General features: G+C 33.6%; 2 protein-coding genes and 1 pseudogene across 2 annotated transcripts; 2 read left to right on the top strand and 1 right to left on the bottom strand.

Annotated features, from left to right (window-relative positions):
* Positions 1-26,510: 26,510 nt before the first annotated feature.
* On the bottom strand, positions 26,511-27,812 carry LOC145074507 (serine acetyltransferase 1, chloroplastic pseudogene; annotated as a pseudogene).
* A 24,504-nt stretch (positions 27,813-52,316) lies between these two features.
* Positions 52,317-53,007, top strand: LOC145076205 (uncharacterized). The gene is made up of 2 exons (XM_079022164.1): positions 52,317-52,370; positions 52,522-53,007. Exons 1-2 carry the CDS (start codon positions 52,317-52,319, stop codon positions 53,005-53,007), a joined length of 540 nt encoding a protein of 179 aa, XP_078878290.1.
* A 1,877-nt stretch (positions 53,008-54,884) lies between these two features.
* LOC145076204 (uncharacterized) lies at positions 54,885-55,484 on the top strand. Its single transcript, XM_079022163.1, has one exon. It carries the CDS (start codon positions 54,885-54,887, stop codon positions 55,482-55,484), a length of 600 nt encoding a protein of 199 aa, XP_078878289.1.
* The last annotated feature ends 16,605 nt before the right edge of the window (positions 55,485-72,089 follow it).

Genomic DNA, 72,089 nt, shown 5'->3' with positions numbered 1-72,089 from the left:
CTTGTCCATGCAATAATACATAATCAAACATCAATTTAACAATTAAACATAATCATAATCAAAATCAAACGCACACTATTTGCTCAAGCACACATTCAAAGTTACTTAAGAAGAGTCCACATGGAAACCTAAAAGTAAATATTTATGAATATCTTGAATCAATTAAAAAGTATTGAAATGTAAAGAAACTTTTTAATAGAAGAACAATCGTGTGGATTCCAAAAGCTTTGAATTTTTTCACGATCAATCTTCTCATGTTTTGTATGAAGTATTGGGTCTTTTTATTTTTTTCTAATAAACATATCAAAATTTTAGCGCTTGTGGGTTGCACACTATCTTTAACTTTTTAACACATACCTGTTAATCATTATACACAAATGCATACTATATATACATATAGGGGGATAGGGGGATTTATCATTAACAAGTAAAACTTGATTTTGCATTCTTTTTTGTCACCATCATGGCTCGAAATATTGATATATGCATTCCGATTTCTCAAGACTAATCTGAACAAGAACATGGCCAAGTGTCTAGTTACTGTTGTTTGTCAAGTGGGCCAATTTGACTAAAAGGAAGGAGATTTTGGTCATTTTACTTATATCTTCAATTTTATTATATTTCATTGCGTTGTTTAAAAGGGTAATAATGTAATATTACTTTGCTTGAGAAAACAATGACCGGTGATAATATTACTATTTCTTAAAGATGATTCCAATTTTCAAAGTATTTAACGGATTACATAAAGAGATCATATGAAACAACTGATATTGAACGGAAAATGTAATGTTAGCTAATTATATCACTACTAGAAAATTGAATGGTTACCTACAAGCAATTTTGTTGGAATTTAGTAGGAAACAGCAATTACTAACAAAGTTCCAACGAAACATGTTTGTTTGAAAAAGGGCCGTGGGAAACCATGATCCTACAAAATTCCAACGAAGCGCCTGACAGATTTCCTACAAAATATTTCGTAGGAAATTTACAACAAATTTCCAACAAAACGCCCCTATCCTTCCTGACACATTTTTTCCTACATAATTCCTACAAATCATTATTCCAACAAATTTCCAACGAACCATTGCAACAAATTTCCAACGATCTAGCATTTCAAAAGAGTTTAATTTGATTCATTTTTCTTTAGGTATTATGTTGGTAATAATAAAGCTTTTTTTTAACTCTATAAAACACCAATATTCAAAAATTTAAAAATATGCCGTTTTTATAGAAATTATATAGTGAACTATAAATCAAATACAACTTCTTCAAATATGCACTATCAACCATAATAATAGCAAACACATAAAAACAATTTAATACAAATCCAAAATGGTACCAATACCTCAACAAAATGATAGTTGCTATCTAAATATCCAATACTTCATCAAAATGATAGTTATCCTCTAATATTTCACCAAAACAATTAGGTTTTTGTAGTTCACCAACATGCTTAATAAAATGTTTCCAACAACAAATCTAACATCGATCTTCAGGAGGGTTAGCAAATTGTCTCATTAGTTGAGCCAATTGTTGTTCCATTATTTCTTGTTTTTGTTGCATAAAAACTCTTTCCCTCTCCACATTTTCAAGTTGAGTTCGTAGCTCCTTAACCTAGAAACAAACATATAATTAACAAACAAACAATATAGTGATATATATATATATATCAACATTCTTTATCCATTATAGAAACAAACAAAATACATATTCCATAATATGAACGTACTTTACTTTTTTATGAATATATGTCTTTTACTTAATTTTTTTATCCATAATAGCAACACACTTTATTTTAACAAAATATACCAACAAACTATTTATTTAGGAACTGTTTTCATTCAAAATACAAAAATACTTCATAATAGCAACATACTTCAGTTTTTATTCATAATTACAACATAATACTTTGTGTAAGTTTCTTGGCTTTTTTGGAACAAATATATTAGGGGATGCTTTCATGGCTCACAAAGTGTTTAATTATAGCAATTAACTTTCTTTATTCACAATATAGACAATCTATTTAATAAGTAAATATACCTCTTGTTGAGACCCACAAAAGGACGATGAACACCCCGTAGCAGCAGATGATTTTCCATTGAACAAAAAGTTTATATCCGAGGATCCAATCCTATAGATATAACTACTCCTAGAAGCTCCACTTATCTCCCTTTGGGTTTTCGCCCACAGTTCATCATCATCGATCGGGTGATCATGAAAATCATCCCCATACTTCTCAAGCAAGGATCGAGAGTACACCTCCTACAAGAAAATAAAAAAACACAATTGTTATTGTACAAAAAGTTAGGGACAAAAAAATCTAAAAATGATAAAGATATCTTACATAAGCTTCCCTTGCTCTATCTCTATGCAAAATTGCTTTCCCTCAACATCTCCAGCAAAATATTTCTTTTTTGAAGCTTTATCTAGATGAGTAAACAAGAACAGCTCCAAAAAGGTGGGTGGTCGTCCCAAATATGTTGTCTACAAGTATAGATGTTGTAATTTATGTTAAACGAAAAAATATTACCAAAATTTATATGATATGAATACTTACCAGCCTAATTATGTGCTCATCATAACTCATACATATGTAAGTATAATGGATTTAGGGATTATTAACCATGCCAAAACAAATTGGGATGCAATCAGCCTTATTTTTGTTGCATCTACTAATCTGGTCATTAGTGCACTCTCATATTCATACAAAAATGGTGATACACAGTAGATACAAGATTCATACATAAATACATACTGATACAGATCCATGAGCACAATTATCATACATAATTAAGAAAATGAACAGGTACGAATTGATGTATACAGATACCATCCACACGTAGTGATACATTGACATACATACATACTTATTGATACATTCTGATACATATATACTAATACATTTGATAAACAGGTAGAAATTAATAGATGAAACTAGTTGATAAACAGGTAGCAATTGATAGATGTGGTATCACGCAACTGACCTAAAGTCACTGGCGGCGGAAGCAAGTGCTGGTCTAGAAGTATCCGTTGTCGGCAATGGAGACAGTGTCGGCATGAAGCGGGTGTGCTAGTGGTGTGTCGCAACAACAGTGGGGAGAAATGTCGGCGTGAAGCAGCTGTGATGGCGGTGTATCGCAGCAAAGGTAGTGTGGTGGCGCAATTTTCCAGTGGCTAGAGGTTGTTTGGGGAGTCATCGGCCATGGTTTTGGGGAGAATAGCAGCACATTTTTTTCATCCAAATGTAAAAGCGGCTAGGTTAAAAGAGACGAGAATAAGGGTTTTTGATTTTGTAGGATATTCGTTGGAACTTTCCAACACATTTCCTACGGAATCCCAAAAAAAAGTTATTTTAAAAGGACGAACCAAAATTTAAATTCACAAACTATAATCAATTCATTATCAATCAACAACAAAATATTATATTATCATGATTTTAATTTTATTTTCAGTTCATACGCTTCAATTTTATCAAAGTTTCAAAAAGAATACTTTTTACTTTCTTTACTTTCTGAAAGCTTAACTCCAAGTTGTTGTTAATTTCTTTTATGCTAACTATTTTTTTTATATCCTTTATTTTCAAGAAAAGAAGTTGCACCTTAGAGGAGATGTTGTGCCATCATGGACCATCTTGGTTCATGATGTGCCATCTTGATTTCTTTGTTGTGTCATGTTGATCCATGTATGCTTAGAAGATGACTATGCTCAATAAATACACCATGTTGCACCACCATGATGGATGGTGGACCATTAGTGTTCATGATGCGGCACATGTGAAATCAAATCTAGATGAATACCTTTGATCTAGTGAATACAATAGAAACTTGACATATGAAATCAAATATAGATGAATACCTTTGATTGCTTGCTTGAATCTTCTTGTTCTTGGAGCTTAAAGTCACAATTGTCACTCCTCTAATGGCTTATAAACACCAACTAGCAAGAGGTTGATTTGGAGAGATATGAGGGATGTGGAAATCGGCTCTAGGGTTCCCAAGGAAGCAAGGTGGCCGATTTCCACAACCCAAGGGGTTTATTTATACTGTGAGCTTCTAGGGTTTCAGCCAAAACCCTAATGGACAACTTAATCACCAAGCATCCCATGGAACCTTCTGGATTAAGACCCTTGGACGAAATCTTGATGGGATCCTCCCATAAGTTCGTCCACCCCTTGCTCCATAGGGTTTCCTAGCCCAAAATACAATTATCACACATTTGACAGTTTAAGCCCCTTTATTCAATTAACCTCTTTTAGTCACCTAATTAATTCTTAATTAATCTATTACTAATATTAATCAAATAATATTATTATTTCTTTAATATATTATTCTCATAATATATTAATAATATCTCTTCTCTCTTCAAAAATCACCATGTCAAGTTGCTATGGTGAAGGCAACCCAAAAGGACCATGCACAACCGGGTCAAGTACTTACCAAATATAGTTACGGGCTTAGACACTAATCCAACATGTTTATCACGTAAAGTTGCAATCTTTACGTGCATGCAAGGTGATAATGGCTCAAATCAAGCTAAAGAAGAGGTTCTAGGCAAGAGAAGTGCACTAACATGCTAAAGTCTGAAACTTTACAACTACATGGACCAAAATGAGACTAGATCTGAGGTTGCAACCTCAGATCATGGCCCAACACCCGAAATTAATCTCCAACATGCTAAAATGGCCCCAAATCATGAACATAAAAAGATCTAGCTAGAAGGGTGTCAATGTAACAACTTGTTACCTTCAAATGATTCTAAACTGGGGTAGACTTCAGATCCACAAACGTTTTTGCTTCCAACTTCTTGATCTTCAAGCTTCTTGCAACAAGGTCTTCTTTCCAAGCTTTAAATTTACACTAATATGGAGCACACACATGAATTAGGGTTTCTAGACTCTCAAGAGGCTGCAAAGGGACTAAGGGATGCTAATGATCCCTTAAATAGGGTGCCAAACCCCGAAAATTAGGGTTTCCCCTCCAGCTCGTCGAGTCACTCTTCCGACTTGGTGAGTTGGTCACTTAACACGTGGTCCAAATCCGATGCTACTCGACGAGTCAGGTAACCAATTCGTCGAGTAGACCTTGAATTCATGAGAATTCATAACCATAAATTGGTATTCGAGAATCGGGGCGTTACAGTTAACGATGCTTAAAAATGGTCCAAACCATAAAAATTAAGGTTTGAGTCTGGTGGTCGTATGCCAACTGTACTCGTGGTACGCCCAGCATACCAAGCTAGTCATCTAGGATCACACAAGCCCAATACGCCCAACGTATCAGACTAGACCAAAATTCTTCCTATTTTTCGAAAGCCAAACTTCTTCGTCTCGATTCTGATTTCGGCGTTCTTTATATGCTCGGAAAGGTAATGAGAAGCCATACACTCCTACCAACTCTCATTTGCCTCAAAACATTCCGAACTTAAATCCTTAATTAATGAAAGGTCTGAACCATCACTCTACCATTATACCATTGGGCTCCAAAGCACAAACCGAACTCTTGGATCATATAATCTACATTACCCACAACAAATGAGTTTAAACCTTTGTTTCCTCAAAGTCTGAAGCCTTATGATAATTGATCTTCGGGTCACTACCACAAATTAAAAACCAACTCGAAACAGGGTGTTACATATGATTAATTGATACATGTGATATATTTTTACCATTTCCAAGACTAATATACTAATTAATTCGTTCAAATAGCACCACCCAAAAAATAAAATCAAGGAGAATTGAACTCGAGCAAACCATTTGAGAAGCCTTTCAAGTTATATATATTATAAATTATTGTTTTTATTAACTTCTATAGTTTTTATTTGTTTTGTACGTTTTTTTTCTTATTATTTCTATTGTAAATAACTTCATAATTTTAGTTTTATTTTCTTGTTGTATTCAAATTCTATATTTTTAGTTTTTTGTAATAATTGTTTGTTAATTTTTTTATATAATGTATATTAAAATGTGAAAAAAATAAAAAAAATAAGAAAAAAAACCTTTAAATATTAGGATGGAAAAGAAAAGAAAAAAGGTGGGAAGATGTTTTCAATTCCCGCTATTATTTTTCCTACGAATTTCCAACATAATATTAACTTTAAATACTTATTTATATGTTGGTTGGTGTTTTGTAGGAAAATAGCAACAGTTTTCCAACGGAATATTTAGGGTACCCACTTCTGTAGGCAATTTGTTGGAATTTTGTTGCATTACACTTTGGTTGCAAGTTTGTAGGAAACTAGATGGATATTTCCAACAAAAAAATTTGGTAGGAAATATTTGGTAGCTAAAACCAAATTTTCTAATTATCTTACACTATGCAAATAATTATTTAATTATTTTATTCTAACACATTAATCACACTAAAAAACATAGACCACATCTACCTATAAAAGCAATACTAAAACACAAATGTATAAAGTGAAGTAAACGGGGAGTATTGTTTGGTGCAATTAAGGATCATAATTAATAATCCTACCCAATATTCCCAACCTTCATGCAACAACATGTTCAAAAACTATATTTACAATTTTACATAATTCCCCTTATATTGTGTCCATCTACTTCTTATAAAATATAAACTCCAAATATTAAAAAAGGAAATACTCAAGGAAGTTTAAATATGAATACATGATATAAGGGTCAATATTACCTGTTTATTCATAAGTAAAACTACATGAGTCTCCTTTCAACAAAGGAAGCTATGGATAAATTTGTAAAATGTTAAGCTTTTTTCAAACACACAAGTCAAATATACAGAAAATATACAAAAAAGTAGAGTTAGTAATCTTTAATTCAAATAATTGATCTATCGATTTTAGAAGTCTTCCCCGGTGGGATCAAACACCGGGATATCATTCATCGTCGTTGCCCTGATTCTTCGTTTTTCTTCATTCAGTATGATTATCCTGTGGTATCTATCATAATGTCTCATTCAAATTCTTGTTGGATCCTAAACGAGGATGATACATGGATCATGAACCGAAAATTCCAGGAGCATGCTAAGGCTCAAAGAAACGATGTGCAACTAACTCCTAATAATGTAAGTCCGGATACCCGATCTTTTTACGTTACTAATTTCCTAGAATTCGTTAGAAATTGATGATATGTGGAGATTTTATGCACGACTAGGAAAAGTTTTAGATGTGTTCACATCTAATAAAAAATCACATATGGGTAAATGGTTTGTTTCATTAGATTCTCTGGAATTCGTAACACTGATCAAATGATAAAACAGTTACGTGATGTGTGGTTCGGGTATCATAAAATGTTTGCTTATATCCCGTTTTCTCGTAAAACAGATGCTACTGATGCAAATCATGTAGTTCATTCTAAGGTTGAGAAATAAGAAAAGCATGTGTATTCATATGAAAATGAATTGAAAGGAACTACTAAGGAAGTTATTGCTGAAGAATAGAGATGGATGTCATTGAAGTTGTTTCTGGTGATTTTATTATAGAGAAGAGAAAACTAGAATGTCTCGTTAAGGCTAGGGATTTTCACACGTTACCTAACCTCTGTATGTTATGCTTTGATGAGGGTTTTGATGATTTTGAGATTCAATACGTTGGTGGGTTATGGGTGATGTTGGAATTCAAAAATAAAGAAACCTGCAAGAACTTTATTTCAAGTGATGTGATTGATCATTGGATTCTGGAGAAGCAGAAGTAGGATAGAAACTTTGTTCCTACGGATCTAATTGTTTGGGTAGATATTGAAGGAATTCATTCATTTACTGTAACACCCAAAGTCAGGAAGGCCAAGAAAGGGAAGGAAACCCTAAGTTTAAGGGGCGACTCGTCGAGTCCAAGGAGGAACTCGGCGAGTCCGAGCGGGATCCGGGTCAAGGAGTAAGTGACTGACTCGGCGAGTCGGCCAAGGAGACTCGGCGAGTCTGGTCTGAACGAGGAAAACCCTAAATCCGGGACTTGGAGCCTATTTAAACGTCTCATTCTCTCCCCTAGGGTTCCTTTACTGCCTCTTTCACCCAGAACACCGAACCCTAAGCCCCATTGTTGCTCATTCAAGCTTCCAAGCCATTTTTGGGTGATTTGAAGGAAGAAGGAAGAGGGGAATCATTGAAGCTTCAAGGATTGGCCTTAGATCTGGAGGTTGTGGAACCTTTCTGAGTTATTGAAGGTACTAAGTCGTTTCCTTCATGTAGATCTATTCTAGTTGGGCATTTTGGGGCTTTTTAGCCATGATTAGTTATCCATTTGAGTTAGAAGCCAAATCTTAAGTTGCTACTTCGAATCTAAGCATATTTTGGCCTTGTGAAGCATAAAGTAACTGTCGTTGAGTTGATTGTGGAGCCTCCTTGCCTTAAACCCTAGTTTATGGTGTGTTTAGCCTAGATCTCCTTCTCTACATGTAAAGTTTGCAACTTTGCGTGAGGAATAGGCTTGGGAAGGGCAGATCTACAGTTTGGAGTCCATGCATGACTCAAAAGTCCTCTGCATGAATGAAGATCTGAATGGACTCGGTGAGTCCTTTGATTGGACTCGGCGAGTAGCATGAAGATTAGGAGCAACTCGACGAGTGGGATAAACAGCTCGTCGAGTCAGATGAAGATTGCCTTGTACTCGGCGAGTCTGTTCTTGGACTCGGCGAGTCAAGTCGCGAAACCCCCAAACCCTTCGAGTTAAGACTCGGATCAGTGAGTTGAGTGGGGACTCAGTGAGTTGGACAGGTCAGGACTCGGAAATCGGTAGACTCGGCGAGTCAGGGGATGACTCGGCGAGTCGAGTCGCGAATGGAAGGACTCTGAGCATATGAACTCGGCGAGTCAGTAGGCAGACTCAGCGATTAGGGTTGACCAGGAAGGTTGACTTTGACCAGGACTTTGTCATTGACCAGAGTTGACTTAGTTGACTTTCGGGGGACAGTTAGACTAAGTATTGCATTGGTATTGGTAGCTCGGGGAGCTAGTGGAGTAGGAGTTCAGAGAGTTGTCGGGCAGCAGCTAGAGGGGTTATCAGCAAGTTCAGCAAAGTACAGGTGAGTTTCCCTTTGTGTGAATGGGTCTAAGGCCACAATGTCGGCCCATGTAGTTATGAGTAGAAGACCTGGGGGTTAGCCCTAGGCACAGTATGCTAGTATGATATTCAGGACGACGTCCAATGATAGCGGGTGGGTGCCCAAGGATTGGTTTATAAGATAGTTTATACTTGTTGTCTGTGTTATACATATATGTGCCTGGTAGGGAGGTGAGTGTGGGCGAGTTCCCGTATCTCACCAATAGCAGAGTGTGGATGGTGTTCCACATCTCATTAGCAGCAGAGCAGGGGCGAGGCCTAAGTTAGGGAAGGAGTGAGTGTGGGCTGGGCCCGTATCTCACTATCAGTAGGAGCGTGGACGGGGTTCCATGTCTCATCAGTAGCAGGACAAGGGCGAGGCCCAGGATAGGTGAGGCCTTAGGACAGGATCCATTGTATATGTTTAGCTTATGTTTTGCGGTATGATTATGTGCTATTATATGTTAGCAGGCGAGGCCCTGTGACAGGCGAGGCTTAAGTGAAACAGATTTGTATCCGAGTGGGGCTCGAAGCTAGGCGGGGCCTGGAACGGCGGGGTCGTTGTAGCGGGCGAGGCCCAAGGCAGGGGGCAAGGCCCAGGATAGCGAGTGTGGCCCAGTATGTGCAGTATGTGGTTATGCATGGTATGTGGTAGGGTGGGGAACTCACTAAGCTTCGTGCTTACGGTTTTCAGTTTTGGTTTCAGGTACTTCCGGTAGCGGAGGGAAGAGCTCGGGGTGATCGCATGGCACACACCACAGATTAGACAGCCTGGGAATGTTTACTATGATAACGAACATGTGTTTTGGAAATTAATACTCTGATTATGTTTTGGATTGATGACTTTGCTTTAAGTAATGTTTTATTAAAAGAATTTTTTAGTCTTGAATTTTGGGATGTTATATTTACGTACTTGGAGCAAGTTAACATTTAGGAGATTTGTAGCAAAGCGAGGAAGTATTCTACAAATCTATGACGACTTACGTGAAGATGTTTATGAAAATCGGGTGTGCTTCTCAACATCTTACCTTTGTATCGTTTCGAAGTTAATGTATGTTAGAGTAGATGGTGTGACATTCCTAGTAAGAATCATAAAAGCTCTCGGGTGGACTTCTTCCTTCTCGACAGGTGTTTCCAAAAAAGAAGGTGATGGAGAAAATGGACATGTGCATCTCGAAGAAGGTGGAAGTAATTTCTCCTTTCATGATAAATATCTCATACGATCCGTTTGGAGTTTATGAAACTTTAGAAAGAAATGGACAACGAAGATTTTAATGCTGAACATTTAGATAAACCAAAAGTCTCACACTCAGGTGCATTTTCGTAAATCTGGAATCCAAGAGGACATTGTTCCTGGTCCTAGTCAACTTCCTATTCAGGGGTAGATTCATGAAAGAATAAATTCCCATGAACCAGTTGGTTCTTTTTACAAAGGCACTGATCAACAATTTATTCACCCATCTGCTACAATACAAAAACCGACAGCTATAGTATCGCTGACTACTACAGTACCATCGGCTGTTGATGAAGCTCCGATCACTGTTATCTATCACTTTCCTAGTCCTAGACCTATTTTGGCCTCGGGTGCAGCTTCTGCAGATTTTTTTAACCAAAATAATTATGATGTTCGTTCCTTCCCATCAAATATGGGTTTTGAAGGAGGATTTGGAAGACTGTCGGGAGTTCAAGATTTAGAGGATGCTCTATCACACCCTCCGAGATTTTCTAATCCATTTCATTCTAAATTTGGTGGTAATCAATCTTTATCGGGCGCTTCTTTTAGTAATCAGTCTTTTTTATTTGAACTGAAAAAAAACGGTAGAAATGGGAGAATCAATGGGATATGTTATGGAAGGGTGTTTTGAGCGGGTGAAAGAAATCATTGAAGGTCACGTATTGAAAAATAATAATCCATGAATTGTCTTTGATTAAAATTCAAGGAGCTGGTTGTATGGATAAAAGGGGATGGGTTAGAAGTCTATGTCATTTACACAAAGTATATTATCTAGCTATTCAAGAAACAAAAATGGTAGATATGGATTTACTTTCGGTTCATACTTTTTGGGTTAATGCTAATTTTATGCATTCTTTTTCTCCTTCTCGTAGTGCTTCGGGTGATATTTTGGTTGTTTGGAATCCAGACCATATTTCTCACAAGCAGGTGATCATTACCGATAATTATCTTGCTATTAACACGGTTTGGACGACTACGGGTCTGGAGGTTATGTTTATTGTTATTTATACACCCCAAGGAGTTGTGTGTAAACCAAAATTATGGGTAAACATTTTAGATATGGTCGTTTCTTTTACGGGGGAGTGTATTCTTATGGGAGAGTTTAATGAATTGCAAGAGAGATGGAGTGAATGGGATCTTCTTCTAATTCGTCATCCGCTAGAACTTTCAATGATTTTATTGAGCATGCCGACATGGTTGATATTCCTTTAGGAGGCTCATGTTTTACTTGGAGTGATACTTATGGTTCAAATTTTAGTAAGTTGGATAGATTTATGATCACGAAGGTTCTTTTGCATTTTTTTTCGTCATATGAAGGGGTTGATTTTGGAAAGAAATTACTAGATCATCATCCCATTATTTTGATCGAACATAGTGTTGACTATGGTCTGATTACATTTCATATGTTTCATTCTTGGTTTGAGTTGGATGAGTTTGTGGGATTGTTCGAAGTTCTTGGTCACATTTGGTGGATGACATGGGAGACTTGAATCCTTGATTTATTTTTAAGAAGAAACTTCAACTTCTTAAATCTAATATGAGGGTGTGGAATTTTAGTACTCGGGCCCGGTTATCTAATAAGAGAAAGGAGTTACAAGTTAATATAGAGGCTTTAGATGTTATTCTTATGAATGAAGTCGGCTCAGCTTCACAGAGAGAGCAACGAGTCACTCTATTAAAAGAGATGGTGGAGATGGACCACTTTTCCCAGATTGAAGTTGCACAAAAGATCCAAGATTCAGTGGAGCATTGAGGGTGATGAGAAATCAGGATTCTTTTATAGTACTCTTAATCGTAAGAGATGAAAACTTGATATCCGAGGTTTGTTAATTGACGGGGTGTGGGTGGATGAGCCGACTAGAGTTAAGTAGGAGTTTTTTTATTATTATGAGTCTCTTTTCTCTCAGAACATTGGATGGCAGCCTAAGACTGAGGCTCGTCTTTTTAAATCTCTTTCAGAGGCACAGGATCATCTTATAGAAGCTCTTTTCACTTGTGAGGAAATCAAAAGAGATATTTGAGATTATGGTTCCACTAAGGCTCCAGGACCTGATGACTTTACTTTTTGGTTTCCTCAAGAGATACTGGCACCTAGTTGTAAATGATGTGTTTGCTTTTGTTTTGCATTTTTTTCAACACTCCTCCATTCCGAAGGGGTATAATGCTTCGTTTTTTTACTGTGATCCCAAAAGTTAGAGACCCAAACACTCCATTGGATTTTAGACCTATTAGCCGCACCGGGTGCCAATATAAAATTATTGGAAAAAATTGGCTAATAGGTTAGTGGAGATTATTGATAGCCTTGTTAGTTCGGAGCAGTCGGCTTTTATTAAAGAAAGACGGATTTTGGATGGGCCTTTTCTTCTCAATGAGGTCGTGGCTTAGAGTAAGGCTTCTGGATATCCATTGATGATGTTTAAGGTGGATTTTGAGAAAGCATATGATTCTCTATATTAGGATTATCTTCTTGAGATTATACAGACTATGGCATTCGGCTCTCGTTGGTGCGGGTGGATTTTAGAGCTTTTGAGATATGCTAGAGCGTCAGTGTTGGTTAATGGTTCTCCTGCTAACGAGTTCCAAATTCAAAGAGGCCTGAGACAATGGGGTCCCCTTTCTCCTTTTTTATTTATCTTGGAAATTTCCAGGAGGGACTTCATGTTGCTTTGAGCAGAGCTCAAGTGGCTAATAGTTTCAAGGGAATTTATGTTTCTGGCATTGAGATGTCTCATCTCCTTTACGTTGATGATGTCATAATTTTAGTTGACTGGGATGCAGAGAATGCAAACCGTATTTTATGTATTCTTAGATGTTTTTATATGTCTTCGGGTCTTAAAATCAATTTACATAAATGTAAATTGATTGGAGTTGGGGTTCTGTATAATCAGTTTGTAGATGTGGCTAATAGGATTGGGTGTGCGCCAGCTAGGGGTGGCAATTTATGACACGACACGACAAAAATACACGGCACGAAACGAAATTGGGACGAAACTAAAATTTGAATTCGTGTTCGTGTCTTGTTCGTGTTAACTATAAAAAACACGATGTCGTGTCGTGTCGTGTTCGTGTTCAAAATTCGACACGAAATTGACACGATTTAGCAGTTCTTTATCGTGTTTTTCATGTTTGTTGTGTTTTCCGTGTTATATTTGATAAAGTATTCATTAAATAAACTAGTTTTTAGTATATGTTATATTTTTCGTGTCGTGTCGTGTTTGTTGTTTTTAATTCGTTCGTTTTCGTGTTAGTTAAAAAAAACACGACATCGTGTCGTGTCGTGTTCTTGTTACATAAAACTTTGTCGTGTCGTGTCGTGTCAGACAGAAACACGAAACGATAGTTCATCGTTGTCTTGGATTTCAGCTTGGGATCCGATGGTTGATCGTTGTCGGGGTGGAAGGCTAAGAATATTTCTATTGGAGGCCGTCTAACTCTCGTCAAGGCTGTTTTGGGTTCCATTGGGAGTTATTTGATGTCTATGTTGTTGACCCCACTCTCCGTTATATCTTCTTTGGAGACATTGAGGGCTAATTTTTTTGGGATGTAGATTTAGATGAGAGACATATGCATTGGGTTCGATGGGATAAAGTTGTTTCTTCTAGAGGAGAGGGTGGTTTGGGTGTTGGAAGTTTGTTTTCTTTTAATAGATCCTTGCTTTTTCGTTGGTGGTGGAGATTCTATCATTGTCCTAATTTATTATGGATTCATCTGGTCAAAGCTATTTATGGTACAGATGGAGGTGTTAGGTCTCTTATTCCAAAGAGATCATATAATGTCCCTTGGAATGGTATCATTCGTATGTTGGTTCAGCCTCCGGACAGAGGTTTGCGTCTTCAGTCTATGTGCCTTACTAGATGGGAGATGGGAGGTTCACTTCTTTTTGGCATGATAAGTGGATAGTTGATTCGACCCTTGTTGTCTTTTATCGTAGAGTTTATGCCCTTAATATCCACAAGCTTTCTACAGTTAGAGACCGAGTTAGCATTGGTTGGGATTTAGAGAATCCCAGACGCATTCCTAGAGGTGGTGTTGAACAGACTCAATAGGATAACTTTTATTCCTTGTTGTAGGGTCTTCAGTTGGAGTCTCGTCCAGATAGGTTGGGTTGGATTCTCGATAATACGGATATGTTTTCGGTTTCTTCATCTATAGCTTATCTAGATGGTGGCATGTTGTTTTCGAGAGGTACAAAGACTTGGTGGAATAATTGGGTTCCCATTAAACTCAATATTCTTATTTGGCGTTCAGTGTATCCCCCAAAGAGAGACTTTCTCATAGAGGTATCATGATTAACTCGATTTTATGCCTGGTTTGCTCCCTTACTGTCGATTCAGTAGATCATCTCTTTGCTAATTGTACTGAACTGGTAGCTATTTGGAATCGTATTGCTATTTGGTGGGATATTCAGACTCCGGTTCAGATTTTAGTGTAATTTCTCCTTTCCTGTCCAGATTCGACTCACCTGAGGGAGGGCCAACGTAAGGCTTTAGAAGCGGTGATTTTTACTACTTTTTGGTACTTGTGGAGTTTTCACAATTCCATTGCTTTTGGCATAGTTATACCTAGAAAATCCAACATTTTTTATGATATTGTTCATAAGGCTTTCTTTTGGATTTATAATAGGTGTAGCAAAATAAAGTTAGATTGGTATGATTGGCTTCATAATCCTTATTCCACTACTTTATTGATGTAGTAGTTCTTTTCTAACTCGTTGCTAGTTATTAAAATTCTGTCGTTCAAAAAAAGTCAAATATACATTATATAACTTTAAGCGCTTGTCAAAGTTAAATTGCATCCCTATAACTTTTTTGGGGGTTTCAAGGCCATATTAATTCTGAATTTCGAAAATAATATTGAAAGTCCAAGAATACACCCATTAGATCTTTTTCATCGTCATTCTTGGAGTGTATAGTACAGTAGTACTTTGAGTGCTCTGTACCTTCCAAAGAACAAAAATCAAACAACAGAACCCTTTTATAAAGCCCAAATACCCTAAAAGATTAAAGAATGTACAAAACATGAAACATGTTACCAAGATGACTAGTCAATTTAGAAGATCAAATGATTGAGAATTTGTTGTGTTGCTACTTTGTACATAAAACCAGGAGAAATCAGGGAAGGTTGTGGTTACATTTTAAGAAAAAACAGTGAAATCGAGGGCATGTGTTTATATATAAAACCAAGAAAAAAAAAATCAACTTATTAAATAGAAAATAAAACCCACTTCATCATTTCTATTGGTTTTCTAGAAGTAAACAAATCGATTTATTGCTTCTTCATCAAAAGTTCGCCGTATACTACCGATTTTTTTTCATCCAGACTCCACATCTCATGCCTTCTTGTCATCTAAAATGGGATATTGTATGAATTAAAGTCCCATTCCCAAATCCCGTTAATTAAGGAAATTTAATCGATACCGAACTAGAAGTCCATGATTACTTGCTGGAGCCTGGACTCTGGATTATCAAACCCAACAGCCCAACACCAGCCCATTAACAAATCTAAAGGCCCGCCACTGAATCAATTGCTGAATTCACAACACAACTCCATGACCAACTTCGTGGTTGTTCAGTACCGATATAAATTCCTTTATTGAAATCAATTCTATTTCACTACCATAAAATATTATCAAATTTCTTAACAAAATGATTTTACACTTTTACAAACACAAAAACAATGATATGAATTCTTCAATTTCTAACAAAACTAGTTAATATATATAAAAAATGAGGCTACACACATACAACAAAAACCCAAAAGAAGTCGCTCAGAAATAAAAAATTAGTTTTAAATTTGTGTCATTCACCATAGAGCTTGATTAAATTTTGTCAACGAGAGCTCATAATTATGTTGTAATTTCACTTACATACGTTTTTGTATGTGTAAATTCCAGGATATGACTCAATAAGTTTGTCAAAAGAAAAAAAAAAGTTCAGAGTGAAGTATATCAGAATCTAGAAGATGATATGTGAATTGAGGCCAAGTCATTGTTATTGTCATGTCAGCCCACAATATAAACGTTACAACATGCTATATGAGCATAAGATTCTACCTATTTTTTGGGTGAATGGATTAACATTGTCACCTCAAATACTTTCTCGATTAACCTCAAAATCTTAAGTAATCTTATAAGTGATATTAAATTTGGTTCGATTAAGAAGTAAGGTAAATAACACAAAAAACATTAAGTTTACACTAAAGATTTAATTTGATACTGTATTTTTTTATCTCAAATTTGACACTATGTTTTCTATTTTTTTACAATTCTGACCACTTAGAATCCTGAACACGTAAGGTCTCCAGATCAGGTCGGCAATAGACCATAGATCCGAACAAATAATAGCATATAAGGCAAACATAAAGTATTTATCACATAAAAACATTTTAGGCATCTTTCCTAAAATAAACTAGTGCTCGTGTCTAAAATGTAGCAGACACTCATCTCACAATCATCGCTTAGTATTCTAAGTTTAAGTCTAGAAATCCTATAAATTCCTAGTTCGTTTAAACTAATGCTCTGATACTAACTGTGACATCCCCAAATTTCGCAATCATAAAAGACCGATTTGTTTATGTTTTATTCGAAAATCAGAGTATATTTTTAAAGAAATATGTTGCAGAATTTCTTCCCAAAAATATGAAAAAAAAAATATCAAAGCATTTCCGAAGAAATTTATTTTCATTAAATTACAAATATCGGGATGTCATTGTCAATACAGATCAAAAGCATAAACAAAAACAACATAGGCCTCACAAATATTCCATTTATTTCTACTGGCCTATAATTCATAATCTCTCATCAGATCTTCGCATCTATAATCTTGTGTCACTACCTATAATACAAGAAACTGAGTGGGTCAGGCTGGGGAGCCTGGTGGGCATATAGGGTTTTCAACTCACTATAAATAAATTTAATTATTTTCATCAAATCATTCAACCTGATTACCCGTTCCCGTTACCCTCACTTTTCGTTCCTAAAGCATCTATTATAAGGGACCTAGCCTAAGGATTTTTCATCAGGGTGAAAAACATTGCTTTGGGATTCCTCAACAATACATGTCAAATAAGGAAACCGTGATGGGGGGAGGGATGGAATACACCTGATGAACACGTAGTTCAAAGAAACAACTACAGGTTGCGAGCCTGCTAGCGTTCCACTAGACTGTCTAGAAAATTCATTGGTCGTCATCCATACTCCGCTAGATGACTGGATCATCATCAACATCGAGGCCTCTCATCATTTTATTCCATCACTCATCAACTATTTCATCTACCAATGTTTACCCAACATATTTGTATATATAAAATACATATATAGTTTAGATTTGAAAAAAAAGGGTTTAAATCTTTCATTCAGCATAGATCTCAAGATATAAAATACATATACAGTTTAGATTTGAAAAAAAGGGTTTAAATCTTTCATTCAACATAGATCTCAAGATATAAAATACATATACAGTTAGATTTGATAAAAGAATGGTTTTAATCTTTCATCCAACATAGATCTCAAGATATACAGATAATATGCATACATATCACGTAATTATATAAAATATTTCATATCTATGTGTAAGATGAAAGTATTATGCACTCACTTGATAAGGTGGTGATTCCAATTTGGACAACACTTCGCTTCGACGAAACAGGGAGGTTTGCTTCAAAACCAGGCTCCGCAGGGGCAGAGTTCCGAGCCAAAAAAACTCTTTTTCTTAAAGTCTTCGGGCGCTCCGGGGCTTTCTTCTAGTGTTAGGGAAGTTTCCTAAGCTTGGGGGTATTTGGGAGGTTTAGAAAGAGAGCAGAGAGAGAAGTGAATGGGTTTTGGTGTGAAAAATGAGGGCATTCTCAGTTAGTTTTTATAGGCTAGAAATGAGTCCAACTCGTCGAGTTTGTCCTCCAACTTGTCGAGTTTGTGCTACTTGTCACCATCTGGTAGCAAAGCGTAGGGAGAAAGCAAGTGCTCAGATTGCGCCACGTCACCCACTTCACAGCAGCACCCTTCCGACTTCTAAATTCCATAACTTCAGCATACGAGCTTCGTTTTCGACTTTTTTATATCCACGCGTAGGTGGAACGTAATCTACAACTTTCGTTTAGACTCCGTCGGTTAATTTTGACTTTGTTTTTAAAGTTATATTTTTAACAGACCGTGATAGGAAAAGTCTGTTAGATCGGGATGGTATGGGACGGATGTTTCCCTCACTTTTTATGGGCCACACCACCATTTCCCTCATTTTCCTTTCCCTCACCTAAAACACAAGGAATGGGAGGGAAGCTCCCCTTACTATTTTTTTATTTTTTTTATTTTTTTATTTTTTTAAATACATTTCATACATATATTATACTAATTTTGTAGCGAATTAAAAACCATGAATTTTGATATATTTTTTATATTTTTTTAGTAGGTATATACTTTATAAATATTAAAAAAGATTCTTAAAAAAAAAAAAAAAAAAAAAAAAAAAAAAAAAAAAAAAAAAAACAGTCTAATAGCATGAAGAGAGAGAGTGCGGCGCCCCTCCCCCCACCTCTTTCCCGTGGGTTGCTTCCCTCACCCAAGGGATGGTGTTCCAGAGTGAGGGAAGTTTCCCTCACCCCTTTCCCGCTATGATACCATCCAGTCTTAAAAATTCATAACTTTGTCATCCGACATCCGTTTTCGTCTGTCTTTTTATCGTTTAGCTCTTATTAACGAGATCTTCGATTCTTTGTTTAGGTTGTGTCGGCTAAAAATTGCTCGATCTAAAATTCGAACTTCGGATAGCACACTTCTATGTCAAATCTTAGAAAATTCATAATTTTCCCATACGACGTCAGATTTGGACGTTCTTTTTATGCACGTTTTCGGTTTAACGTATACTACGACCTTCATTTACATTGATAAGGCTAAAAAATAATTTGTCAAAAATTCACTTTTTAGGCTACTTGGTCCGTGCCAGTTTAGTCGTAAAACTCCGACAGGTCATAACTTCTTCGTTATAACTCGGATTTCGGCGTTCTTTATATCTCTGGAATCCTTGTCACGACCACTATAACTTTCTTCATAGATATCGGGTTTACCTATATTTTATTTTTGGCGCTTATTTTCATTCTTAATTTATTATGTCTTATAAATAAGTATAATGCACATAAAATCACATAATCCACATAATATTCAAGTAATTCTTCTTTATTACATCAAAATAAGTTACATTTGTGGACCCTAACTATTACATCATCATATTAATGTTTAGCCTCGAAACACGGGCGTTACAAACATACCAAAACTTAAGAAGCAAAAGCAGAAAAAAGAACATTGTAGTGGATGAAAAGTACGTTGAAATCAATTAAGAATGTGGATGAAAAAAATAATATCTAAAAGGTAAAGAACAATGTAGTCTTGCTAACCTGATGATGAATATTTGACCTCTAAAATCGTAATGAAACAGGAACGTAAACAGGAATCGTATTAACCTCTGAAATCGTATTGAAATATATCATATCCTCATAAATTGACTGCCTGATTTATTGGGATTGATATTAAATGGAATTTAAATTGATTTCCTGATTTATTAGGATTGATATTTCATATTCCATAGATAGAGATTAACAAAAAAATTTCTTCCAGATTTGTTGCAGATATGTACGCTATAATTGAAATTTAAGTTTGAAATTTCCTGATTTCCTGATTTACAGTATTTTCTGTTTCCTGATTTACAGGATTTTTTCGAATATAAGGGCAAAGTGAGAACTTCACCTACAACATATGTATATACTAAGAATATTTTATACAAATAATTTAGTTTGGTTGGCCAACTGGCTTTTAATAAAACCAAGTCTACATTAATATTTTTTTCGCGTTTAACTTGAAATCTGTTTTTTTTTTTTTTTAATTATCATGAAGTAACTTTGAACTTGAACATGCAATTTTTATCATTTGAATCTAAAAACATAAATTTTTTAATTCTAACCCAAATCATTCACTTTAATAATAGATAATTTCTAACAGGAAATAGGTTCAATTTCCTAAAACATAATTTTGATTTAATATACAACAATATTCATCTGAAGTTAGATGTCTTAAGTATATAACAAAACACACAACAACAATACTACCAATACCTTGCCCTTATAGACACTTTCACTCCTTCAAATCAATCTCAGATTTCTCAAGCTCAATTTCAATTTGCATAAAATAACAACATACTTTCATTAACTTGTTTATTAAAAAAAATTGTTAGAAAAGAGCATAATTTGAAGTAGAATGCTATAAATAAAAATAGACCATGCCCTCATATTGATTCTTAACATAGGTTTCGATTTCATTTACAAAACTGAACCCAATATGTTCACCCGTAATTAAAACATTCAAAATCCAGGGGACATATTCTACTGAATAAACACTATAAGTGTTGTTTATAAATCCCAGTTGTAGACATAAAGCTAGATAAACACTATAGGGTTGTTCATAAGCTTTTCATATACCTTATTACAGCAAGCAGTTATCATCTTCATGGCCTTCTTTATATAAAGAGTTTCCATGCATGGTCCAACATATATCATACATGCGCTCTATAACAGCATGAACATGCATTTTGTAGTTGTAAAATAGATATAAAAGAAAGACTAAAATGTATAACCAATCAAATTCACGGGTAAAATAAAAAAAAAAAAAAACAAAAACAACATTACATAAGAGATTGATGAAAAACAAAAATTTAGCCAATTTATATCATATTACTTACCATAATTTCAACTACTATCCCCATGTTCCTGTCTCTGTAAAATAAAGAACAGAGGTCAACCTTTGTGAAACATAAAGTGCTTCTTAAATCTCTCTTGATAATTCTTCTATTGGTGCTTCAGTTTCACTATTCTCTAAAGAGGGAGAATTTTGATTGGCGGTATCCATAATTAAGTGAACCATTGCCTGCCATTTCCAACTGAACCCTAGATTCAATTGCAAGATGACTATCATAACCAAATCCATGCCACAAGAGAAAGGAAGAGAAAAATAGACAGTGATTTCAGAAATCAAATCAACAATTTTGAATGTGCCCTTGACTTTACAGGTCGAGTTAGTTATCAATTTTTCTCCAAGTTTAACGAATCAATTTCATTTCAGAAGTTACTCACTCGATATCAAAAGGAAAATCAAGTGCAACTATATCTTTCAAAGCCTAAATCTTCTATTACGAAAAATTAAACCATACAACTTCTCATTCATATAGAAACTTAATAAAACAATTAAGCACATATGAATAATCCCTCTAAAATAAGAAAAAGGCAAAGCAATCGAATCAAGAAACAAAATTACATATCATGAAATTCGAAAACCATTTTGATAAACTGAAATTGCTCGTAATGAACAGGAAATAGAAAATGAAATTACTATTCGTGTAGACCTAAAGTAGATCAATTGGGGGTTCTATAATTTATAGCTCCAAGTAAAAGCTCTCGAGGTCGATACCACAATGCAATAACCCTCAACCAAATCCAATCGAATATCAAATGAAATTAGAATAGAAAAGTATATTTCGAAAACTCTAAATCCAATAATTTTACAAATCACAATCAAGAAATCGTAAACACAATGGTAAGGAATCGTAAACACAATGGTAAGGTACAACATACATTATTGAACCAAGACTTAAGAAGCAGAAGCAGAAAAAAGAACAATGTAGTGGATCAAAAGTACGTTGAAATCGATTAAGAATGTGGATGAAAAAATAATATCTAAAAGGTAAAGAACAATGTAGTCTTGCTAACCTGATGATGAATATTTGACCTCTAAAATCGTAATGAAACAGGAACGTAAACAGGAATCGTATTGACCTCTGAAATCGTATTGAAATATATCATATCCTCATAAATTGACTGCCTGATTTATTGGGATTGATATTAAATGGAATTTAAATTGATTTCCTGAGTTATTAGGATTGATATTCCATATTCCATAAATAGATATAGATAGAGATTATCAAAAAAAATTTCTTCCAGATTTGTTGTAGATATGTATGCTATAATTGAATTTGAAATTTCCTGATTTCCTGATTTACAGTATTTTCTGTTTCCTGATTTACAGGATTTTTTTGAATGTAAGGGCAAAGTGAGAACTTCACTTACAACATATGTAGATACTAAGAATATTTTATACAAATAATTTAGTTTGGTTGGCCAACTGGCTTTTAATAAAACCAAGTCTACATTAATATTTTTTGCGTTTAACTTGAAATCTGTTTTTTTTTTAATTATCATGAAGTAACTTTGAACTTGAACATGCAATTTTTATCATTTGAATCTGAAAACATAAATTTTTTAATTCTAACCCAAATCATTCACTTTAATAATAGATAATTTCTAATAGGAAATAGGTTCAATTTCCTAAAACATAATTTTGATTTAATATACAACAATATTCATCTGAAGTTAGATGTCTTAAGTATGTAACACAACACACAACAACAATACTACCAATACCTTGCCTTTATAGACACTTTCACTCCTTCAAATCAATCTCAGATTTCTCAAGCTCAATTTCAATTTGCATAAAATAACAACATACTTTCATTAATTTGTTTATTAAAAAAAATTGTTAGAAAAGAGCATAATTTGAAGTAGAATGCTATAAATAAAAATAGACCATGCCCTCATATTGATACTTGACATAGGTTTCGATTTCATTTACAAAACCGAACCCAACATGTTCACCCGTAATTAAAACATTCAAAATCCAGGGGACATATTCTACTGAATAAACACTATAAGTGTTGTTTATAAATCCCAGTTGTAGACATAAAGCTAGATAAACACTATAGGGTTGTTCATAAGCTTTTCATATACCTTATTACAGAAAGCAGTTATCATCTTCATGGCCTTCTTTGTATAAACTGTTTCCATGCATGGTCCAACATATATCATATATGCGCTCTATAATAGCATGAACATGCATTTTATAGTTGTAAAATAGATATAAAAGAAAGACTAAAATGTACAAGCAATCAAATTCACGGGTAAAATAAAAAAAAAAAAAAAACAAAAACACCATTACATAAGAGATTGATGAAAAAAAAAATTTAGCCAATTTATATCACATTACTTACCATAATTTCAAGTACCGTCCCCATGTTCCTGTCTCTGTAAAATAAAGAACAGAGGTCAACCTTTGTGAAACATAAAGTGCTTCTTAAATCTCTCTTGATAATTCTTCTATTGGTGCTTCAGTTTCACTATTCTCTAAAGAGGGAGAATTTTGATTGGCGGTATCCATAATTAAGTGAACCATTGCCTGCAATTTCCAACTGAACCCTAGATTCAATTGTAAGATGACTATCATAACCAAATCCATGCCACAAGAGAAAGGAAGAGAAAAATAGACAGTGATTTCAGAAATAAAACAACAATTTTGAATGTGCCCTTGACTTTACAGGTCGAGTTAGTTATCAATTTTTCTCCAAGTTTAACGAATCAATTTCATTTCAGAAGTTACTCACTCGATATCAAAAGGAAAATCAAGTGCAACTATATCTTTCAAAGCCTAAATCTTCTATTACAAAAAATTAAACCATACAACTTCTCATTCATATAGAAACTTAAAAAAACAATTAAGCACATATGAATAATCCCTCTAAAATAAGAAAAAGGCAAAGCAATTGAATCAAGAAACAAAATTACATATCATGAAATTCGAAAACCATTTTGATAAACTGGAATTGCTCGTAATGAACAGGAAATAGAAAATGAAATTACTATTCGTGTAGACCTGAAGTAGATCAATTGGGGGTTCTATAATTTATAGCTCCAAGTAAAAGCTCTCGAGGTCGATACCACAATGCAATAACCCTTAGCCAAATTCAATCGAATATCAAATTAAATTAGAATAGAAAAGTATATTTCGAAAACTCTAAATCCAATAATTTTACAAATCACAATCAATAAATCGTAAACACAATGGTAAGGTACAACATACATTATTGAACCAAGAACTTATTATGCCCTTCTTGCTCAGTAGCTCCAAGGGAACCCCAACTTATAGTTACAGATTCATGGATTATAATTAAAGGAATGAAATTTAAGTTTGAAATTTCCTGATTTATAGGATATTTTTTCGAATGGAAGGGTAAAGTGGGAACTTCACTTACAAGTTTTGAGCAGGAAAAATCAAGGGTGAGGCGCTAAGGGAATGCCACGTGGCGGTTTTGGTACCGTTTTATTAAAAGAGAGGATATATATATATATATATATATATATATATATATATATATATATATATATATATATATATATATATATATATATATATATATATATAAAGACTTAATTGAATATGAGGTAAAATGTAGGACTTTATAGTGGATTTCCCATAAATAAACATACAATGCGTTATGCGTATTTAAAAAATGACTAACTAAATAAAAGGGGTTGTATAGAAGATTTTAGATAGTATGGATAAACTAATTAAAAAAATTAATGTTATTAGAGAAGTTTAACCATTTGAGGGTTACTTAAGTAGAAGTTAAAGTTAATGTGATGATTAGGTTATAATAATTTTAATTCATAATATATGTTTACTATTAGAGATGCTCTCACACAAATGAAAGTTAGTAATATTGTTTTATGTAAGAGGTAAATAAAATATTTATTGACACACTAGAACGGTCAGGGCGGTCCTATGATATCTGATGCCCGAGGCAAAATAAAAAAGGTCCCTTTCAAATTACCAAAATTTATACAATAATGAAATCTAAGTTAATTTTTTTTTCACAGAATCTTGGTGATAGACAAATTAAGGATCATAAATAAAATGTTTAGTGATATATTATAAAAGATTGTTATTATATATAATTATATGTAAATAACTTCAAATGAATTTTAAATAAAACTATTAAAAAAAATTATAAATCAATACTAATACATAACATTCTAATATAATCGAACATATAAACCATCTAGCCTACTATGTTTTATTATTTTTTTGATTGTTTATTGGACTTTAATATACATTATAAAAGAATGCAAAGTAAAAATATAAAAAAAACATTTGAAAAAAAGGATAATTGAACATATTAAAAAAAAAAAGAATCAATTAAGTGGTAAAAAACTCTACTATTCCTAGGAATCGAATTAGGGTGCCCATCAAATGTGAAAATCATCTTACCAAGTCTGCTGAAACTTATTTCACTTCATATGCTAACAAAATTTATTATTACTAGATACCTAATGATATAAAATTGGGGCCCCTAAATTGATATGGGCCCTGGGCAGTAGCCCGGCTTGCCCCCTCTTAAATTGGGTCTGAGAACAGTGAACTATAGAAGTAGTTAATCTTTTTTAGCTTTTACTATTTTATGTAAAAGGTAAATAAGTTATTCATTGACACACTAGTAGTTAATATTTTCTAGCTCTTACTAGCCTCGTCCTCATTACAATGGTCTTTTTCATACCCTTATCTCTCTAGATAATTTGTGTACGCTCCAACATAGATAAACATGGCGCACTTGACATCTCCATCGACTTGTCCCTCCTTTCAAGGATAACTAAAGATACGGAGCAAATGCTCAACTTGAGGGGAAACAATGAAGTTGATTTTGTATTAATTTCCACCTTTTTTGAAGCAACACGTGACTTTCGTCGCATGTTTCGTGTAACCTATGTTGTTTAAAAAAAGTTTCCGGCCGTCGATGAGATACGAGAGAATGTGATGAGTCCAAATCCATACCTAACAATTTGTGTAGATATGTAGCCGAAAAAAATGACATTGCGACAAACAATGACGATGGAGTCATAGAGATAGTAAATCACGTGAAAGAGCACCGAATAATTCAAAAAATTTAAATGAAAAACCCATGTAAATATATATTACCTTCTTTTGGTAATTATTTTTGTAAGTACAATGGATCATTATTTTATTTTTAGAAAGTACAACGTTTAAAGTAAAAAAACTCCTTCAATGACTTCTCATGCTATAAACATCATTATACCAATTTCAGGATTACCCTTAGATTTGGAGATTGTTAATAGATCGTTACTTATCAGGTGGAATCTTAGCATCAAAGGTTTGGATATCTCTTTTATGTTATGTCCGTTATATGATAAACAGGTGGAAAATTCAGATCATGTTTTCTTTTTATGTGAAGAAGTTTATGTTATCTAGCAAAGGGTGTTTAGATAGGTGGATTTGGTGCTTCTGGGTGTGGAAGGAAGGACATGTATTTAGGCAAATAACATCTTTATAGGAGCATTACATGACCATGAACCATGAAACATATACATACTATTGCTGGAATGTAAATACCAAAGTAAATCTTCCCAATTATTTCTCTCTTTACAATCATCAAAGAAATTCTTTATTCATCATAACAAACAACAACATTGTTGATTGTTGATACAACTAAAACGTTATATTAAACAAAACATCATTTCTTCCAGGAGAGCGTTAACTCTCGCTTAGAATTTATCCTCATACTGATTGATGATCTACAATTTCATATCAAGAAATCCATGCCTTTGTGAAATATGATTCACAATCTTTTCTAAATAACATAATCACACCACTTATGATCCATAGTAAAACTAGGAACCTTATCAAGCTTCACCGGATTCATCTTTCCTCCGATCAACTTTGCTGGGTTTCCAACGGCGGTTGTTCTAGCCGGCACATCTTTCAACACCACCGATCCCGCCCCAATTTTAGCCCAATCTCCGATCCTAATATTACCCAAAACACAACTCCCTGCACCGATCAAAACCCCATCACCAATCTTAGGATGCCGATCGCCATTACTCTTTCCAGTTCCACCCAATGTCACATTATGCAAAATGGAAACATTGTTTCCGATGACTGCAGTTTCTCCGATCACAACTCCGGTGGCATGATCAAGCATTATCCCCCTTCCGATCTTTGCGGCAGGATGTATATCAACTGCCAACACTTCAGAAACTCTACCTTGAATCAAAAGCGCTAAGATTTTTCTATCTTGTAGCCATAGATGATGTGCTATTCTATGAGCTTGACAAGCGAGAAAGCCTTTAAAGTTCAAGAAACAGTGTACGTAGCTTATACAAGCTGGGTCCCTTTCCTTTACAGCTCTTAAATCGTCTTTAACAGCGTTAACGAGTTCTCGATCTTCTGTGAGGACACCCATGAAAAGATCGTATAGGGTTGCACTAGGTAAACTGGAATTACTCAGTTTCATTGAGATGAGATTAGCTAAAGCGCTTTCCATTGAAGAATGAGATAAGATTGAGGTGAGATAGTAGTTTGACAAGATGGGTTCTTGATCGATATCGGATCTAGCTTCGTCTTTCATTTTCGGCCATAGATCATCGTAATCTTGATGTGTGTATACATTGATCTTGCAGATGGGTTTGCAGGAAAACTGATCAGGGTAATCGGATCTGCAGAATTTGGCGTAGTTTTGATTACATTCGAATTCGATAACTTGTGTTCTTGAACTGTGGATACAAGCAGTCATCTTTATTAGTTTTTTGGGGGAATTGATGAAATTGTTATGTGGGAAATGTTGAGAAAGATTGAAATTGGGAGATGAATGATTATGAAGAAGAAATGGGGAGGTTGAGTATGAGAATAAAGGACGCAACTCTATATATATGGAGCGGAGGAGACATCGTCAGGATAAAGACGGCGCTTTTACCGGAAAAGAGTAACTTAATTTTATTTACTCCACCACTATAAATAAATAAGTTCTCAAGAGTTTCTATGCTAATAAATAAAACCTATTTTCTGTCTCATGTCATGTTTTTATTATGTCATGTCCTCATTGATTTGGATACATGTCATTCTAATAGATATTTAGAATTTATTTATTTCCACATGTAATTTTCTTATTTGTTCATATATTATAACTTATTTCCGTTATAATATTAAGAGAAATAAATGTTTCTTTGAAAAAGAATTGATATATTTATAATGTAATAAATGTCATAATTAATGAGAGCTCTAAAATTGATATTGATATTAAATTTAATGTTTAAATGTTGATATTAAATTTTTATTTTTAATAAACCCGTGTATTACACGGGTCTTACACCTAGTTTTTTTATATAACAAATACTACGATAACTTAGACATTTATAATTATAAGATGAAATAATCATACAAAATACCAAATGGGAAGATGTTATAAAATTGACAATGCTAGTTGATTTTTTATATGACTTGCTATAATAAGACCACTCCAAAATTATGTATTACTACGAAATTGTTTTTAGAAAATTTGCACCACAAAAATATCATAATTTTTTAAGAAAAAATAAAAACAATTAGAAAAAATCATATATTGTGAATTTGTGCATCAAAATATTATTGCTTTGCTAGTATTATTATTATGTATAATAAAAAGCAAGTAATCTATAAATAGTAAACTTCAGGATTTTTGATTTGTTCATACAATTTAACAAGTTTGGCTTCTATATACAAATAAATTACAAAAGTTGTCTATTTAATTTACAGAAAAATATTCCTATAACTTTTTTTTTTTTGAGCTTTAGACTTTGGCCACAATATTTTTTGTATATCGGCAATTTTGGTTTCTATATAGAAAATAAATTACAAAAAATTTTCCTATAATTTAGAGAAAATATTCTTACACATTTTTTATAGAAATGATCAATGTGTTTAAATAATATATTTTTTAGTCTATTAGAAAAATGGTCATTACCAAATAGAAATTTTACATATTATGTCCCTGCAAAATGGACATAAGTAGATTCTCGGACTATGTTTCTGCAATGGAGAGAAGGCCAATTTCTAATTATTATGAAATACATATATTTTTATCCTTTTTAAGTTTTCTTTTCTTTTTTATGGTGGGAACTTTTTAAGAAAATAAGTTGTCGTATGTATCATTGCCAAATATGATGTCGTTTCTCATTTTGTTAATTATTTTCTCCAATATCGGTATCTTTTGTAAGGACTTTTAATAAGTTTTTGATATAACATTATAATGTATTTCCCGTCAATCAATATCTTCTTATTTTAATATATAAATACCAGATTACAAGGAAAAAAAATTAAGAAATATTACTTATTAAGATAATTAATTTTTCGTTTTGTTTATATCTGGATAACTATATTTTTTATATACATCAACAAACTTGTAGAAAGTGTTCACATATGATCATTATGTCCTGTTATAGCAGGTCATAATAGTCATATGTGAACATTTTTAAAAAGTTCGTTGCCTAGATTTATAAAAAAACCACTTACCCAAATATAAACAACAAAAAGTAAGAATAAATTACACGAATGGTCCCTGTGGTTTGGAGGGATTTGTACGTTTCGTCCCTAACTTATTATTGTAACTTATTTTTGTTGTGTTTTTGGTCTTTGTCTTACCTAAAAAGACTATTGTGACCTTATTAGTTTATTTTTTTAATTAGTTTTCTTATTTATATAATTATTTTTTATATATTTAAAAAAATTAATAAACCCTATATATCTATATCACTTCACCGTAAACCTGAAACAATATTTGAGAAATTTAATCTCAGTCCCACCGGTCACCATACCATCTCTCATCCTACTCAACTTTTATTTTCTTTTCATCTTTAATGACATCGATGTCTTCACAATCCCTTCTTTTTTGGTCCGTCAAATCCGGTGAACCAAAACCACAACCCAGTAAAGATGAAGAGTCAGTGGGTTGTGGTGATGGTTCGCTAAAATTGAAGGACCGAAAAAAAAGATGATGAAGACGTCGATGTTACTGAAGATAAGAAGGAAATATAAGTTGATGAAGATGAAAGATGGCATGGTAACCGATAGGAGCCAGATTAAATTTCTCAAATATTGTTTCAGGTTTACGGTAAAGAGATATAGATATATAACATATATTAATTTTTTTAAATATATAAAAAATACATAAATGAGAAAATCAATTAATAAGGGCACAATAGTCTTTTTAGGGAAGACATGGACCAACTACGCAACAAAAATAAATAATAGGGATCATCCGAGTTAAAAAATAATAATAAGTTGGGGACCAAACGCACAAATCCCCCCAAACCACAGGGACCATTCGTGTAATTTACTCTTACTCTTCGTTGTTTATATTTGGGTAATTATTTTTTGTATACATCTAGGTAATGAACTTGTTGGAAGTATTCACATATGACCATTATGACCTGCTATAGCAAGTTATAATGATCATATGTGAACAATTCCAACAAGTTCGTTACCTAGATGTGTACAAAAAAATATAGTTATCCAAGTGTGAACAAACCGAAAAGTTAATTACCTTAATAAGTAATATTCCCAATTATGCAAAATAGGTTTATCCGCCTTATGTTTTTTTGTACACATCTGGGTAACTATGTTTTTTTGTACACATCTATAGCAAGTCATAATGATCATATGTGAACACTTCCAACAAGTTCGTTACCTAGATGTATACAAAAAAACATAGTTACCCAGATGTGAACAAACCGAAAAATTAATTACCTTAATAAATAATATTCTCAATTATGCAAAATAGGTTTATCCGCCTTAATTTATATATATATATATATATATATATATATATATATATATATATATATATATATATAAACACAAACACACACACACACACTAATTTTTCTCTATAAAATTTTATAAAGAGGAATGGTGTGAACATTCAAACTCAACCGAAACTCGTAAAACAAAAATTAAAGAAGCCTTTAGTGAAGATATAGACATATTGATGATCAGAGGGATCATGAAGAACTCGAATATTACCAAAACCAAGCCGATCTTGAAAAAATAGATATCTTCTTCGATATGCTTAGGTTACTAATATTAAACATGATTAGTAGACATGGAATCGCATTGATATTCTTGGAGTACAAGATCATAGGTTTGTATGTAACTCACGAATAATATTGTGAAACCAATATGTATTTACAATGTTGTTTAAGCCTCTATACCCAACTGTAATGTTAGAAAGACAAATAATGCACCAAAGCTTAGAGAAATAATAAACTAATCTTAGAGAACAAAGACAAAATATTATTGCCCTTAAAATACATAGTACTTGGATGTAGAATCTCATGTAGAGGGACTAGCCACCTCATTTGATATCAAAATAAGCAATACGACCTATATTAAGGGTGATGTAAAGTTAAGCCATAGTCTAAATTTCCTTAGGGAAGCCGGAGGATTTGCTTTAGAGCGTTAAATTAGGCATCATGAGGATTATGCATAAAGAGACAAATATGATAATAAAAAAAACATAGGTTAGAAATGGTTGTGTGATTGTTATATACTAAAGGGAATATACAAAGCTTCTATACATAGTGGGATCAGTGACAAGGTTGCAAGAGGAGTTTAATTTTGATTGTGGATTGACATATGTGCAATAGGCTTATACTTAAACATGCTCACATGCTAAGAATCTTTATGACATACTTTTGTTGAGTAAGAGAAAAGGTTAGTCAGATACATATATAAACTTAGAAGAAAGTAGTTGGTATCTCATAAGTCGAACATGGAGAGCTTATGGCTCATAAATGAAATAATGTTCTAATAGAGAGCTAATGAAGAGGTATAGAAAATATTATAATAAATATATAGGAAAGGTGATGCCAATTTTTAGTCCTTTATGTAGATAGAAATGATGGAATTCGACTGCTTGTGTGGAAAGCAAAGACATGTAACATATTGACTAAAAAATTAAAACCAAAACCTACAAGGGCTATTTAAGCCACTAAAAAGGGAGCTGAAAGTGGAAGACGTGACTCGAAAATGAGGATCTCGAAAACTCAGAGGGTGATGCAAAAAAGGAAGCCTCCTGAAGACAACTATAAAGAAAACATTATTTATATCTAATTAATGAATCAAAAAGTGCCCAAATATTATAAGGTCGAGCACAATATATAGGATCTGCTTCAACAACTAAACTAAATGCCTCATCACAGTAAATACATAGGTGCTAACATTTAGTATTGGTGATAAACTATGCTTTGCAACGTGTAAGTATCCCATCAACATTCAATATCTACTTACACACCACAAAAGCGATCAATATTTACCCTATGGGCATGTAAAGAGGATCCCAAGTAGTATAATATGTAATAGCATGAAACATTCATTCATTTACTTGATCTAGTTAGGTTCTTGTAAAAGACTGTATATATTAATGTAGAAGTAGTTTTGATTTTGTTCCTTCATCTGTTGTTCTGATTTTGGACATGATTATGATAGGTTATACATACACACACACACATACATACATACATATATATATATATATATATATATATATATATATATATATATCCCTATACTAATAAAAGAGTAGCTCTTTTGCCATGTGTCATCATATTAGACATTTTAATTAATGTGTTGCAACTTGTCAATTTATTAGTTTTCCATTTTAAATTTATTAGACCTCCTCATTAATGTGATTCTATTTTAAATTTTAAATTTTAAATTTTAAATTATTGTTTTCATTAATTCACAAATAAAAATATCTAATATATATTAAAAATTTATTTTATATATTTATTTGAATCAATGATTATAATTTCACATAACTAATAAAAATATCTCTTAAATTAATAATTTATTTAAAATAACTTATTAATAATTTTGAGTTTTTAATATAAAAGTTTGACTTATTTTATAACCGTGGTTCCCACGGGTTATAAGTTAGTCTTATACTAATAAAAGAGTAGCTCTTTTGCCATGTGTCACCATATTAGGCATTTTAATTAATGTGTTGCCACTTGTCAATCTATTAGTTTTCCATTTTAAATTTATTAGACCTCCTCATTAATGTGATTCTATTTTAAATTTTAAATTTTAAATTTTAAATTTTAAATTTTAAATTTTAAATTTTAAATTTTAAATTTTAAATTATTGTTTTCATTAATTCACAAATAAAAAATATCTAATATCTATTAAAAATTAATTTTATATATTTATTTGAATCAATGATTATAATTTCACATAACTAATAAAAAACTCTTAAATTAATAATTTATTTAAAATAACTTATTAATAATTTTGAGTTTTTATTATAAAAGTTTGATTAATTTTATAACCGTGGTTCCCACGGGTTATAAACTAATATATATATATATATATATATATATATATATATATATATATATATATATATATATATATATATATATATATATATATATATATATATATATATATATATATATATATAAAGGATCCATTTAGAACTCATAATTTCAGGAAAACCTGAGAACTAAAGAAGGAGCATTAGATCAAAGTTAACTCATTAATGATATGATCATCATCTTACCAATCTCATTTAATGTTTAATTTTTAATTTTTATTGAAAATATTAATAAAAAGGTCTAAAATTAATAGTATAAATCAAATTTTCGGATTTTTTCTATAAAAATAATAAATTTTGATTTTTTTAAAAAATGTAGATTTCTAAAAATGTTTTAGAAAACATGAACTAAAAAAACTACAATCTTTTTAAAAATGGTAAATTCATAAAAATTAGTAATTAAAAAAAAATAAAAAAATTAAAAAAATTAAAAAAAAAAAAACCTGGAATATTTAAAAAAAACTACAACTTTTTTAACCAAAAAAAATCAATATCTTAGGTGTATATATGTATATTTTTTCAAGTAAATCATAAATAAATATATTTTTATTACTAATCTATAAACGTAATAGTACAAGTATTTTACTAAATACAAAATAAAATATAATAAACAATAAATGCTATAAAATTTCAAAGCGTTTTCATGTATTCATGTCAAAATTTCCATAAATTCTTCAACTTATCACTTTTCACATCTTTTAATATTTTCCACAAATTTTTTCAAATCTACAAGAAAATTTTAAAAAAAAAATGCATATGTATATATCATATAAGTTTCACATGTAAATTTATCATGAAAGATTCACATGTGATTATATAATGTGATATTCACATGTGATTGGATCTTTTAAGATTCAAATATGAAATTCATAAGAAAATTAAAAATATTAATTAACGAAAAACAATAACACAAAATACATGTGAGCATATAGACGTAATTCATATGTGATTCACTTCTGATTTACATGTGGATCACATGTAATTCATATGTGATTCACTTGTGATTTACATGTGAATTAGATCTAACTCATATGTGAATGACATGTGAATCACATTTGATTTACATTTGAATCACATGTAATTCATATGTGATTTACATATCAATCACATGTAATTGATATGTGATTCACTTTTGATTTACATTTAAATTACATTGTCATTCATATATGAATCACATGTAATTGATATGTCATTCATTTTGTGATTTATATTTGAATCATATGTAATTCAAATGGTTAAAAGTTACTATGATGTAAACAAAACGAATTCAAGTTAACCATTATAACTAATGAATAAGGGGTAAATAAACCAATAAAAAAATTATTTTGATTAAGGTAAATGAAAGGATATCTCATATCTTAATGTTAGACCTTTGTACACCATATCTACAAAACTAATTAATTATTCAAGCCAATATATTAACCAAAAACCATAAACAACATGTCACGTCTGACTTTGAATCTGTTTTCCTCTAAATGAACACAGGTAGATGAAACTAAAACACAATTTAATCGAAAATTTATAGAATATATGTGTAATAAAGGAAAATAAAATTCAAAAGTAAAATATAGAACTTGTTGTCAAAAGAGAAACGCCTGTGGAGTCAAACACTTCTCATTTCGAGTTGAAGGCCTACATCGACGGTAGGAGAAGGAAGAAAGAGTTCTCGGGCAATAGACACGAAACATATCAGAAGACAACGAAGTACACTCCAATAATCGATTACAGGTTTGGAACGATGAATAACACGTATTTTGATGGATCGATTAAGAGTGATAATGAAATTGATGTCTCTCTTCTTTCTCTGAATCTCCTCACCGATGAACTTGATCGTTGATCCTTAGTGTTCGCATGGAATTCGATATTTAGTGTGTGCATCAAATTCGATCTTCAATGTGGCGGTGATTATGGTGGAAATCAGTGGCAGATAGAGAGATTGAAGAGATTATAGGCGGCCGATGGAGAAGGAGTAGACGTAAAGAAGATGAGGGCTGAGAGAGAAAGAGTGGAATTAATTAACCTAATTTCTAAATAACACATATGAACATTTTTCATGTCCAAAATGCCCTTGTGGTTATTTTTAAAAAGCCTAAGATGCCATTGAAACTAAAGATAATTACAATTATGCCATGTTTAATCCAAGCCATTTAAAATTTCAATCTAACGTTTCACCTTTAGTTCTCGGGTTCTCGAGAAACTATAATTCTCAAATGATCCTTCGTCTCTCTCTCTCTCTCTCTCTCTCTCTCTCTCTTAATATATATATATATATATATATATATATATATATATATATATAAACACTAACTTTTCTCTCTAAAAGTTTATAAAGAGGAATGGTGTGAACTTTCAAACTCAACCGTAACTCGTAAAACAAAAATTAAAGAAGCCTTTAGTGAGGATATAGACATATTGATGATTAAAGGGATCATGAACAACTCGAATATTACCAAAACCAACCCGATCTCGAAAAAATAGATATCTACTTCGATATTCTTAGGATACTAATATTGAACATGATTAATAGACATGGAATCGCATCGATATTCATGGAGTACAAGATCATAGGTTTGTATGTAACTCATGAATAAAATTGTGAAACCAATATGTTTTTACAATTTTGTTTAAGCCTCTATATCCAACCTTAATGTTAGAAAGACAAATAATGCACCAAAGCTTGGAGAAATAATAAACTAATATTAGAGAAAAAAGACAAAATATTATTGCCCTTAAAATATGTAATACTTGGATGTAGAATGTCATGTAGAGGGACTAGCCACCTTATTTGATATCGAAATAAGCAGTACGACCTATATTAAGGGTGATGTGGAGTTAATCCATGGTCTAAATTTCCCTAGGCAAACCGGAGGATTTGCTTTAGAGCGCTAAATTAGGCATCATGAGGATTATGCATAAAGAGATAAATACAATAAAAAACATAGCTTAGAAATGATTGTGTGATTGTTATATACTAAAGGGAACATACGAAGCTTCTATACATAGTGGGATCAATGATAAGGTTGCAAGAGGAGTTTAATTTTGATTGTGTATTGACATATGTGCAATAGGCTTATACTTAAACATGCTCACATGCTAAGAATCTTTATGACATACTTTTGTTGAGTAAGAGAAGTGGCTAGTCAGATACATATATAAACTTAGAAGAAAGTAGTTGATATCTCATAAGCAGATCATGGAGAGCTCATGGCTCATAAATGAAACTTTCACTCATATACTTGAGCCAGTTAGAGTCTTGTAAAAGACTGAATATATTTATGTAGAAGTAGTTTTGATTTTGTTCCTTCATCCGTTGTTCTAATTTTGGACATGGGTATGATATATATATATATATATATATATATATATATATATATATATATATATATATATATATGACCTTCAGTCACAATGAATTTTTAAAATTATATGATTATCATTGAACATGGGGAATTGTTGGCCATTGAGGAGAAGCATAGATATTGATTTTAAGAATGTTGGAAGAGGGGATCAATGACATATCAAACTTGCGACATAGTCAAATTTTAGGGTTAATTGTTGATCATATCATTAAGAAGATTCTCTTTTTAGAACTAGAGAATTAATATTGTCAAAGAAGATTTTGCGATGTATTTAAATCGTGTGCACTAAGTAATGATTAGTGAATCTCTGGTGGTGATATCAATTAGTATCATTATTGTTGGGGAAAAAATTTTCCATGTTAATATATACTTATTGTAAAATAACATTTATCTTAAGAATAATCTGATGTAAATGTTAAGAAAGTGTATTGTAAATCTATAGTTCAAAGATGGAATCAAACTATTTCCACTTGGGTTCATCGAGGTTAGTAGTTTAAGCATTGGAAGTGCCATCAATTTTATCAAAAAAATTCAAATATAATTTAATAGATTTTAAAATCTTCTATCCATGCATCATAGTTGAGAAGTTGTTAAATTGCAAGGATTAGAAGGTCTTGATGTTAGTGATATTGTAACGTTTTCTGAGAAAATGATAAAAATGGGAAGAAGTGAAACTATCAGCTAATGGTGTATAGGGTGTTAACACACACACACACACACACACACACACACACACACATATATATATATATATATATATATGTGTGTGTGTGTGTGTGTGTATAGTAATATTCGGATGTTCGAGGTACTAAATTCCAAGTATTTTTGCATTTTGAAGTGGGTCACGACGTGAGCTTTGCACTGTTACGTCGTGACATGGCCTTGTTTCGTCTCAACGTGACCATGTATTGGTCATGACGTAACAACAATCTGATGGCCATAAAAAACTAGTTTCCGTATGTTTAAAGGAATGAAGAGGCTAGGGTTGCCCATCCTCAGCCTCCTTCACTCTCCAACCTCAAGAAACCCTATTCCAAACCCTCTTGGTGATTCTTATCCATTTTTGGTGCTTTTTCTAGCTTGAAAAAGAAGATAAGAAGGAGAAGAAGGTGTTTTATTGGTGAAGCTTACAAGGAAACATCATCATCATCATCATCTCATATTCTTTCTGGACCTTTGTAAGTGTCAAATGCTCAAACTTTATTTCTCTAAGTTAATAGATCTAGGATTTTGTCCCATTATCTACATGTTTAAGAAACTTGGAATGAAATAAACAACGTTAACAACTTTATGGATTCTAAGGGTCCCTTGAGCATCATGAGGTCCAGATCTAGAAGTTGGTGGAGTATTAGGGTCATGCATGAGAGTTTTAGTGTTATCTTTCTATTTTTGACCTAGAATGGATTGAGGACATGCATGAAGCATGCATGTCCATAAAGTAAACATTTTTATGGACCTTTGGAGTCCGCTTTAGCTTCTGAAAAAGTTAGGGTTGGGACTTAATGGTTTAAGGACTTGAATCATTAAGAGGATGTTCAGACTAAAATCAAGACGTGACATTGGAGGTCTCATGATGTGAACAAGGAAGGATCCTATGACATCCCCATTTTCATGGCCAGAAAAGACCGATTTGTTTATGCTTATTTAAAAATCAGAGTATCCTTTTTGAAGAATAATATTGCGGAATTTGTCCCCAAAAAACATGATATTGGTATTATCAAGGCATTTCCGAAGAAATGTATTTTAATTATATTAAAACATTAGGATGTCGTCGTCAATACAGAAACATAAGCATAACCAAAATATTACAAGCCTTATAGTAATTAAATTGGTGGCCTAATACTCTTTGAATCTCTCAACAGTATGTATCTTTCATATAGCCACCTATCATACAATAAACTGAGTAGGTTAGGTTGGGAAACCTGGTGAGTACATAGAGATTTAAATCCCACAATGTTATAATAATGTATATCTCAAACTTGCAATTCCAACTATTATCATTAATACAGACATATTGTAACATCCTGTTCTGGATAGTTTTATCATTTACGGCCCATGGGCCTTAATCCGAGTATGATAAGGTTTTGAGGCTTTGAAATAGAAAGGTTTAGGCCCTTTTAGGATGCGGGTAAGGTAGGTTGTGTGATAAAAGAGTTCGGTTTGTGCTTTAGAGCCCAAATGTATTGTTAAAAGCATTGGTTCAGACTTTTCATGAATTTTGGATCTGAGTTCGAGTAGGCTTCAAGAGGAATAAAGTTGATAGAAGTGTAGGGCTTCTCGTTACCTTTTCGTGGATATAAGGATCGTCGGAAACGGATTTATAACGAAGAAGTTATGGCCTTCAGAAGTTTTGTGGTTTCAGGCTTAGCTGAGTACGTTGGGCGTACACAAAGCGTACAATGGGCGTACTAGTGAAAAAGGAAGTACGTTGGGCGTAATTTGGAGTACATTGGGCGTACTGACCAAGGGTGGTCGTGAATGTTCTTCGGAGTACGCTGGGCGTATGCTAATCAGACCTGAACCCTATTTTAGGGTCTTGGACCTTATTTAAGCTCCTTATCTCATAACCTAACCCTAATATCTTTAGCCTCCATCCCTCTAAACCCTAGAAATCGACCCCAAGCCTCCATTTGAGTGATTCTTGAGCATTTTGGTGATTTAGTGAGTTTTTGGTGCATATTGTGGAAGAAGGAGTTCCTTGAGGAAGCATTGCTTGGCTTGGAGCTTGTGGATCCAAGCCCTAATTAGGTTGATCTAGTTCCAGAAAGCATAAAGTTTGAATCTTGGTGGCTTTCTCATGTGAATTGATGTGTGTAAAACGAACTAGTTTTAATCCTACTAACTTAAACACAAAGACAAACACACGAAAGGCAGTGTACCTATCGATTAGCAGTTTAGTTCAGGTAAGTAGGGGGTATCGAACACAGGGAACGGTAAACAATTAAAATAAATGCTAATATTATCTAATTAAAACAATTAATAAAAGTCGGGGGTTTCTCTAGTTTTGCAAGACTAGAAACTTAAACAATCAATTAACACTTAAACAAAGACAATTAACAACTAAGAAGAACAAGAAAAGACAACTAGATTCAATGATAAAAGAGACTTCTATTCAGATTCGATTCACTTATTCTTATGGTTGATTTCGTGGCAAGTGCAATGGATCAATATGTCAATGGTTACCGATTCCTAATGTGATTGGGTTCATGTTCACTATTACCAATCCTTTAGTAGACAAGTTAATTCAAACAGTGATCAAGTGATTAAATTAAGAAGTTTCCTAGTGTTCAGTTCGTATCAAGCAAGACTTATAATAATAGTTAATCAAATTTGTTCAATTCAATCAACTCATGTATAGATGTTCATCACACATGCTCACACATTGATTTACATATTTTAAAGTTAACCCTAGTTTCATATTCACTATTCCTAGGCATACAATCTTATATTCATAAAACTATATGAATCAAGTAATCAAGAAGATATTCATGCAGCTCAATCACTTATTTGTTAACTAAAAACATTTATCATCAATACATAAGGATCTTTAATAAGCTTAACAAGATGAATAACCAAATTAATATCAATTCAACCACTCAATCAAACCATGTTCATAAGATTATCTCATCCAAACAGAAGTAAAAGCTTTTAGCTCATATCTATAGCAAGTAATAACCTAAAATCAAAATCTAATGATTCAAACATGGTTCAAAACAAAGATTAAGAAAAGACGAATGATTATTTGCCTTTGGTTCTCTTCTAAATTGTCTCTTATGTTGCAATCTCGAAAATAGCAGCTCCAAGAACCCTTCTAGTCTTCAAAAGTCGCAGCTAGCCTCCACAAAAAGTTAGGGTTCGAATGAGAAGAGTTTCTATATATAAATTCTGAAAACAGCGTCATCTCGACGAGTTTTCACCAAAAACTCGTCGAGTTTTTTCGATAATCCGCATATACAACGTGTACAGCAAGGCATCCTTAAATCGAGAATATTCCAACCAACTCGTCGAGTTTTTGGTAAAAACTCGTCAAGTTTCTTTTGGAATCAACATTTTCTCAAAACACGAAAGTAGTCTGAAATTATGTCTAGTTTTCAGAACATTTTGAATCTCGTCAATCGGAGTTACGGTTCATGAGATATGGACAAAACACTGACGATGGGTCAAACTGTCCAGCAACATCCTTCTTTCTTCAGTCTTCAATCTCCAAGCTTCCAATCACTCAAATCCTCTTCCTTTTTCACCTGAGCATGTCTTTTATTTCTGAAATTGAAATATTAAGCTAATTAAGTACCTTTTGTCCATTAAATGATATAATATCAACAATAATTAATAAGATAATGAATGATTTCTATGACTAAATAAGCCCATATCATGAATCTAGTGGGGTGATGACTTGTTATGTTTGGCTTTTGAAGAAGAAGGAGCTTTGAAAGAGAATAGCTTGAGCATCTAGCTTTTGGATCTATGTTCTCCTCTTGTTGGTGCATCTTCCAGAAGTATCAAGTTTGAAACTTGCTTATTGTTGTGCTAGTTTTTGTTTTGGGTCCATTTTAGGGTTTTTGGTCCCTAATCTTGAAGCTTTATGAGTTGTTGAACTCCAGAGCCTAATATATGTCCCTTTAAGTGTTCTAGTGGAGAGGATTCATAAAAATGAGGCCTTGGACGTTGGAACCACCTCATGCATAAGATATGAGGATTTTTCAGAGTATAGAGTAAGAGTTTTTGTGTTTAGGACTTGATCTTCCATGCAAAGGCTTAAAGTCACGAGCTTTGTTGTGTATGAGACTTTATGGAGACCAGATCTAAGAGTATAGCTATGGTCTTAACGGATTAAGACCAAGGGAGTGGAGATAACAATCATGGACGTTAGTGATGAGCATATGACCCGTTGGACCGGACCGGACCGGAAAAAAACCGGGACTGGACCCAGACCGGACCGGATATACATATTAATGGGCCGGTTTTTGGATTTTGTTTTTACCATTAATCGGTTTTCGGGTTTGGACCGGACCGTACCCGGAATACGGGATTTAACCCGGACCGGACCGGAAATTTTTTTCTCCTTAGAATATATAGATAAGGATATTGAATTATTAGTTAATGTTATATATAACATTATGTATAAAACTTGATGTTTTTATTTTAACATTGTTTATAAATCTTGATCAACGTTTGTTCCTATCACTTTACAAGAAAGAATATATCTAGCACGCTATTTTTTGTTCAAACATGCAAAAAAAAAAAAATTAAAAACAGTCAAAAAAATTTTATAAAAACATGCAGTTTTTTATAAATAATGTTGTTTTTTGTTGTTTTTTACACAAAAAAGTTGTTAAAATGCAGTTTTTTATTAGCAATGTTGTTTCTTTTTTGTTAATACATGCATTTTTTTTAATAAAAAGTGTAGTTTTTATGCTAAATAGTGTAATTTTTATTTGTTCCAAATGTTAATAAGGTTTGTATTTTTTTTGTAGACACCTCATTTGCACGTGATCTAAGTAAAGTCCCGCATTGTACCAATTTCAAAGCCTAGTTCGGTCCAAAACCCGAAACTCGGTTTACTACCCGAGACCGGACCGCACCGAACCCGAACCTGATACATCCAAAAACGGTCCGGTTTTCGGGTAAGAAAATTCACAATTTTCGGTCTTCGGGTTTTCGGTCTTCGGGCCGGTCTGGTCCGGGTTTGGCCCGTTGCTCATCCCTAATGGACGTACGCTGAGCGTAATTCCAATACGCCCTGTGTACTGACCACTGTCCCCGATGGCCAATCTGGATTATGAGTACGTTGAGCGTACCAAGGGAGTTATGCCCCGCGTAACCTCACTGTGGACTTTTGGGCTAAGTCTCATTTTGGGGCCTTGAGTGTTGAGCATGGAGTTTGGGCTTGTTACAATAGGGTATTGAACCAGAGGAATGTATATATTCGTGCTTAGGCCCTTGAGTTGGGGTTGCCATTTAGTTTCAAGAGTGGGCCTTGGGTGAGCCCATTTATTATTGGGCCTTGGTGGGCCTAATGGGGTTTAGGCTATTACTGGGCTGGTTAGTGGTCTTCATTTAGACCTAATGAGTGAGAGTCAGGACATAGTTCCTAACTGGGTTAATTGTGGGTTTTGGCTTAGAGTTAGAGGCCGGTGCGCAGCAACAATGTTTTTAGGGGTTGTTCTTCATCCGAGGTGAGTCTTCTCACTACACTTTACCTAGCCTGGTACTTATATGTGACCTGAGGGTCTTACGTGCTTACATTGGGTGTTAAGTTATCATGCTTATTGTTGTATGCTATACATTATCTCTTTGTTATTTATGCTATACGGAGCTTTACAGACCGGACCAGAGGGTCCAACGAACCGTGGGACTGGAGGGTCCCACTGAGACACATTGACCGGAGGGTCTTACAGTGATATAGCCTCGAGTGGCTAATGAGTTGTGTGTGCGGTATTTTGGGGAACTCACTAAGCTTCGTGTTTATCGTGTTATGTGTTATGTGTTTCAGGTTTTTCTCAGGATCGCGGGAAGGCACCGACTCGATTATACACACCAGAGAAGGAGTTATGTTTTGAGGATCCTGGATTATTAATCAATCAATTATGGAGATGTGTTTTGTAAACTAAACAAATGAGATTTTGTGAAATGCGTTATAAATTTATATGATTTTAAAATGAAAAATTTGTTTGGAAATTTACGGTGTTACACAAATCATATCTCTAAAACAATTTATCCCATCCTGTCGATTCCCACATATAGATCCTATACAAGGATCTTATAAGATCTAGCCTAAAGGATCATTATGAACAACAAACTGACAACGTTGCTTTAGAAATTATGTGACAACAAACGAGGATCAATAAATACATCAAATGAGGGGAATGGAACAAGTTTCACCACGAACCTTCGTTCGTAAAAACAACAACATGATAATTAAGTCAGGGATGGTTATCTAAATAACTATGCCTAACAGTGGTCTGACGTCGTGATGTATTTTACCCCTAGACTAACCCTATCCAACAATACAACATCAAAATTTGCCTAGCAGTAGTCTGACATCGAGAGGTATTTTACCCCCAGACTCACCTTATTCGGCAATGCAACATCAGACATACCTGGTAGTGGTCTTCTAAGGACACACTCAATTAGGCAGTCTACGAAGTTCCCCCAATTACTTCTTGAAAGGAAACGCTGAAACATGAAGCTCGTCCGATCACTTCAAAAAAGAAATGATGACTCCAAAGCTCTTCAAAATAAAAAGTATGGTCAAATACTAATAAAGTACTCCCGTACGCTCTCGTACCCCGACACGCAATAGTGTAAAAAAAGACTTTGTACATGATAGTACTTTTGGCACATTATAGTACCCTGGTACGAGTAGGAATCGTACCCTAGAACATAATATTACCTCGATACAAGCAACACCTAATACACGGAGCTTTGAAAAAGACTTGGTGCTTAGAAAGTAATTTTGTACGTAGGACATACTCCACCGATCATCAATCTCCTCGAACAGAGTTTCTACTCTCTATTCCTATCAAACACGCACCCTTAATAAGATACTACCTAATATTCAAACTTAATTGAACTAAGCATCTCTTTTAAGTCATATTTCATCACTAAGCAAGCCTACAATGTTTATAATCAACTTTCAATACTAACTCTGTTTCGGCATTACTATCCTAATTTAATGTAATATTTTATACAGAGTATTAAGTATTAACATACATTTATTTTCTTATTTATAATATTTCTATTATTATTATCATGTAAATACATCTTAACACATATAGAACCATGTCTGGTTCGCCTAAAGTATATCATCAAATATACATATAACAAATATTTCCAGATAATAAGCATATAACTCACATATAAAATTTCAACATATATTTAACACTTTTATTAATACCTGTATTAAAATCATGTTTATGAAAGGGACTATGCACTCACTTGTTAAAGTGACGACTTGAAATTTGGGCAGCGCTTCACTTCTAACAATTCTATTTTCCTTCGACGAAACCCAATATTATTATCACTAGATTTTAGTCTAATATTTATTGCGACTAATTATTAGTCTAGATTTATCATTAACTCAAGGTCTATGTCATGATCTATCAAATAAGGATCAGCCAGGCAGGACAGTTGGGAGGCAGGACCATTTTGGCATATAGCTTTTCTGAAATCCAACAACCAAGCCAACATAACCATTCTAGACACCTCTCCCATAAGTAGATCAATCAGTATAAAGAATTTGGGTCACTAATATATATATTTTTTATAGGTTCATAATAACGATAATGAACTTAAACATAAGTTATACTTAAAGTAGGGTAAGCATAACTCACATACAAGGGGGTTTAGCGAGGAACCAGGCTCTACATGGGCAGAACTTCTTAGCTAAAACCTCTTTTTCTCGGGGCTTTCCGGTGCTCCAGGACTCGCTTCTAACACTTAGGAAGTTCTTGGGAAAGGCTTGGAGGGTTTGGGAGTAATTAGGAGAGAAATGTTAGAAAGGTGTGGAGAAATGAAGTGATTGGCTCCTTTATTTATAAGTTTTCTGATGGAAGAATGGTTAGTGTTCCCTTGTTGAATGTTAGGCGTTCCCATGCCACGTGTCGCCATCTGGTGGCAAGCCGTGGTGAGGAAGCAGTGGCTTAGATTGCGTCATGTGTCACTCGTAGATTACTCCAAAAACTAATTATCTTCTAAAATCTGTAACTTTCATATATGAGCTCCGTTTTGACGTTCTTTATATCCACGCGTAGGTATCGACGGGATCTACAACTTATTTTTAGACTCCGTTGGCTAATTTTGACTTTATTTTCAAATTTATATTTTAACAGACTTTGACAGTTAAAGTCCGTTAAAAATTCATAATTTTGTCATCCAACGTCCGATTTCGATTGTCTTTATATCGTTGAGCTCCTATTAACGAGATCTTCAATTCTCATTTAGGTTGTGTTAGCTAAAAATCGATTGATCTAAAATTCGATTTCCAGGCTGTATACTATTGTGCAAAATCTTAGAAAAAATCATAACTTCCTCTAATGAAGTCAGATTTGGACGTTCTTTTTATGTACGTTCTCGGTTTAACATATACTACGAATTTTGTTTAGATTGCTAAGGCTAAAAAGTAGCTTATCAAAAATTCAATTTTTACGATACACAGAGCTGTGCCGATTTAGTCGCAAAACTTCGACGGGTCATAACTTCTTCGTTATAAGTCATATTTCAGTTTTCTTTATATATACGGAATTCTTGTGAAATATACTATAACTTTGGTTATGATTATTTATCCTAAATAATCTTCTATCAAAAAATCATTTTTAATGTTTATTATCTGTAAATTGACTAAGCCCGAATCTACGGGCGTTATAGATCCCATGTTTGAGGTTGTCTGTATTCTCATGAAGTAACCAAGGATGGCTCACGTTATGACTTATGACGAGTTGGTTGTCCGTGACTGGGTTGGAGCGAGTTAAAGGGAATCGGACCGAGTGAGTTCTCACGATGTGACCAAGGGTTGGTCACGACATGAGATTCAATGTTGACTTTGACCGTTGACTTTTTAGTTGAGTTGACTTTTTGTCAAACTCCTAATTTTAGAAGAAGAGATAAGGGTTTACCTTGTATGGCTGTATAGTTGGTGTATAGCATTTATATTCTTGGCAGTAAGAGCGGTAGCAGTTGATCATTGTCTAATAGGTGAGTCTTCTCACGATACTTGTGAGTTGAAGGCACCAATGTCAGCACATTGGATTGTGCAGGATGCTAGTTTTCTTCGTGATACTTGCATTCATGACCCTAGGGTAGCCTGTGGCATTTGTATGAAAGACCATGGGGCTAGCGTATGGCAATTGCATGAAAGACCATAGGGGTTACCCATGGAACTTGGATGTTAGACCATGGGGGTAGCCCAAGGCATTTCAAGGAAAGAACATGGAGGTAGCCATGACACTTGGTTGTAAGACCCTGAGGGTAGCCGAGGGCATCCAAGGGAAAAGACCATGGGGGTAGCCCATGGCAATTATATGTAAGGTATGTGGTATTTTGGGGAACTCACTAAGCTTTTTGCATATGGTTTTGTGGTATAATATTTTAAGGTGCTTCCAGTTTGAAAGGAAAGGGTCCCACGTGATCGCACGACATACCCCTCATGATTTCGCATTTATGACTATTTTACGCTGACAATTTTTTTACACTATATTGTGGTTTTTTGTGAGACATATGATGTATGGATTTGATGATTTTTAAAAATGAAAATTTTATCACTATATATATATGTGTATATATATATATATATATATATATATATATATATATATATATATAATGGTTGTAAAATTCGGTCTAGGCGGCCGATTAATCGGCGCCTAGATGCTTGACGGCCTCCAACTGCCTATGAATAGGTGTTAGAGGGTAGATTAGGCGGCCTTTGTCAATATCAGTTAAAACCGGCCCAAATCGGACCAACTCGGACCTAATCGGTCCAGCTGACTCTAAAGGACCCACCAACTCAAAGGAGCCGGCTTGCCAAAAATACAACTGTGTTTCTTTTAGTATGAAGGATTCCCTTTTATAGACTATGTTTTCCTTGATAAAATGTTCCCAGCTTCGATGTGAGATACTCAAACTTTCACTCTTCCATATATGTTCTTTAAATCTTGTTCTTCCCTATTTTTCTTGCTGAATAGAATCCTCCCCTGCTCAACTTCGACTCCCCCGTGCTCGTTCTTCGCCATCGTCTTTTGCCACGAGCTTCTCTCTACACCAATCATCTACCAACAAGTTGTTCTGATTGTGCTATTCCTCGAGCTTCTCCAGACTTTCAGGTTCGTTTCTCTCTGCACCGATCATCTACCAACAAGTTGTTTACATAATTCGATTCTCGATTCTTGATTCTCGATTTCAGATATTCAAAAGTGTGTATCGATTGCTCTAATGCAGGTTCTTAGTATTATTCATCTACCAACAAGTTGTTCTGATGTCATATGCTCAATTGCAGATAGTCGGGAGCGTCGATTGTTTATAGAATTCAATTTTGGATTGGATAGGTCGGCATCGATTGGTCCTCTCTCTACTTTCTCTTGTCAATTTTGGTACCAATTTCTTCTTGGACTTATTGCATAAATATCTTTGTTGTCACATGCGTATTTTGATTATAGCCTTGCGATACACAACTCCAATTGAGTAATCTGATTCGTGTTCTTTTTCAATGATGTGGTTGATATGGTTGTTTGATAACTAGCATGCCAAGTGTTTATGTAAATTCTTAAGAGAAATTTCAGTGATTTTGGGTGTTTATGGTGCGGCAGTGGTGGAGTAGTTGAGGGTGTGATGTTGCTGAATAGATGCAAACAGGAAGGTTATCAATGGTGATGTTTGGTGGTTGGAGCAAAAACGGATGGAGCAGTTGGTGGTATTTGGCTTTCTTATTAGGGGTAGAAAGGAGGTGGTGTTTTAAGGTTGTTGTAGCTCTCAATTTGATGGCTTGAATGAACTCGTTGTGAAAACATGATTTTGAAGAATTGATGAATAACATTCAAAAACAAATGAAGAACATTTGTAATTCTTGGCTGATATGGTTGTTTAATCCAAATCATCAATGAAATAATATATTTGTTAACTTGTTTACTTATATTATTAGGATTAATGTTATATTTATTAAATTTTTAATAATTTTTTAATAATTAATGGTCCCGATTAATCCCCGCCTAGCCGATTAATCCCTTAACCCAGTCCACCGCCGAGCCTATGTCGAGCGTTTTCTACAACCTTGATATATATATATATATATATATATATATATATATATATATATATATATATATATATATATATATATATATATATATATATATATATATACTGCCCGGGACGACAAACAAGTACTCACCTTGCCGCAACATCACAATAATCTAGCCTAAACATCTATGATGGATAGCCTTCACTACCTCACAAAAAGGCCCAACCAAATATGTAACATCTCAAAAACCATGGTAATATTTTTTATTTTTTAAACATATTTTCATAAATCTGTAGAATAATCAAACATTTTTTCCAAGACAAAAACATAAAGGTCATAATATCAATATCATCTCTCAAAACATAAATCAACAGGGAGATGTATATGATCATGCCTTCACTTCACCCCGATCATCGGAAGTACCTGAAAAACGTTTAATCCATAATTGTAAGCCAAAGCTTAGTGTGTTCCCCCAAAATACCCCACACAATAATATATATATATATATATATATATATATATATATATATATATATATATATATATATATATATATATATATATATATATATATATATAATGCGTGCACACCGGGCCTACAACACAAGACTGGATTGCCCCGAGCCCACAGCATGAGATTGGATTACCTCTCCCCAGGCCCACATCCCATGACTAGCTTGCTCCCGAGCCCATAACATAAGTCTGAAATACCCTTCTCGACCCTCATCTTATGACTGGATTGATCCCGAACCCACAACACAAGTTTGGAATGCCCTTCCCAACCCGCAACTTATGACTGGATTACTCTCGGGTTTGTTGGCGTACAACAAAAGCATTACCGTCTCGACCCAACCACACTATGTCAACATATGCAAACAAATAAACAATAACCAACAATATATTTAATCATACATATCTATCAATCTAATAGACCACTATAGCATTGCAACATCTTATACACAATGATACATAACATAATCTATTGGACCAGCATTGGTGCCTTCGACCTACGATTATAGTAAGAAACTCACCTAAATAGCAAGTTGTTCGAATAATCATTTCTTGTTATATCCTCGCCTCAAGAAAATGTGCAACGCTTAACACCATCCTTATATGTCGAATCCTCCTAAAAGATCAAACATATATTTATAAATGTTAAGTTAATTACTATTTGCATTTCTATTTTATTTAGTAACTTCTATCACTATATTTTTCTAGAAGTAATTTCATCTACAATCAACAAATGAATATTTCAATATTATAAAATCATTGATATAATTCCATATACTAATAAAATGAAGGTCATGATCTTTTAAACCCAATTAATTGGCCATACTAATAATTACCAATTAATTATATCTTCCAACAATTAGTGGTTCTTTCGTTAATCAAAATAGTCATTTCCAAATCATAAATCAAATGAGTAATTCCCTTTTGTTAGCACATTAAGATTCATATCTGTTTATTTATATACCTAATGAAAATACTTGAATAGCCCAATAGACCAAAGGCCCAAAATGATTAATGATCCAACATAAATTAAACTAGTCAAATAAGTCAAAGCAGAAGAACGCCTAGTCGTCCATCCCAGCTGTACCGATAACAACTCAGATGACACCTACATTTATATTTATATCTGTTAAATTAATTACTTTTTCCATTTCTATTTTTTAGTAACTTCTATCAGTATATTTTTCTAGAAGTAATTTCATCTACGATGAACAAATGAATATTTCCATAATATAAAAATCATTGATATAATTCCATATACTAATAAAATGAAAATCATGATCTTTTAAACCCAATTAATTAGCCATACTAATTATCACTAATTAATTATATCATCCAACAATTAATGGTTCTTGCTTTAATCAAAATGGTCATTTCCAAATCATAAATCAAATTAATAATTCCCTTTTGTTAGCCCATTAAAATTCATATCTAATTATTTTTATACCTAATGACAATGCTTGAATAGCCTACTAGATCAAGAGAGCAAAATGGTTAATGGTCCAACTCAAATTAACCTGGTCAAATAAGTCAAATAAGAAGAAGAACACCTACCTGATTCGTCCATCCCAACCGTATCGATAACAACTCAGGTAACACCTACCTTTCCGATAACAACTCCCTTACCCAACGGTGACTTCCTTTTTAAGCGTCACCTTGCTTTCCGAAGACCATGATCTCGCAAGGTCTTCCTTCTAACGCCTCGTCGGAGTTTCAAGGATTTGCTGCTTCTTCCCCCAACGGCTTCTGACGCTCCGACATCGACTGTACCATCCCATCCCCCTTTATTTCCATCTGAAACACTGCCCCAGGTTAACCACTAAAGAAAACAATGAAGCAATAATAACAGGAGGGGCCAATGTGATTTAGAGGCGCCGAAGGTCCCGTCCTATCCCCCTTATTTCCATCTGAAACATTGCCCTAGGTTAACCACTAAAGAAAATGATGAAGCAACAAATGAAAGGAGGGGTCAGTGGATTTATACCTAACCTTACTACGTCCAAAGATCGACATATGCTCTAAAGCAACCCACTTTGAAATTTAATGACTCACTAACATCTACACCATCATCGTAGGTTGAGTTCATCACTTAACGTCTCCTACGGTTTTTCCAATCTTCTTAGTTAATGACAGGAAAACTCCAAGAATCTTAAAAGAGTTGTGCAACTGGTAGCTTGATTGCTCATTAAAAAATTCCATCAAACACACCTAAAGTATAAGTTGATAAGTTACTAGGCACAATGTATTGTATAGAGTTTATAAAAGCAGAGCATGACTGGTGTGCATGTATATAAGGCATTACCTTTTATAAACTAGTTATGTCTTTTTTGTAAACTTTGCTCATACACAGGTATAGTTCAAATCCTTAGGAATACTACAAATTTTTATAACATGCATTTTATGACACACAATGTCACGTAAAATCATAGAGTTTTGTAGTGAAAATGGTATATGTTATTCTTAATAGTTGTATCATTTTAACAACATAACATATGAAAATTTTGAAGTTTAAAACTAGTTTATGTGTTTATAACATATAAGTGTCAAACCAATTTTTTATAAACTAGATATAGCTTTTACATAAAATAATAATATTTTATGTGTACTTTTTTGTATAAAATAGTACATTTAAGCACATGTATTCTCCCCCAAAGCATATAAAAATATAAAAGAGGGGTCGTAACACTCACCTTAAAGTGTGGTTGTTGATTTATTTCGAGAGTTTGACGCGAGAAATCGAGGTGTATCGCTTCTAAAACGAACCGTTGGTACTAAATTAGTTACCTATTTAAGCAAAATAGTACATTTAAGCACATGTATTCTCCCCCAAAGCATATAAAAATATAAAAGAGGGGTCGTAACACTCACCTTAACGTGTGGTTGTTGATTTATTTCGAGAGTTTGACGCGAGAAATCGAGGTGTATCGCTTCTAAAACGAACCGTTGGTACTAAATTAGTTACCTATTTAAGCAAATGGTATATTTGGTATTAATTACTAAGTATGGGATTTGTTTGGTAAAATAATCAATAATTGGGACTTATATTGTAATCATATTCCAAGAAAGGGACTAAAATGGTTTATTTAGATTCCAAGTTTGAGTTTTGGACTAATTTTGTAACGAATTTCTCAAAGGAGGTTAGGATTTAAATAATTTAAATGGAAGTTTGAGTGGTTAGGACTTGATTTGTCAATAAATCTCAAAGGAGGGTGTAGTGTAACTTAATTAAATGAAATGGAAGTTTAAATAGTTAGGACCCATTTTGAAAGGAATTTCGATGGAGGGGGTTTGTTTAATTTAAATTGAAGTTTGAACAGGATGTTATCACCTCCTGTTCGACGTGCATGCGAAGAACACAAATAAAAAAAAATAAGTAAAAAAGTTCCTATTTTTTAATGATCGATATGGAACAAAAAGAATTAATCGAAGGTGGTGGTGGGTACTTACGAGCAACATCTGTTAGTTTTTACTATTAGAAAATTTGTTATAAACAGTTTAGATGGTAGTTAGATAGAAGGGTATTTTCGTCATTCATATATTATGAGTTTGTTAGTTCGTTTGTCCTTCTCTTCTGTATATGTATGTATTCTTCATCATTATTGAATACAGGTTTTGGAATCAATTTTAAACAAAACTTTTTCATTCTCTCAAAATCAACATGGTATCAGATTAGTTTTCGATTCTATTTTCGATTCTGCATTCATCATGGCCAATCCACTTGATTCTACTGGATATACTGCCATCGATCCATCCAATCCATTTTTCATTGCTCCTTCTGATAATCCGAGTTCTATTCTCATTACAAATCCTTTTAATGGAATTGGTTTTGCATCTTGGAAACGATCAATGCTTATATCGTTAGCTGCCAAGAACAAATTAGGTTTTGTTGATGGATCAATTTATGAACCAACAATCACCTCATCTTCGTATTCTGCCTGGTTTCGAGCCAATTCTATGGTGATAAGTTGGATTTTGAATTCTCTGTCCAAAAATATTGCCAATAGTATGTTATTCTTGACTACTGCTCGAGAAATCTGGCTTCAATTGAATCAAAGGTTCGAAAAACCAGATGGCACATTGATTTACCAAATTTAGCAACAGCTATATTCGACTTCTCAAGGTTCAGATGATTTCACCACTTATTTCACCAAATTAACACGAATTTGGGATGAATTGCGTCTCGTTCAAGCAATTCCTCCATGTTCTTGTGAAGCTGCATCTAAGATCAACATTTTTTTTTGAAGAACATCGTCTCATTCAACTTCTTATGGGCCTTGATGATTCTTACAAAGTCATGCGTGGTCAAATTCTCATGACTAAACCTCTTCCGACTGTATCCATTGCATATTCCTTGATCCTTCAAGAAGAACGTCAACATGGTATAAATACTTCTACTCCACTTAATAATGACATCATTGCCATGAATGCTTCTGTTGAAAATAGTTCTATGTCCAAGAAATCGTTGGTTTGTAATCATTGTAAAAAGCCTGTTCACACCAAATCACAGTGCTATCGTCTACATGGATTCCCTGCAAACTTTAAATTCACCAAATCCAAGCGTGAAGAACCAAAATCCATTGTTCAGAATGCTGTTGTTGACTCCAATTCTAGTAAATCACAAGAACAATTTCAACAGTTGATTATACTTCTTCAAAACAACAATATCAACTGATCATCATCTAGTTTTTCTGCTCAAACTTCTCTTATGGATGGATTTATGGAGTCTGAAGGTACTTTTTCTTTCAAAAAGTTTGTTGCTAATGTGTACAAATCATCATCACTTTTACAACCATTTTATTCATGGATTGTTGATACCGGGGCAACAGATCATATATGTTCCAATAAAACATTGTTTCTTTCTTTATTCAAATTACCTCATCCTCATTTCATTGGTTTACCTAATGACACTAATGCATGTGTCTCTTTTGCTGGAAATGTCAAACTACATGATTCCTTAATTCTTCAAGGAGTCTTGTATGTTCCCAATTTAAAATACAACCTTGTTTCTATTTCCAAGTTGAATTCTCAACTCAAATCCTTTATAGTTTTCACTGATCAACATTACCTATTGCAGGACCCTTCATCACGGAGTAAACTCTCTCTTAGTCTCTTTGGCAATAAGGTCAATGATCTTTATGTTTTTGATCATCGAACCATTTGTAATTCCTTGTCTTTCAGTTTTTCTGTATTCAATCTTTTTTGTAATTTTGCAATTGTTGTTACAAAACCTTCTAATACTTTGTTATGGCACAAACGATTGGGACGCATTTCAATTAGCAAGTTGAATCATCTTTCTATTCCTGGTTGTAAATCTCATGATGATGATATTGATTCATGTATGAGCTGCTTTAAAGCTAAACATCATAAATTTCCATTTCCAACTAGCTTATCTTAATCTCAAGCTGTTTTTGATCTCATTCATGTGGATGTTTGGGGTCCGTACAAGTACATGTCTCATGATGGGTTCAAATTCTTTGTTACTATAGTTGATGACTATAGTAAACACACTTGGGTACATATGGTTACACACAAAGGGTATATGTAATGGGAGTTATCAAACAATTTGTTGTTTTTGTTCACACTCAGTCTAACAAAACCATTAAAGTTGTTTGCACAGATAATGCTTATGAACTTGGATGTATTCATGAAGGTATAGAGTTCTATATCAAAATGGGAATTTTACATAAAAAAATCTACTCCTTTTACCCCTCAAAAAATTGGCATCGTTGAACGGAAACATCGACATATACTTGAAGTTGCACGAGCCTTATTATATCAAGCTGGTCTTGGGTTTTCTTATTGGTCTGAATGCGTCCGGACAGCTGTTCATCTCATTAATCGAATGCCTTCAGCTTCTCTTAAGTTCAAAACTCCTTTTGAACTTCTTTATCAAAAGCAACTATATTTGGCATAGTTAAAGCATATGGATGTTGTGTTTCATCACTACTTCTACCGTGGGTCGTGATAAATTCATGTCAAGAGCTCATCCTTTTGTATTGATTCGTTATCCCATTGGACAAAAGGCTTTTAAGGTTCTTAATCTTACCACTAAATCCATTCATATCGCAAGGGATATTAAGTTCTTTGAAAATATTTTTCCCTTACATGATATATCCCCCACTATGTCACAAAACCCACATTCTTTTCTTCCTAAAAACTCCAGTGATACACCTATTGCACCTTCACCACCTTCAATTTCTGTCCCTACTGAAAATGTTTCTTCTTCTCAGTCTCAACCTCCTAACATTCCTAGAAGGACATCTTCTAGAACACATAACCCACCTATGCACTTACGATATTACATATGCAACAATGTTATTGATTCTTCACACATTTGTTGTCATACTGTTACACATATGTGCAATGTTGATCCTCAAGTTTCTGTTCTTTATCCCATTTCTACTTTTTTTTTCAATATTTCTAAACATGATGTTGGGCCTACTTTTTATCATCAAGCTAAAGGGAATCCTCATTGGGAACTTGCTATGCAACAGGAACTTGAAGCTTTACAAACCAACCATACTTGGGATATTGTTTCATTACCAAAGGGCAAAAAGCCAATTTCATGTTGATGGGTATAAAAATTAAGTATAAAGTTGATGGATCTATTGATCGATATAAAGCATGGTTAGTAGCCAAAGGTTTCACTCAAAAAGAGGGTATTGACTACAACGAAAACTTCTCTCCGATAGTCAAATTCAATATTATTTGATGTCTAGTTTCTTTGGCTGTTAAAAAAGATTGGAAGATTCAACAACTTGACATTAATAATGCATTCCTTCATGGTGATCTTCATGAAGATGTCTATATGAAATTACCACCAGGCTGTTCTACTACTTCAGATCATCTTGTTTGCAAACTTAAGAAGCCACTATATGGCTTAAAGCAAGCTTCAAGGCAGTGGTATGCAAAATTGTCCCATTTTTGCATCAAAAAGGATATACTCATTCTCTTAATGATTATTCTCTATTCATTAAGAAGACTTCTACTTCATTTGTTATATTAACAGTGTAAGTGGATGATATTTTACTAACAAGTGATAATCAAGATGAAATTTCTTCATTAAAAATGACTCTTGATAGCCAATTTCGTATTAAAGACTTGGGGGAAGTCAATTACTTTCTTAGACTTCAATTTGGCAAGGTGGCTGAAGGTTTAGTTGTTCATCAACAAAAATTTTCTCAAGAATTACTTGCACTCTATTCTATGGAAGATGTTGTTCCAGTTTCTACTCCATTGCCTCACAATCTTAAGCTATTACTGCTTATAGACAATCCTCTCAATGACCCTACATTGTACAGACAACTAATTGGCAAGTTGAACTTTTTATTTCATACTCGACCATACATAGCTTTCACTGTACAACATTTGAGTCATTTTAACAAAACTCCTTGTCAACAACATTATGATGTTGCTTTACACGTATTGAAATACATCAAAGGCACTGTTAATCAAGGTTTATTCTTTAATAAACTTTCTAACATTGAGGCTTATTGTGACTCAGATTGGGCAGCATGCCCAATCACATGAAGGTCAGTAAGTGGTTATTTCATTCTATTTGGGGGAAGTCTGATCTCTTGGAAGTCAAAAAAGTAGGTTATAGTCTCTCTTTCTTCAGCCGAGGCAGAATATCGTTCAATGAAAAGAGTATGTGCTGAGTTGGCATGGCTGTCTACACTTCTGCATGAATTTCAAGTGCCTAATATTACCCCCATACCCTTGAAGTGTGATAATATGGCCGCCATATACAATGCCACAAACCCCGTTTTTCATGAAAGGACTAAACACATCGAACTTGACTGTCATTTTGTTCGACAAAAACTTCAAGAATGACTCATCTCTTTATCTCATGTTCTAGCTACTTCACAACATGCTGATGTTTTTACCAAGAATCTACCATCTTCAAAGCATCGAGAAGCTATTTCCAAGCTGCATGTAGTTCCCTACCCTCCATATTAAGGGGGGTGTTAGTTTTTATTGTTAGAAAATTTGTTATAGACAGTTTAGATAGTAATTAGATAGAAGGGTATTTTCATCATTCTTATATTATCAGTTTGTTAGTTCATTTTTCCTTCTCTTCTGTGTATGTATGTATTCTTCATCATTATTGAATACAAGTTTTGGAATCAATTTCAAACAAAACTTTTTCATTCTCTCAAAATCAACAACATCAGAAGCAGGTACGTAAAAAAGTAATAATGGAATGCGCATCTCAACATTTTAGCAATATGATCCTAAGTACTAACTTTGGCACCAGAGGGCGTTATCAGGCCCTATCCGATAATGTTCTTATCCTAGATTACCTCTATTTTGCAGACATGATTCCTCGCATAAAATTCATAAGGGAATCCCATTTCCTTCTATTAATGAATCAAGAAGCTATTGGATTAAGATGTCTATGCTCATAAGTAAATTGATATACTCTTGTGGTTAAAATCAAACTCCTTTTGGGTTTCCCTCATAACTAGAAATAGCTAGAAATGATATTAAGAGACTGAAGTATAATTTATTAGATTATTATATGATTAATAATCTAATTGGAAATTATGAGAAAATGATTTGTTAATATATTATGTGATGAATATATTAATCGGAAATAGACAATTAATTTGTTGATTTATTATGTGATAATAAATTAATATGTGATCAACTGTTAAATAATTGATTTGTTAATTTATATGATTAATAAATTAATGTGAAATCAATTAGAATTGATTAATTATTAATCAGAATTAATTTGATATTAATTGGAATTAATTGAAGGTGCAAGGGGTGAATTGTATTTGTTCAATAGTTGAACAAAAGAAGCAATTCGAGAAATCTCCATGGTATGGACAGTTTTAGAGGGTTTCCTAGGGTTTCTGGAAGCCTCTTGGTTGCATAAAAGGAAAGGGTTTAAATTAAGATTAAATCTATTATTTAATTAATTCAAATTTTGCTTTGCTTGCAAGTTACCTAAACTATAAATATGACCCCTTAGCTTGAATTTTTCATTCACCACATTACCTAAAGGCACATGAGCAAATTTTCCTCACATCTCCTCTCTCCTCCTCATTCTAGGGTTTCTAGTTTTGGGTGTGACCAATTAGAGGCATCATCCTTTTGGTGCTAGCTTTCTGTAACACCCGGTTCCAAGTATGCATTTAATCAAGTCAATTTTATAATTTTACTCTTGGACTCGACGAGTTGAAGGCCCAACTCGTCGAGTAAGATTGAATCCGGGGCGGGAACTAAGTAGTCTACTCGATGAGTCGGAAGACCGACTCGACGAGTAGGCGTTGTCTGATGAAAACCCTAATTTCAAGGGTTTGTCCTCCTATTTAAAGATCATAATGCCCCTATGACCTTCCTTATCACTCCCTTAGTGTCCAGATAACCCTAACTCGCCACCTTGAGCCTTGTGAGTGTTTGAGTGCCATTTTTGAGTAAACGTGTGTGGTTTGAAGCTAGTGTGAAGAAGAGGAATAAGGAGGACTTCGAGAGAAGATTGTAGATCCAAGAAGAACAGCAGTTTCTCCTCACTTTCTGGTAATCAAGCTTATTACTTGACTTGTAGTTTCTTAGATCTCCTTGTGGTTATTTTTATGAATTTTTGGGTCCAAGAAGCTTGATCTTTGGGTATTTGATATCCCAAGTTAAGATAACTTCAGATTTGGAACCTTAGAGGGCCCTCATGGCATAAAGGTGCCATCTTCATGGCCATGAGAACCCCATGTATGAAATAAACCCTATTTTTGGTCCTTTGAGCATAAAGTCCCATGCATGTATGTAAAGTTCATGACTTTACGTGTTATATCTACTTAGGGAGCCCAAATCTACCTTCTGGATGAGTTTTACCCATCAGAAATCGAATTATTAGACTTGGACATGCATGGACTCGGCGAGTCATGAGTTGATTCCCAAAAACTGTTATGGTATGAGGAACCCATTTTGGTACAGAAGGGATTTGGATGAGTCCAGGGAGGGGACTCAATGAAATGGACAACGCCATGGATTTGGAAACCATGGGACTCGACGAGTGCAGGAACGTACTCGACGAGTCCAAGGCCATCTCCCAACTCATGAAGACAGACTCGACGAGTTGTTCATATAACTTGGTGAGTCACAGACTGGTCACATTCTGAATATGAAGATAAACTCGACGAGTTCAGGAAGAACTCGGCAAGTCAGATGAAGATTGTCTAGATGTTATGATTGAAGGTGAACTCGTCGAGTTCTTGCTAAAATCGACGAGTAGAGTCGGGTTGGGGGTAGTTGAGAAGATCGGGAATCAGCGAGTTGATGAGCCAACTCGGCGAGTCTGGTCAACTGGGAAGTTGACTTTGACCATAATGTTGACTTTAGCCAGGGGTAAAATGGTCATTTTACCCTAAGAGTAGTTATCAGGTTTTGACTAAGTTTCATTGTGGGAATTATTGCCGGAGAGCCACCGGAGCAGCAGCTAGATATTTCTCACTCAAGGTTTCAGCAGTCAGACACGCGAGGTGAGTGTCCCTTCAGTAAGAACGGGTCTAAGTCACCAAGTTCGGCCCGCAGTATGAGTTTATTAATAGTTGAGTGTAGGCAAGGCTCGTATCTCTTAGTTAGTTGAGTGTGGGCGGGGCCGGTATCTCTTAGTAGTATGTTTGCAATATGATTCATGATTGAATGATAGACTTAGTATACTTGTTTCTGTGTGATACTTGTATGTCAGTATAGTAGCTAAGTGTGGGCGGGGCCCATATCTCACAGAAGCTGAGTTTGGGCGGGGCCCGTATCTCAGACAGTTGAGTGTGGGCGGGGCCCGTACCTCAAGACTAGCAGAGTGTGGGCGGGGCCCATATCTCCATGAGTGTGGGCGGGGCCCGTATCTCCTATTTGCATGTTATGTGTGTATGGTATGTGGTAGTTTGGGGGAGCTCACTAAGCTTTCTGCTTACATTTTTCAGTTTTGGTTATAGGTACTTCCACTAATAAAGGGAAGGGCTGGGGTTGATCGCATGGCACACACCACAGTCACAACCTGGGAGTTCACTCTGATGATTTGATATGAGATTTTGATATGAGATTTTGATTTGAGACAGATACTATGATGTTTGATGATACATGATTATGATTTTTCTTATGATGGTTGATGGTTTTAATAATGTTTTCAAAATGAAATTTTTTGTGGGTTGTATTTTTGGGATGTTTCACTTTCCATGACCAACAAACACAAAGGATTGAAGTGATTTGTTTACTACAACAAATCAAAGGTATGTAACCTTAATCCTATGTATATTTCGATTATAATAGGTTTCCTTTAGGGTTCTTGGTGTTCATAGTTTATTGCTACTAATTAGAGAAAACAAATATCATTTATAGGTTGCGTGTGAACTTAAGTGTTAAAGTTTTCTGCTTTACATGTTTTTGATAACCTATAAAACCCCTTAGTGGTATCAAAGTCATTGTTCTGTATTGATTGTGCATAATATTAATGGATCAAAAATTATGGTTTATCGAAAATAAATGCTATCCCTTTAAAATTTTTGACTTGGATAGGGTTTCTTGAAACCCTAGCCTTCACCCTTTATTTTCGAAATGGTCTTAGGGTTTCTTAAGGTTTCTAATTTCCTTAATTATTATTTTAAATGCGTTAAAATTAGAATAATTAAAACTTGGTAACGCTATCCCCTGATTTTTGAAAATTAGAAGGTTATAAGATTAAATTTGAATTATTTATTAATAGTTCAATTGAAAATAATTATTTAATCCCCAAATGATTTAAATTAATTTTATTAAAATTTTAATTAAAAGATTAAGATTAAATCATAATTGGTTTAAATTTAATCAATTAAAATTTTAATAATTAATTTTAAACCTTGTGTTTTAAAAAAATTTAAAATACACATTATAAATATATATGTATATATATATATATATATATATATATATATATATATATATATATATATATTAAACCTTAATTACAATATGTATAAGAAAAGGCCAGTCGAATAGCTAGTAAGCCTCATTCACAAAGTCATACTATAAATAGGGTACAAGGAAATGACTTATAAAATGGTCGTTGAATGGGTATCCTTTTCACCCACCGCTATCATGTGTGGTGGAGGGTCGTTAGATGAATGGGTTTGATAGGACATAATCAAGATTAAAAGTATCATATATAAAGTACTAGAACCTTTTTTTTTAAATCACACTCTAGTTACTTTAGGAAAAATGTGAAATGTATGTTAATCCATGAAAATGCATATTATTTCTTTATAATAAGTTAGTGGAGCGTGTGTAGTTAACCGACACACTAATGTGGGACTATAAAGTTGAAATGATGAAACAACTCGTGTTTATAAGTGTTTGTGGTCAACCGGCGCATCAATGGGAGATTATAAATCGATTGTGTAACATCCCAAAAATACAAGCCAAAAATTTCGTTTTTTAAAACATGTACTTAGCAAAACATTTAGGAATAAATCATTCAACGATCATTTCATTTCACAAAAGATGTTGCATGACGGAAAACATTGTCATAATCATAAAAGTGTCAGAGTACAATTTCCCAAGAAAATATCATAATGCGGAATACAAGCAGGTGTGTGATGTACCGCTACCGCGCCAACTCCTTCCCCTTCAAAGAAGAGGTACCTGAAACCAAAACTGAAAATTGTAAGCACGAAGCTTAGTGAGTTCCCCCAATATACCACATAACATACAATCATATATCATACATACTGCCAAGCAATTCTAGGGTGCCCGACCTACCCGGTACGGCCATTCTGGGGTGCCGACCTACCCGTGTCGAGCCATTCTGGGGTGCTAACCTACCTGTGTCAAGCCATTCTGGGGTGCTGACCTACCCGTCAGTCCTAACAACCGACCCTCAGGGACTATTCCCCTCCTACTACCACTATCACATATAACATATCATGCCAGCATATAACATATCATGCCATACTGTCAGACATATCTGGGGTGTCTGACCTTCGGTCCTAACAACCGAACTCTACTACTATCACATATAACATATCATGCCAGCATATAACGTATCAAGTAGTAGCAAACCTAGATGATATCACAAAGACAATCACCTAACATACAACTCCTACTGGTGGGCCGGCATTGTAGCCGTAGACCCACCGCTAATGGAAGGTAACTCACCTTGAAATAGCTGCTGATCGGTGTGGGAAATGACTGACTGCTGCTGCTGCCACTCCGGAAATCCTCCGGCTATAATTTCCACCAAAATACTCAGTCAAATACTGCTAACCGACTTCAGGGTAAATTGACCATTTACCCTTAACAAATCAAGAGTCAAGTCACATTCAACTGCCAGTTGACCAGACTCGCCGAGTTGGCTTGCCAACTCGCCGAGTCCCTTTCCCTTAGTCTGACCATAAATTCGTCCCTACTCGTCGAGTTAAGCGTTGACTCGACGAGTTTTCCTTCTATACCCAAGGCCAATAGTCCTTCATCCTACTCGCCGAGTTGTATGAACAACTCGCCGAGTTCATCTTCATCCGAAGAACACTCTAAGCTGTGACTCGCCGAGTTGCGTGAACAACTCGCCGAGTTGCATGAACAACTCGCCGAGTTGTTCTTGAGACAAGAAGATTGCCTTAAACTCGCCGAGTCATGGCATTGACTCGCCGAGTGACTTCATGAGTGAGTCTGGCTTCCGACCCACTGAGTCACACCCAATGACTCACCATTCCCAACCCGCAAATGCGAAAAAGGGGGGAAACTCGGGGACTCGCGACTCGACTCGCCGAGTCAGATGAACGACTCGTCGAGTCAAATGAATGACTCGCCGAGTCGGACACATGCAAAAACTATACACGCGATTCTGCTTGAATCCAGCTCATGCCATTCATAGATCTGGGTTTCTAGGGCAAGAATAACACGTAAAGTTTCCAACTTTACGTGTAAATAATCACCAATAAAGGTTTTAGGGCTCAAAATGCACCAAAAGAGTAGATTTAGGGCTTTCAAGCAATATGGCTCCATAAAGACAGTAGATCTAAGCTCCTGGAGCTCAATCACACCTAGATCTAAAGGCTAACAACTTATTACAACCCAAAAAGCACAACAAGCTTGGGGGAAAGGCTTAAGAAGGACTTCCATGGAGCTAAAAGGGACTATAAGCATGAAAACAGAAGGGAAATCGAGTTATACCTTAAGGAACACACTGAGATAGCTCAAAGATGCCTGGCCTCCTCCTCTTCTTCTTGATCTACTCCCCTTCCCACTCCAAAACTTCAAGAAAACACACCAAATGCTTCAAACTCACAAGGAACAAGGCTTGAACGAAGAATAGGGCTCTGAGGGTGAATGGGGGCGAGCTTGGGGGCGGAATAAGGGGTTTAAATAGGGTGCAAACCCTTGAAATTAGGGTTTCATCAGACAGCGGTGACTCGCCGAGTCTAGAATATGGACTCGCCGAGTCGCCAACTTAAACGTGATCCGGATCCCGTCTCTACTCGGCGAGTCGGACCTGCAACTCGCCGAGCCCAAGGCTAAAAATGAAAAACACTAAGATAAATTTTACGTACCAAAGACTAGGTGCTACAGATTGGGGGTGTTTGAGCGGGTTTGCATGGTTATTCACATCTTAATTGTGATCCTCGATATCCCAGTCACAATTAGTAAGAGCATAATCTGAGATTAAATATGTCAATGATAAGATTCAATGAATATCAAAAGATCTAGGAGTTTCATGTAATTAAAATTGGTGAAATGTTTCTACCTACCTAAAATAGTTTCGTAATATGGATCCTAGCCTTAATTTAATTTATGGGTTAATAATTAAGTACTAAAATCAAATAAATTTGAATTCTCTCTTCTCCTAATTTTAGATTTCTTATGAAGATAATAGTTTTCCTCGTTCTTATAGAAATGGTTTTCCTCAATCATCTGGAGATGATCTTCCACATTCAATGCAAGGTGAAATTTTTCTTCCCTTCCTTAGGAAATGGTGGAATTGGAAATCGTCTTTCTTCAACTCTTCCACCTCCTCTTTCTATTATTCTCCCAACGTCATGTTTTCCTCAAGTTGAAAGATATGAAACAACTCAATCCCTATTTACATGTAAACATAAACATTGAAATTCTATGTGTGCGCATGTTCTAAATATGAAATCGTACATTAAAAAATTGGAGAGAATGGGTGTTGTATTCCCAAAGGAGCAAGCCAATGATTTGGTTCTTCTTTCACTTTCAAAGTCATATGGTCAGTTTATTAAGAACTTCTATATGATGAATGTTGATGTGACCCTAATTGATCTGACCCAAATGTTGATAGTTGCTGAAGCAGAAATGATTAAGAACAAAAATGAAGCAGAAATGCTTATAAGGTCTAACCCTAAGGTTTCTATGGATATTAACAATGGTAAAATTTGTGATCAAGAAAAGATTTCTCTTCCGAATCAAAAGGGATCGGCCAAGGTCAAACTGTTTGATCATATGGTTAAGAGAAAGGATTGTTCTGAGATCATTCCACTTGTTGACCCCAATGAGTTCATTTGTTTCTACTACGAATTGAAGGGACATTGGAAGTGAAGTTGTCCGAAATACCTGAAAGATATTAGAGATAGTAAGGTCAATTCGTGTGACTCTACTTCAAGTACATCCATTATCTAACTCCATAAGTTCCTATTTATAGTCTCTTAATACAAAGTGTGATGATCACATTTTGATGGTATTGTAGAATCTAAAAGAAAGAAGGAAGCTTGAGAAAAGTGAGGTAAATCTGATCATGAGAAATGGACTTTGTTCATATGGTTTGATGGTTAGAGTTTGGAGCTACTACTAGCGAGATAGGTAAGCTTAATAGATTGTTATTACTCTTCGGAGATGTCTAGAAATATAGTTTTTCATTTTATGCATTGTAAGGATAAGTTCTAATTTTCTTTTTAGCAATAAAATGAAGTTTTGGTTCATCAAGTTTCCTTATTTGTATATCCTTGCAATGGAATTTATGAAAGTGTTGGTTATGTATCTAATAATAACAATATTAATGATGTATATTTATTCTTCTAGAACGTGCTTGTGGCATTATCATTTTTGACCAAGTGAAAAGAAATCTCATCACCAAGTTTCAATTGGCAGAAAATTGGAGTCATACAATTCAAATTGCATGATGCATGAGAATCTTGTTTATTGGAAAATTATGACTACTTCATTGTTCACATGTTTATTTGATGCAAGTGAAGGACTAATGGATCTAGTACATGTTGATATAGACTTTTTCAAATCCACCATCTAGTACATGGTTATTAGAAACTTGGAGCCATACAATTCATCATGATTTACTGATGTTTCATCAAATATGAATATGTTTATAAGATTAAACAGAATTCTAATACTTTTTAAAAGGTTTAAAGAGTAGCGGAATGAATAGAAGAATCTATTAGGCAGATAGATAAAAGACTCTCTAATCTGAAAGGAAAGGAGAATACATTAGTATCATGTTTTATGACCATCTTAGTAATTATGGAACTGTATCATAATTAATCCTTAAAGAACATCTTAGTGCAATTGTATGACTAAGAAAAGGAATCAAACAGTGTTGGAAATGGTTCGACCATATATGAGTCATACTTTGTTCCAATCAAGTTTTAAAGCCATGCTCTAGTAACTATAAATCATATCTTGAAACTCATTACAAACTAAGGAGAATGATAACACCTCGTAATATGTAGAGTAAAGAATTCTTTCCTTACTCTAGCACATTTAGGATTGGAGTTTGATGTTTTCGTTATCAAGAAACACAAGATAAACTAAGTCCTATTCTATGGAGTGTTTTCTTGTCGGTAATCCGCACGAACTTTTGAATATTTGTTTTAGCTTGTCAAGTAATGTTCCTTGAGAGATAAAATTGTATGTCAAGAAGTCAGTAGGAGTCGTATTGATCTTTAGAATTTATAAGAGTCAACCGACAATGATCCTTTTAGTTATCACTAGCATGCGACCTGAGGTTTATAACATGTCGTGTTTAATTGACATATTCTAATTTATGTGCACTTCCAGTTGATTTGGCAATGTTTATGAGTTCTATGATCTTTATTTAACCGCAAAAGGAAAATCACGTTGGTTAATGAAAGTATACCGGTTAATATGGGTGAGCTACTAATAACATAGAAGCACTGGTAGGCCTTGAGCTACCAGAAGGAAAGAAATTAAAATCTGTGAAGTTCAATCCATGAAGGTAAACTAAATTTAATGTTGGTCTGTCCTAAAACTTTTATTGTAACTTTAGGTTGTAATAGATAGATTCACATGGACAGGGACAGATACACCTTGAAATCTAAATGGAAAAAAGTTTCGCTCTAATTCATGAATGTAGTTATAAGGAAACAATTTCGCGAATAGATTTTGAAGATTTGATCTATATGGATATTAGTGTTTAAATTTCATTCTCAAACTCACAATATGATTACGACATCCCTCTTCATATTTCAAATTGTGAGGAATGACAAATAATTGTTTAAACTTTCGAGAGATATATCTATCAGTCTTGAAAGGGTTTAAACACACACATACACATGCACACATTATCTAACTAAGGTGTATAAGCTTAAGAAGTATAATTGGAGACTTATAGAAGCATCGCATAACAGAAATCTGCACTTCCTTAAAAAAAGTCAAAGGGTGTTGATTTCTAGAAGTCCACTTGATTTCTGGGTACATGTCAAAGCTAGTGAGAGCATAATTGTTATGCTAGTATTGCATGTTGACAATATTGTTCGTAGGGAACAATGTCTCTATTTTTGCAAATTGCAAAGTTCGGAAAATGCTTCGCTATAGTTTACTTAAAAGAGATGGCACTCATACTTCATTTCCAATCTAAAGGTTTACATCATATGGTTTAATAGAACTTAGTCAAATACATATATAAATATCATGTTGAAATGTTTCAACATAGGAGATTCCATATATAGAAATATTATAGCAATGAATTGAACAAATATTAAATCATTGTATAAGACATAATGAGTCGAGTCCCATATGCTTTGGATATAGGATCGATTAAATATACTATAAAATTCAATAATTCTAATTTTTCAAATGCCTAGAGCATTGTGGTAAAAGGATTATAATTTTGTGTGCCTACGGTTGTTAAACAACTGTCAAGAACATTTTGAGGTTTTACCGTATATTGGTTGTTTGTCGATAGTTAGAAGTATGACATTGTTTGGGAAAGACCATAGTGACACATTTTGGATTGAGATGATTCTTGGTCAAAGTTCATGGTCATATGGGAATATAGAAATGTTTCCATAATAGGAGATGTTTGCAAAATCTACATGTGAGTTGGAAACTTTAATGCATGAGAAGTGTTCAAGGAGTGTATCTTGAATTTGAGACTTCAAACAATGGAATTGCTTTTAGTAATAAGTTCCAGTGGAACATTCTATAATTTCGAAGGCCCAGTCTTTATGCCTTAAGAACCTTGACTTCACAAAAAGACAATGCATGTAAAGATGAAATTTCACCACATCTTAGATAGTTATAGGAAATTGGAATTGTGAATTGAGCATCATTCGACTAATGTCCAATTGATTTATTCACAAAGGAAGGACCATCGAGAGGCATAGTATGCATGTTAATAGCATGGCATGACTGACGTTATATAATTCAAATAGTTAGTTGATTACTTGAAACATTATACAATGAATAAATTCGTAATTTTTATGGTGATTAAATAATATGGATTTATTTATATCTAATGGGTATGATGCCATTGTTAATTAATTTATTATTGTGTTTCACTTTACATGTTTTACTTCCCTAATAAATTTTAATATTATTCAAAATTCCACGACCGTTCATACTTTTGGAAGTAAGTATTGAATTAAGACTGTTATGAATTGATTTCTAGATTGTCCATAGGGAGTGGACATTACATAGGGATAAATACAATGTTTATGAGTACTTGGAAATAGGGATTTAAGTATTGGATAAAATCACGCCTAGAGATTACTTCATGGACTGAATCACAAGTAATTAAGAAAATGATAATATCTTTTATTCTTCAAACGGAGATACATAAGTTGTAATTTACAAGTCGGTTGTGCACTTGTATTACGAAAACACATCAACAACATGATGTTATAAACATAGTGTCATGTATGATTTGGTAAGTAAATGTTAAATTTATGTAGTCAAAGTTTATTTGTTCCTTTTGCCTTAATAGGGAAAGCGATATTTGTGGGCCCCTCGATGATTTGAGTTGATCTATAAGAATCAGGCATGGTCTAGACTAAATTGATGTGTTCGATTTTTTAGTTTGAATTCGATCACAAATTGGGAAATTGGGAAACAAACAAATGAACACGAGGTTGATCATTTAATCCATGACCTTGTTCATACAATATCTTGTAGAACGAAGGAATAGTTGATTACTTATCTTAGGGCCAATGCTTGATTTGAATCAGAGTTCGACAGTGGCTTTGGAAAGCACTTTTCTGTTTAGTTCAAGGTTATACTTGCAATTGTAGTTATAAACTTATCCAAGTGGGAGACTATTGGGTTAAGGTGTCTAAGCTCATAACTAAATTGGTATACTCTTGTAGTTAAAAGCAAAATCCATTTTGGGTTGCCCTCATAACCAGAAATAACTAGAAATGATATTAGGAGAAAGAAATCTAATTTATTAGATTATTATATGATTAATAAACTAATTGGAAATTATGAGAAAATGATTTGTTAATATATTATATGATTAGTATATTAATTAGAAATAGACAATTGATTTGTTGATTTATTATGTGGCTAATAAATTAATATGAGATCAGTTGTTAAATAATTGATTTTTTAATTTATATGATTAATAACTTAATATGAAATCAATTAGAATTGAATAATTATTAATCAGAATTAATCTGGAATTAACTCAGGATTAATTGGAATTAATTAAATGTGCAATGAGTGAATTGTATTTGTTTAATAGTTGAATAAAAGAAGCAATTCTAGAACTCTCCATGGTATGGATGGTTTTGGAGGGTTTCATAGGGTTTCTGGAAGCCTCCTGGTTGTATAAAAGGAAAAGATTTGAATTATGATTAAATCTATTATTTAATTAATTCAAATCATGATTTGCTTGTAAGTTACCTAAACTATAGATATGACTCATTGGCTTGCAATTTTTATTCACCATATTACTTAACGGCATAGGAACAAAATTTCCCTCATATCTCCTCTTTCCTCCTTATTCTAGGGATTATGGTTTTGGGTGTGGGCCATTAGAGGCATTATCCTTTTGGTGCTAGCTTTCCAAGACCAACAAACACAGGATTGAAGTGATTTGTTTACTACAACAAATCAATGGTATGTAACCCTAATACTATGTATATTTCGATTACAATACGTTTCCCTTAGGGTTCTTAATGTCTATAGTTTATTACTATCAATTAGAGAAAACATAGATCCTTTATAGGTTGCATGTGAACTTAAATGTTAAGATTTTCTACTTTACATATTTTTGATAACCTATAAAACCCTTCAGAAGCCACATAACATCATTTACGCATCCCATATCAGATACTAAAATAGAATTATGTTCCCCATTAATCGGTATCTTCTTAAATCTCAACAAACAAATATAAATAAATGATCACATGAGAAGTAATATGATTATAAAAAGAGGGTCTAACTTCTACATCATCTATATACACTAACAATTTTATGATTTTTCTATTTTTTATTCTAATTCGTTTTAAGCTCTAAAAAATATATAAGAAATTGTTAACATGGAACTTAATAAAGGTAAACTAGTTACCTTCATCGCTAATTTAAATTTTAGTTAAGGGGTATTTGAGATTGCTTATTTAAGGTATTTATTAGCTTATTGAGGTTTAACATTGTTAATAAAAAGTTTTTAATGTGTGGCTTGATTAAAATTATAAGTGTTTATGTACTTAAATAAGGAGTTTTTCATAAGTTAGTGAGTTCTAACTTGTCCAAAATAGCTTATGATTTATTTACACCAATTTACAGTGTTATCCCTATTGTAACTATATGTTTATATATATTCCGTCCTTATTGGTCATTTTACATCTATAAGCAGAAATTGTTAAATACTATAAAATAACTTATTACGTTTTGATATCGAAAATGTTAATCCAAACATTTTTTAGAACCCTTTTTTCAATGTCGAAAAAACTAGTAAGCACTTTTACAAATAAACATAAGTAGCTTTAAATAAGTAATCCCAAAACACCCCCTTAATATTTCTCTAATTATATTGTTCTAAATTCATAAACTTTGCATAACTAATATAAAAATGTGTACTTAACCACCCTTAATATACTAATTAATTAACCAATCCAATAAAAAAATATAGGCGGCTTTTGGTCACATACTACTATTTTCCATCCTTTGTTGAATCTAGTCGTTACTAGGATTTACAAACAGAAGACCTCTATCATAAAATCATGTATTGTATAATATTTTTTAAAACAAATCTTCACAACTGAGGTTAATCATTTGTTTGTGCCGTTTTTATATATAAATAAAATAACGTCATTGGTTATGTTTTTTATGAGTAATATGACATTTTGCCAATTTTTGTCATACACAACAATATATGCTTTATATAGTTGTACAATACAACAATTTATAGCATAAATTGTTGTGTACGGAGAAAAATTGTTGTGTACGAAGACGTCTTTTGAATTTATATATTGATATTATCGCTTAAAGTACATATCCTTTTTAAATTTGTCGGGTTATCATCTACGATGCAAGCTTTTGCACTAAATGCACGACTTATCCATTATTAATATGAAAAATCATATTATGTATCGAAATATTTTTGAAGTGTCCAAAGAAAAAAAATATATTCGATATTCTTTCTCATCTTAGACATGGGGATGAGGGGAATGCAATTATTAAGAAAAAACATGTTGTCATTAAATCATTTTATGAGTAAAAGCAAAGATATAAAAATTAATCTTTTGTACCACATTGGCACTTCATCTTATGTTAATGGGTAGAAGCAAATTTTCTATTTAAATATGTTTTAAAAATGATTATAGTTAAATATATTATAATCATTTTGATAAAATGTATGATCTAAATTTAAATACATATAACCTGATCAATATGTTTAGTCGTTTAAGTTTCATTGTATAAGTAACATCTAAGACATCGTTGTTTCCAATAATATCCTTTTTTGTTATGTACGAAATATAAAATAAAACAGAAAAGGTTAAAGGTAAGATAAGGCAAAATGTGAGAGATAACAAGGTATTTTATTTTTTATCTTTTATCCATAAAACCAACGAATATATATTCTGTTTACTTTTAATATACGCATAGTTTTCATTGATAATAACAATACACTCATATATAGATTTTACCTACAAAGGTAATTTATTGATATTTTGTTGTCATGTAAGCTGTATATATTTTATTTGCTACATATTTATATCAATAAGAAACATTAAATATATTGTTGTTATTCAAAAAAATAAATTTTTGTAAAGTTTTTGGAGACATTATTTTAGTAAGTTTCAAAATGTTGGATACAAGGTTTATTCAGAAGAACATTGTTTGAAGAATAAGCAAAGCATAGATAGCGAGCAACGTAAGCGGTGACGTGACAGTGGAGTATGGGAATTGGAGTGATAAAAGGCAGACGTAATCGGTTACGATCGAGTCCACGGTACTAGGGTGCTTCATGCTTGTGACTTTGACTTGGACAAAAAAGCTTCCAATTATTGATACAATACAATATGACGCTAAAGCCGCCGGCCCCCTTCAGTTTACCAAAGCCACAAACTAGACCCCACCCCACCAAAATTATGCATTTTTGGTCCTTAAATTTAGCTGTTTTATTCAGTTTTGGTCACAAAAGGTTTTTGTAATTTTTATTTTTATTTATTTATTTTAATTTTTTTTTATCTCTGTTTCAAATAAAATAACTATATTTTTAGGAGCAAAATTGTAAAAATCGGTTATACCTAAGGACCAAAAATAATTATTTCATTTGAAAAAGGAACTGAGTTGTAAATGAATTGAACAAACACCAACAATAAATAGTTAGAATATCTCTTACCCACTCACGTTCTTTATTATTTTCCCTATTTTTCTCATTCCTCTCCGATCTAACTTCATTTATTCTTTCATTTTGGGGGAAATGAATAGTATGACATCATATTTTGTGTTATATTATTCATTTCCCCCAAAATAGGGATGAACTT

Source organism: Lactuca serriola, chromosome 9 (assembly GCF_051521515.1).
Source record: "Lactuca serriola cultivar US96UC23 chromosome 9, Lser_US96UC23_V15, whole genome shotgun sequence".
NCBI lineage: Eukaryota > Viridiplantae > Streptophyta > Magnoliopsida > Asterales > Asteraceae > Lactuca > Lactuca serriola.
This window is presented reverse-complemented; position numbering and strand designations above follow the sequence as displayed.

Bases quoted from the DNA above. Each gene is read 5' to 3' on its own strand.
- LOC145076204 (XM_079022163.1), top strand. From the start codon at position 54,885: ATGTCAAGAGCTCATCCTTTTGTATTGATTCGTTATCCCATTGGACAA.
- LOC145076205 (XM_079022164.1), top strand. From the start codon at position 52,317: ATGGAACAAAAAGAATTAATCGAAGGTGGTGGTGGGTACTTACGAGCA. The intron at 52,371-52,521 runs GTTAGTTTTTAC...TATTGAATACAG, and splicing joins GGTACTTACGAGCAACATCT to GTTTTGGAATCAATTTTAAA.